This window comes from Tachyglossus aculeatus, chromosome 3 (genome assembly GCF_015852505.1).
Source record: "Tachyglossus aculeatus isolate mTacAcu1 chromosome 3, mTacAcu1.pri, whole genome shotgun sequence".
Classification (NCBI taxonomy): domain Eukaryota; kingdom Metazoa; phylum Chordata; class Mammalia; order Monotremata; family Tachyglossidae; genus Tachyglossus; species Tachyglossus aculeatus.
Window position 1 is genome coordinate 20,943,014 of NC_052068.1, and position 71,617 is coordinate 21,014,630.

The 71,617-nt window shown below is 50.2% G+C and overlaps 2 protein-coding genes across 2 annotated transcripts in view; one reads left to right on the forward strand and one right to left on the reverse strand.

Annotated features, from left to right (window-relative positions):
- Window positions 1–1,390: 1,390 nt before the first annotated feature.
- On the reverse strand, window positions 1,391–39,216 carry RRP12 (ribosomal RNA processing 12 homolog). The gene is given in 35 exon segments (XM_038744061.1): window positions 1,391–1,807; window positions 1,809–1,863; window positions 1,991–2,073; window positions 3,132–3,196; window positions 3,604–3,676; window positions 3,966–4,015; window positions 6,861–6,992; window positions 7,253–7,425; window positions 7,757–7,909; window positions 8,785–8,876; window positions 10,163–10,320; window positions 10,613–10,720; window positions 11,186–11,291; window positions 11,447–11,527; window positions 11,697–11,855; window positions 12,086–12,179; window positions 13,303–13,370; window positions 14,315–14,469; window positions 14,753–14,915; window positions 15,046–15,110; window positions 15,339–15,460; window positions 16,666–16,808; window positions 17,663–17,777; window positions 20,381–20,478; window positions 21,194–21,305; window positions 22,596–22,687; window positions 22,974–23,072; window positions 23,988–24,115; window positions 24,244–24,382; window positions 24,675–24,791; window positions 27,076–27,184; window positions 30,782–30,858; window positions 33,112–33,195; window positions 33,914–34,146; window positions 39,049–39,216. Coding segments are annotated over 35 exon segments (3,888 nt in total). The 5' UTR covers window positions 39,188–39,216; the 3' UTR covers window positions 1,391–1,759.
- Window positions 39,217–58,363: 19,147 nt separating this feature from the next.
- The window catches only part of LOC119925248 (M-phase inducer phosphatase 3-like), a 19,317-nt gene continuing 6,063 nt past the window's right edge, over window positions 58,364–71,617 (forward strand). The window contains exons 1-6 of the mRNA XM_038743350.1: window positions 58,364–58,444; window positions 58,596–58,635; window positions 59,177–59,229; window positions 62,994–63,131; window positions 65,551–65,607; window positions 65,987–66,049. Coding sequence (XP_038599278.1) covers window positions 58,364–58,444; window positions 58,596–58,635; window positions 59,177–59,229; window positions 62,994–63,131; window positions 65,551–65,607; window positions 65,987–66,049 — 432 coding nt within the window. The remainder of the gene's footprint in view (window positions 58,445–58,595; window positions 58,636–59,176; window positions 59,230–62,993; window positions 63,132–65,550; window positions 65,608–65,986; window positions 66,050–71,617) is intronic.

Genomic DNA, 71,617 nt, shown 5'->3' on the forward strand with positions numbered 1-71,617 from the left:
TTGTCAAGCACTTACTGTGTGAAGAGCACTATACTAGGTTGTATATGCTCTCAGAGACCCTAGGAGACAAAGGGGAGCAATTCTGCCTTACATCCATCTCCTAAGGAATGGCTCAAACTTCTGGGCCCCATAAATCCTCATGGGTCTCCAGGCTTCTCCCAAACCTATTCCATCCCACTTAGCATCAAAAAGTTGGGGGGGAGGGTACATGGAGGGAGGGGTGCTCAGGAGACAAAGCAGATGGGCATGTCCCATTAAAGCCTGCACTCTGCCAACACCAAAAAGTTGTTTGGAAAACTCTCTTCCTTAGAACCCTCCCACAAACCTTCTTGTCTTACAAGGCACTGGCAAGGCAGCAAGAGCCCTCATGACTCAAACAGCCCAGAAATTAAGAATGGATTCCACAACATAACACGTCTTTTTCCCCTGCATTCTGGAAGGCCAAGGCGAGATCAGAGAACGCTCTTCCGCCTCTCACGCCTGCCCAGATGCAGCTCGACGCGCTGTGGGAAGAAACGGCAGGTTGAGTGCGGGTTTTCCTTAACCCCAGGTTCTGTGCGAACACAGACCCCATGGTCCTGGAGGGCCAACCTACTTAAGGGCCGGGATAAGTCCTCTTGGCCCCAACAAGTCCTCCTTCCTTCTCACTCTGCCTGCTTGGTGATGGGTCCAGTTTAGGCCTCTTTGGGGAATGCAGTTGCTCCGTGGGAGGGTTTCCCTGCAGCTCTGAAATGGAGGGAGCTGGTTGCAGCTGGAGTCTGAAAGTTCAGATTTCCCCACAGGAAAGACCCATCGCCCCATGCTGCCCCCCACTCCTCTCCTCCTGGCCCCAAGAGTCCTCTATGTAACTTGGATCTTAAATGAAGGATCATACCAGGTGCCTGGGAACACAGAGACCCCCACTTCCCGTGAAACAGACTATCAGGGAACTAGCCAGGCTACAGAGACAGTCCCTGATCAGACTGTGGGTCCTGGAGTTAGTTCCGCAGTTGCATGGAAATCCTAAAGAACAAATCCTCTACCCTTCCCCATTCCCAGCTGGGCTCCAGCTTTTGCCCCGGGGGGCCGGCTCGGAGGAGGATGGGAGGGCTGAAGAGGTGGCCGCTGCCGAGGCTGGACCTCGGTACACGGACAGGATGTGCCCCGCTCGGCTCCCCTGAATCCCACGTGGCTCTGACCCTGCCATCGCCCACCATCACTACTCGCCTCGTCCAACTGTCCCCAGATTCCAGGACCCGAGGGCCCTCCGTCCTGAAGCTCCTTTGAGGCTGGTGGCTGGGACCCAGTGGTCCTAGGAAATGGAGGAAGAGGGGTGACCAGCCACTGCTCCATCACGGGAGGGTCGTCGGCTTGGGCTCCCATTGGCTAGGTAGAACTCTCGCAGCCCAGGTGATGGTCATTAGCGTATTTATTCTCTACCCTTTTGCTAAGAGAGACTCAGCCCCATCAGCAGCGGCATGCAGCCCCGCTCCAGGCGTGCACACACACACACACAGCACACACGCTCGGGCCCCCTCAAGCAGAGTCCAGAGGCCTGGTGGTGACCACGGTCTCTCCTGCTGCGCGGCTCCAATCTGAGACACGTTGTCCCCTGGGCTTATCCTGGGTGGCAGCGGTCGGGAGGCCTCGCCCCCATTCCCGTCATCCGGCCCGCCAGGGGCCGTGCAGGATCCGTGCCCTAGCTCGCTCGGCCCATCCGTTTCCAAATCCGCCTTCCTGCTCCCGGTGGTGGGTGGGATTCACCGGGGGTCCTGGAGCGTCAGCTCCGACGCTCCTTCTTGCGGTTCTTGAACCCGGTCCGGGCCCCCCCGTTTGGCAGCCTTCACCAGCCCTTTGAATTGCCCCTGCATCTTGGCCTTCTTCCTGCAGGGAAGAAGTCCATCTTCCTGAAGCCCCAGATCCCTCTTCCCTCCCCTGTATTTCACCCCCCATCGCCCCCATTACCCCCCACTCCCCAACCGCCCAAGGTCCTGGTCCCGCTGGGCCGTACCTGCGGTTCAGCTTGGCCTTATTGAGGGGGATGTAGGCGTACGGGTCTGGGTTGCCCTTCTTCTTCACGTCCCCTCTCGCTCTCTGCAGCGGAGAAAACAGACCATCAAAGATGGGCAGAGCAGCCCGGGGTCCCCGGTGTGAGCCCCCGCCCGCAGCTGGATACGGCTCCCTCGCCCCAGGCGTCCACTCCTTCACTCTGTCCCTGGGTCGGGGCTCCAGGGTCATTCACTCATTCCCCCTAGACTGTGAGCTCACTGTGGGCAAGGATTGTCACTGTTTACTGTTGTACTGCACGTTCCCAAGCGCTTAGTACATACGGTGCTCTATAAATACGACTGAATTCAATTGTACATACTGACCACTATACTAAGCACTTAGGAGAGTACAACAATAGACACATTCCCTGCCCACAGTGAGTGGGGTGGAGGAAGAGTCATTAATATAAATTACAGACATGCACATAAGTGCTGTGGGGATGGAAGGGTAGAACAAAAGGAACAAGTCAGGGTGACACAGAAGGGAGTGGGAGAAGAGGAAATGGGAGCTTAGCAGGGGAAGGTCCCTTAGAGATGTGCCTTCAATAAGGCTTTCAAGCAGGGGAGAGTAATTCTCTGTCAGATCTGAGGAGGTCGGGTGCAGGAGGGTCTCTTTCTTCCTCCTGTATATTTATTCTCTCCCAGCGCTTAGTAGAGTGCTCTGCACACTGTACGTGCTTAATAGATACAGTTACTACTACTCTCTCCAAAATGGCCACAGTGCTGATCTCAAGGCAAAGACCCGAGAGTTTTTCTCACCCTGAGGGCAGAGTCCCGGGACGACTCTGCTGAAAACAAGGGTTTCCATGCCTCTCTTCTCCCAAATGCCCCACCCAGGCTCAATGTTTCCAGTCCCTTCTCGCTTAGCCTCTCTCAAGTGAGTGCAGGCCTGACCTCTTCCCTCCCGCTGCTCGCCTGCCCCGGTGTTTGGGGAGGGGACGCATACCGCGGAAACTAACGTCAAGGACTAGGGGGGAGAGATAAGGCAAAGGTTGTGCCGCTGCCCACCCTGGGGAAGAGAAAAGGCCACTCCAGGTCAAGTCCCCTCCTCCCCGCCCAACCACAGGAGTCTCTGGTCTCCAATTTCTCGGGGGCGGGACATACCTTGGCCTTGTAGTCAGCCCCAGCGGGTTTTTTTGACAGAGGACGATGGATGCCAGAGCCCCCGGCTAGAAAAGAAACGGCAGAGGATCCCTGAGAGCAGCTCCTAGGGAGCGGATTTTGGGACGCACCCCCCACGCCCCCGTTCTCCCTCTGATCGAGGACCAAGGGGGCTGAGGCCGAGGAAGGGACTGGGTTGCTCTCTGTCCCCCACTCATTTTACCCCACCCCTTCCTGTTTGGAACCGGCCCTCAAGGCCGGGCAGAGGGTCGGGGAGAAAGTGTGCACGCCCTGGGAATACCAGCCTCCCCCTCTTCCGACCCCAACACTTTCCACCCAGAAGGTACCAGGACACCCCGCCTAAGCCCCCCGCTGCAGCTTCCCACCTCACCCCTACAGAGTCGTGACAGAGCGGGCAGCGGAGCCCCGAGGGGGCCGTGGCAGCCAGGGCAGGCTGAGCCCACTGGCGTCTCACCTTTGTACTGAGGTCGGGGCTCCAGCTCCTCATCGTCGTGTTCTTTCCGCAGCTTGCGCTTCTGGGCTTTCTTCTGTTAACAGACGGGCCCGGGGTCACTCCAACACATCGGTCCCTTAGACCTCCCATCCAATCCCCGCATCTTACAGAAGGCTCTTTCCAAGGGACCTCCATCCCCCAAACTCAGACCCCCAAAGCCCACCCCGATCCCCTCCGATGGACCTGCTGGAGGACTCTAGAGGAAGGGGAATCACTGAGCTCATGATGAAGAGAGCGGGGCATCGGCCACAGAGGCCAAGAAGGAGTGCAGGAGTCAGCTGGGTGCCCGGGGTGGGCCTGGACACAGACTAGGCAATACTCACACTCCAGATGCCCACTTCCTGCTCGAGGTCCGCCGTTTCCTCATCCGCAGCTGCAGCAAACGACACAAAGTGCTTATCACAGAGCCAAATGCCCCCTTCAAACTCCATCGTGCTACACTCCCCCAAGGGCTTACTTAATATAGTGCTCTGCCCAAAGTAAGCGCTCAGTAAATACCACCCACTCATTGAGCCCACAGAAGCAGCGTGGCTTAGTGGAAAGAGCCCGGGCTTGGCAGTCAGAAATAATGATAATGGCATTTACTAAGCACTTACTCTGTGCGAAGCACTGTTCTAAGTGCTGGGGAGGTTACAAGGTGATCAGGTTGTCCCACAGGGGGCTCACAGTCAATCCCCATTTTACAGATGAGGGAACTGAGGCACAGAGAAGTGACTTGCCCAAAGTCACGCAGTTGACAATTGGCAGAGCCGGGATTTGAACCCATGACCTCTGACTCCAAAGCCCAGGCTCTTCCCACTGAGCCACGCTGCTTCTCGAAGACACGGGTTCTAATCCTGACTCGGTCACTTGTCTGCTGTGTGACCTCGGGCAAGCCACTTAACTTCTCTGTGCCTCAGTTACCTCATCTGTAAAATGAGAATGAAGACTATGAGCCCCACGTGGGACAACCTGATTACCTTATATCTACACCAGCGCTTTGAACGGTGCTTGGCACATAGTAAGCGCTTAACAAATACCACACTTAATTAATTAACCGAGTTGCCCAGCTAAACTGTCAGTTCCCAACTTTGCCCAGGGCCTCTGTAATTCCTCTCCTTCTCCCTACCCCAACCTGGTTGGCAAGGGAGGAGCTTTCAGCTCTGATCCGGTCCTAGGGACGATCACTCCCAGGAAAGAGACCCACTCCTCTGGCCTCTCATTTCTGAAGGAGAAGCCTTTAAGCACTTAAAGGACATGGAACTTCTAGGGAAGCAGGTGCCAAGAGAAGCAGCGTGGGTCAGTGGGAAGAGCCCGGGCTTTGGAGTCAGAAGTCATGGGTTCAAATCCCGGATCCGCCAATTGTCAGCTCTGTGACTTTGGGCAAGTCACTTAACTCCTCTGGGCCTGTTCCCTCATCTGTAAAATGGGGATTAAGACTGTGAGCCCCCAGTGGGACAACTTGATCACCTTGTAACCTCCCCAGGGCTTAGAACAGTGCTTTGCACATAGTAAGCGCTTAATAAATGCCATTGTTATTATTATTACTATTACTATAGTCAAGGGGAGCCACAGAAACCACTCAATCCCGGATACTCCACCCAAAACAGGCCCAGACAGGGACATACCAGTTGCAAGACTTGAGTCCGTTGTTGGGTAGGGACCATCTCTATATGTTGCCAACCTGTACTTCCCAAGCGCTTAGTACAGTGCTCTGCACACAGTAAGTGCTCGATAAATATGATTGAATGAAAGACGGGCCAGAGACCACTGTGTTTCAGGTCCAGCCTGGCCCCTCTCAATAATAATAATAACAATAATAACAATATTGGTACTTGTTAAGTGCTTACTATGTGCCAAGCACTGTTCTAAGCGCTGGAGTAATAATAATAATTATGGTATCCGTTAAGCGCTGTTAAGCGCTTACTATGTGCCAGGCGCTGTACTAACTGCTGGGGTGGATACAAGCAAATTGGGTTGGACACAGTCCCTGTCCCACGTGGGGCTCACAGTCTCAATCCCCATTTTACCGATGAGGTCACTGAGAAACAGAGAAGTACACTGACTTGCCCAAGGTCACACAGCAGACAAGTGATGGAGCCGGGAATAAAACCCATGACCTTTTGACTCCCAAGCCCGTGCTCTATCCCCTGTGCCTTGCTGTTTCTAGATACAATTTAATAATAATAATGATAGCATTTATTAAATGCTTACTATGTGCAAAGCACTGTTCTAAGCGCTGGGGAGGTTACAAGGTGATCAGGTTGTCCCAAGGTGGGCTCACAGTCTTAATCCCCATTTTACAGGTGAGGGAACTGAGGCCCAGAGAAGTTAAGTGACTTGCCCTAAGTCACACAGCTGACAAGTGGCAGAGGTGGGATTTGAACCCATGACCTTTGACTTCGAAGCCCGGGCTCTTTTCGCTGAGCCACGCTGCTAATCAGGTTGGACACCATCCCTGCCCCTTATGGGGCTCAGACTCCTACCCCTATTTTGCAGATAATAATAATAATAATGATGGCATTCATTAAGTGCTTACTACGTGCAGAGCACTGTTCTAAGCGCTGGGGAGGTTACAAGATGATCAGGTTGTCCCACGTGGGGCTCACAGTCTTAATCCCCATTTTACAGATGAGGTCACCGAGGCACAGAGAAGTGAAGTGACTTGCCCAAAGTCGCACAGCTGCCAAGTGGCGGATCCGGGATTTGAACCCATGACCCCTGACTCCAAAGCCCGGGCTCTTTCCACGGAGCCACGCTGCTTCTCATCTTGCTGCAGATGAGGTAAGAAGCCCAGAGAAGTGACTCGCCCAAGGTCACACAGCGGACACGGGGTGGGGCCCTGCAGGATTCGAACCCAGGTTCTGATTCCCAGGCCTGGGCTGTAGCGCCAGGAAGCACTGCACTCCGCTGTGGGGGAGGCGGTGTTTTGCAGATCCCAAAGAAGATGCTCAACCCACCTCCACACTGAGCTAGCTGCCCACCGGGGTCCGGGCCCCTGGCGAGGCCTCCAGGAGCCCTTCCCTCTGTGAGCCTCGGCCCGGTCCTGCCCCTGCCATCCCACGGACTCCCGGAAGCCGCCCCATCTCCCGCGGGGTGTCTGCCCAAACGTGGAGGGAAGGCCCAGATCCTCCCTGCTGCCCAAAGCCCTCAGCCCCCCGGGGCAATTCCTTTAAACTCCCGACCGGGAACAGGCCCCGGGAGTCCAGGAACAAGAATCTCCGTTCCCTCCGCCTCACCTTTGGAGCTCTCCTCCTCTTCCGGCTCCTCCTCCTCCTCCTCCTCGTCGTCGCGGATGATCAGACGCCCGTCGGCGCTCATCTTGAAGTCGTGGCCTTGTTTCCTGTTCCGCTTGACCCGGGGCTGGGTAGCTATTCCCCGGAAAGGGGGTGGAGGGAGGAAAAGATCAGCAGCGAGTCGGAGCCACGCTTCGAATGCCGCTCGGGACCCGCTCTCCGCCGCCAACGATTCCGGACCCCGACCTGCCGTGGCTGGGCCCAGCGGGGTTAACCGCGGTGCCCTCCCTGGACCGTGAACCCTCAGCTTCTGCCCCTCCAGTTTCCCCCGCACCCCGGGGAGGGAAGAGTGCAGGGATTAGAGAGGGGGATCTCCCTCCCACTCTCACTCTCACCCAGGACTCGCTGGGCCACATTGGGGTCCAGGAAGTTGAGGGGCTCATCGCCACTGCCCTCCTTCAACCAGGCACGGCTCTTCTGCCGCATCAGCTTCTTCTGCTCCCTGCCCCGCCAGGCTTGCTCCTCCTCCTCCTCTTCCTCCTCTGAGTCAGCCAAGATCTCTTCGATTCTGTACGTGAGGACGAGTCAGCCGGCGCCGTTCGCCAAAGAAACAGAGTGGCTTCCCCGACCCCGGTAGTCCACAGGCTGAAGAGCCCCACCCCGACCTCCGAGTGCTCCCTGGGCACAGGAAGGGGAGGCATATATGCCACAGACACCCCAACGACCCTCTTGGGGATCCCCTGCTCCCAAAATCCTACACAGGGAGAAGCAAGGAGCTTGCTAACGCCCACACACCACAGCATGGCTTCAGGGTGGCCGTAAGGGAGCACGGAGGGCTCTCTCAGGGCCCGCTGGAAATCAGAGCGGCAGCAAGGCCAGGGCCCAAGCAAGATACTGACCCATCTCCCCGGAGCTGGACGGGCTCCTCTTCCTCTTCCTCCGCGGCCGCCTGGCGCAGAGCCCGCTGTTTCTTGGAACGGGCCTCGGCTTTGCGGATGTTCACAAGGACCTTGTGGTAGTCTTCGGGGAGCAGCCCCTTGACCAGTTCGAAGCTGTGGGCCAGAGAGGAGGGTGGCGGCCCAGAGGGTGTTAGTCCTGGGGTTTCCTCTTGGCAAGGATGGAGTGGGAGGGAGGGAGGAGGAGGAGGAGAGAGGTGGCGTTCTATCAAGCAATACCTCCAGCTCGCTCAGGCCAAAACCCACTCCTCACCCTCTACTGTAAACTCGACCTCTAGCCTGTAAGCTCACTGTGGGCAGGGAATGTGACAGTTCATCATCATCATCATCAATCGTATTTATTGTGCGCTTACTGTATGCAGAGCACTGTACTAAGCACTTGGGAAGTACAAGTTGGCAACATATGGAGACAGTCCCCACCCAGCAGTGGGCTCACAGTCTAAAAGGGGGAGACAGAGAACAAAACCAAACATACTAACAAAATAAAATAAATAGAATAGATATGTACCAGTAAAATAAACAAATAAATAGAGTAGTAAATATGTACAAACATATATACATACATACAGGTGCTGTGGGGAAGGGAAGGAGGTAAGATGGGGGGATGGAGAGGGGGACGAGGGGGAGAGGAAGGAAGGGGCTCAGTCTGGGAAGGCCTCCTGGAGGAGGTGAACTCTCAGTAGGGCCTTGAAGGGAGGAAGAGAGCTAGCTTGGCGGATGGGCAGAGGGAGGGCATTCCAGGCCCAGGGGATGACATGGGCCGGGGACAGTTATATTGTTGTACTGCACTCTCCCAACTGCTCAGTACAGTGCTCGGACACAGCAAGCACTCGACAAATGCGGCCGATTGACCGACTGACGCCAAGGGGATTGGGTCCCAAAGGCTGCCGTCCATCCAACCCCCTCGCCGCTAGCGCCCACAGCCTCCTCCGTCAGTTTCCCCCTTCCTTTTCGTCCCCAGACCCGCTCACCCAAACTTGCGGATGAACTTGGTAAACAGGTTCCTGAGTTTCAGGCGGAAGTGACGCCGCATGTCGTCCGTCAGGTTCCCAATGGCCTCCATCTGTCAGCGGAAACACGCCGGCGGCGTGAGAGGGGTCGGGGCAGACCCGAACCCCGCCGCCTGCGGGGATGGGAGGCGAGGAAGGGTCTGTCCCAGGCTCCCCTAACCCGTCCCCGTGTTTCACGTGACGCCCTGCCCAGACTCCCCTTCCCAGAAGCCGCACCATGCGAGCCGTTTGCCTTTTTGACAAGCCCACGTGGTTTCGGAAGGAGCCAGCGAGGGAATCGGTGGGAGGGACGGGCAGGTGAGATGGGGGCCCACTGCCAGACCCTCGCCCAGGTGGTTGGTGGCAATTTCTCACACCTCAGGCAAGTGGGAAGAGGCTGTGCCAGGGGCCAGGCGACTATTTTCTCCAGCACCCACAGGGGAGGGGAGGCCCGCAACAACCCTACCACTCAGGGAAGACCCACAGTAATCCAACAAGCCACAGGCTACCACTCTGCTCACATTGGTGACATAATTATGAACCAGCCGATACCTACAACCATTCACTCATTCATATCGTATTTATTGAGCGCTTACTGTGTGCAGAGCACTGTACTAAGCGCTTGGGAAGTACAGTTGGCAACACAGAGAGGCGGTCCCTACCCAACAGTGGGCTCACAGTCTAGAAGGGGGAGACAGAGAACAAAACATATTAACAAAACAAAATAATTAGAATAAACATGTACAAATAAATAGAGTAATAAATACGTACAAACATATATACACATATACAGGTGCTGTGGGGAGGGGAAGGAGGTAAGGCGGGGGGATGGGGAAGGGGAGGAGGGGGAGAAGGAGGAGAAGGGGGAGAGGGAGGGGGGAGATAACGTATGATATTATGTTATCATAATAATAATAACAGTATTTGTTAAGTACTTACTATCTGCCAAGCACTGTTCTAAGTGCTGGGGTAAATATAAGGCAATGAGGTTGGACACATCCCTGTCCCACATGGGACTCACAGTCTTAATCTCCATTATACAAATGAGGTAAACAACCATGCTTCTTGATTCTGCTGTTCCCTTAGTTCAGGGCTCTGGCACACAGGAGGAACTCAAAAAATACAGGTGATGGACTGGCCTGTTTCCTACCTGTGGCCACACCCACTTTAAGGCCCACTGGGCCCTTCGAACCCGAGCCACCGTCCAGGCAGAGCCCAAGATGGCTCCTTCGATGGTAGAGTAGCGGCTTGCTTTGTCCACCTGGCCCTCCAGCCCTCCCCCGGCCCCATGAGGACTGGCTAGAACAGGCATCGGCGGCTGTCCCTTGCCCCCCGCCCGCGCCGCGGCCCTCGTGCTCACCATGAGCTGGAGGTGTTTGGCCAGGAGCGCCACATCCATGACCAGCAGGACCACCTGGACGAAACCCAGGGCCGACCTGACGACGTCGCGGGTCCGAGAAGCCAGCAGCAGGCACACGTTCCTCAGCAGCTGCTCCACCGTCTCCGCCCCCATCAGACCTGCGGCCGGACCCCGCCGCCCATCAGAGACCCCGCCCTCGGTCCCCCCCGACTGCGGCCACCCTGACCGGCGTGGGGCGGTGGGGGCGGCCTGGATCGTCAAGATTAATCTGGGAAGATTGGAACCTGCCTTCTCTGAGCTCAATCCGACGCATGCACACATATATGTGTGTGTGTCGGGGGGAAGACTAAACTCCGGGACTCCTGCTGCGCTGGGGATGGGCAAGTGATGGTGAGGATGATCTACAAGGCTCCTCTTTCCCCACCGCTACAGCCCCGCGACTGCTCTCACCTCGGAACTCAAACAGGAGGCGGGTGAGGGCGAGGGTACTGCAGCTGACCATGGTGACGGAGCCCGTGAGGCCGGCGTAGACCAGAAGCAGGTATCGCTGCAGGGCATCTGGAAGAGCCCCAGAGACCACAGTGGAGCCACCTCCGGCGGGCCTCCGTCCCCCACTTCTCTGGTGGGGGACACCACACCTCCCCACAAAGCCACCGTCTCCTCCCCCCTCTCCTCCCCAATCACCTACTCCCCGGGAGGGTGGGGGAGACGGGAGTGGGAGTCTGAGCAGGAGACGCTTCAAGCCAGAAGCCTCCGCCGTCCCCCTTCTAGACTGTGAGCCCGCTGTTTTGGTAGGGACCGTCTCTATATGTTACCGACTTGTACTTCCCAAGCGCTTAGTTCAGTGCTCTGCACACAGTGAGTGCTCAATAAATACGATTGAGTGAATGAATGAATGAATGAGCAGGGCTCCTGCGGGGGAAAGGGGAAGCAGCCACAGGCAGCGAGCCAGGCCCCGGACCAGGACGAGGGAGGGAAGGAAGGAAGGAGGAGAAGAGGGAGGGGGGACAGAAGAGGCCTCACCTTCCTGGCTGGGGCCGAAGCGGAGGAAAGCATGGCCCATCTCCACCAGCAAGGCGTAGGCGTTCTTCCGGGCTCCCACGGACACCTCTTTGGTACAGAGGATCACCTGCGGCAGACGGGCCCCACCGGTGATCAGTCCATGCTGCACCGATGCCAGTGCAGGGAGAGACCAGCTGGGGAGAGCCTGAGAATTCACTGGGGTGGGGTGGGGGGAAAGGGGGTAACCTCTCCCCGGGGACACAGGCCCTCTCCGGCCCTCACCTCGGGGACCAGAGCGGTGACAAACTCCTCATGCTCGCCCGTCAGCTGCTTCACGATGTGGAACAGGCACTTCAGGCGGGGCTGGAGGGGGGAGAGAGTTCAAGGGTGGGAGTCAACAGACACAGAATGAACGCGCGCCAACGAGCAAGGTCAATTCCGCTCCCTTTCAGTCCCACCCTGTCCCGGGGAGCTTCCACTCTAGGTTTGGCCCCCACATGCACGGGGTGGTGAGGGTCGCTCCACTCCTCACCCTCTTGGCGGGGGAGGCGGCGCTGCGCAGGGAGCCCAGCAAGGTCGTCTTCAACTCGTCCAGATTGCTCTGCACAAAGTGCTCCCCAGGGCCCTGCTGGCTGGCACAAAGCTCCTCCAGCACTCGGTAGGCCTTCTTCTGCAGCCCCCGCTCCTTGCTCTGACGAACAGGACGAGGAGGACAGGTGATGGGGTGGCGCACGGGGGTACAGTAAGCACCAGGAGGGGACGGGGGGCAGCCGGCGAGCTGCCCCGGGCACAGAGCACACCCGAGGGGGCCGTCTTCACCAGCTCAAACCGGGCAAACCCTGCCCGGGGATGGTGCCCGGTTTGGGAAAGACAGGCCCCCCACCAACCCCTGGTGCCCCCACCACCCCTGCCGAGGCTCACCTCCAAATGGGGCCGGATTGTACGGAACAGGTTGTTGATTGAGTTCTTATCCACGTGAGGTGCCAACGCCACAATCAGGTCAAGGATGGACAGCCTGCTCGCGGCGGCAACAGAAAACACGGAGGAAAGGGGCAGGGATGTCAGTGGGCACCAAGCAGGAAAGACCTCCCCCAGCGGGCCTGTCAAAACCCATCTCCTCCAGGAAGCTCTCCCTGATTACCTCCACCCCCATCCCAACCTATCAGCCCGATGCGTGAGCCATGCCTCTCTAATTCCAGCTCCATTTGTCTGCTGTGTGACCTCGGGAAAGTCACTTCACTTCTCTGAGCCTCAGTTACCTCATCTGTAAAATAGGGATTGAGATGGTGAGTCCCAAATGGGACAGGGACTGTGTGTCCACCCTAACTTGCTTGTATCCACCACAGTGCCTGTCACATAGTAAACACTTAAATACCACAATTACTATTCTTATTCAATGGCCAGAAGGTCCTACCCTACCGATAGGATGCTGATGGCTGCCCGACCTGTCTCTCTCTAGTTGATGATGGTATTTGTTAAGCGCTCACTAAATGCCAGGCACTGTACTAAGTGCTGGGGTGGATACCAGCAAATAGAGTTGGACACAGTCCCTGTCCCACATGGGGCTCACAGTCTCAATCCCCTTTTACAGATGAGGTAACTGAGGCAGAGAAGTGAAGTGATTTGCCCAAGGTCACACAGAAGACAAGTGGTTGTGCTGGGATTAGAACCTGTGGCCTTCTGAATCCCAGGCCCATGCTCTGTCCATTACGCTGTGCTGCTTCTCTAGTTCTCCAAGCTCCTTGAGCGGTCCCCGATGGTAGGGATGCTGGCTATTTTCCCACTGCTTAGTTCAAGCGCTCAGTACAGTGCTCTACACACAGTAAACACTAACAAATACAGCTGCTACAGGGCTGCTCTGCCTCTTCAGAACACTAAAGGCTGGGAACCGATTAAAGCCGAGTTGGGAAAAGGTAGCAGGTCGCCGGGGAAGGGGGACACACCTCACGACCAACCTGCACTTCAACTTGGGCTCGCAGTACCGATTCTAGGGGGTCTGGGTGTGGCCCCCACCATGGACTCCCCGCATCGGAAGGCTTTCTGGGGCAGAACGGACCCCGAGGCTCTGTGGTCCCGCTCCCCGTCCCGGGGAAAGGAGAGGCGCCCAACCCCGGGGGGAAGAACCCGGGGCACGGTACCTGGTGAATTCGGTGCTGTTGGGGTCCGTCACCTTCTCGCTCGCTTTCTCTAGGAACCCGGACACCAGCTGGAAAGGGCAGGGACAGGCTCACGTCCCAGCCCTCCTTGGCGGGCCCCGGACCGACCCTGCAGGACCTCATTACGGGCGGCTGCACTGACCACCCAGCTTGAGGGCCACGCCTGAGCCCGTCATGGGGCTGAACAAGTAAAACAGAGGCCAAAGCTCCTGCTTTCCCCCACCGAGCTCTGGCCAGTCCTAGAGAGAGAGGTGAGCATGGACAGCAGCGGCAGAGTGCCCCCTCCCTCCCTCCGCAGCCCAGCCTCCCCACAAAGTCCCTCCCCTCCTCAAAAATCTCCAGTGGCTACCAATCAATCTGCGCATCAGGCAGAAACTCCTCACCCTGGGCTTCAAGGCTGTCCATCACCTCACCCCCTCCTACCTCACCTCCCTTCTCTCCTTCTCCAGCCCAGCCCGCACCCTCCGCTGCTAATCTCCTCACCGTACCTCGTTCTCGCCTGTCCCGCCATCGACCCCCGGCCCACGTCATCCCCCGGGCCTGGAATGCCCTCCCTCTGCCCATCCGCCAAGCTAGCTCTCTTCCTCCCTTCAAGGCCCTGCTGAGAGCTCACCTCCTCCAGGAGGCCTTCCCAGACTGAGCCCCTTCCTTCCTCTCCCCCTCGTCCCCCCTCCATCCCATCTTACCTCCTTCCCTTCCCCACAGCACCTGTATATATGTATGTATGTTTGTACATATTTATTACTCTACTTATTTATTTATTTATTTTACTTGTACATATCTATTCTATTTATTTTATTTTGTTAGTATGTTTGGTTTTGTTCTCTGTCTCCCCCTTTTAGACTGTAAGCCCACTGTTGGGTAGGGACTGTCTCTATATGTTGCCAATTTGTACTTCCCAAGCGCTTACTACAGTGCTCTAAACATAGTAAGCGCTCAATAAATACGATTGATTGATTGATAGAGTGGGCCCCGGCCCCGGGGCCCAGCTCACCTCAGGCTCGGCGACAGTGAGGTAGGTTTTGACGGTGTCCAGCACGGCCCGCCGGGAGGCCGTGCCTTCCCCAGCCCCAGCCGGCTGGCTATACACGTTGAACAGGATGGGCAGGAAGTTCTTGGCAAAGCGGCCCACTTCTGTGCGGTCAGCCTCTGGAGGGGGCGAGGACAAACCAGGTACCGGAGGTTGGCGGGGCGGGATGAGCCGCCAGGAGGTGGTCCCTTTTCCAGGAAGTGACACCAGGGAGGGGGCCGCAGCTCGGAACCGGCCCCAGAGAGCCGGGCTGGGCGGGGCCCTCGGTGACCTGCTGGGGTACTGGTTCTCGGATCGGGACCTGAGGTGCCAAAGCCTCTGCTTGCCGCCCTGAAGAGCTGGCCTTATGGGCCGGTCCCTCAGATGCGGCTCCCCGGTTCTGATGGCGGGAAGGAAGCCTACCTGCCTGGCAGCCCTTGGTGATCAGGGTGCGCAGGGCGTGGCACACGGTCAGCCGCAGGTCAGCCCGCTCGCTGATGGCTGTGCCGAGGGTGCGGGCCAGCCCCTTGAAGGCGGTGGCCACGTCGGTGGGTTGAGTGCAGAAGCCCGGCAAGAGGGTCCACACCTGGTTCCCGGAAGAGACAGACACAGAAAGGGAGGAGATGCTGAGCGAGACACCCAAGCAGCGGGACCCCGCCTTCTCCCAAGGCCAGGCCACATCCCCCCCGCCCCTCCGGCCCCACAGGACTCCTCACCTGCCACTGCAGGGTGTCATAGATTTTGGACTCCACAGTACTTCCCGCTTGTGCCAGTTCATTGGCTGCCATCAGAGACAAGGGGACATCATGAACCCTCCTGCCCCATCCACTGTGCGGGCCCCGGGACAGAAAAAGGCCACTTCCTGGTCCCCATTCACTGGGACCCATCGTAGAACCAATTCCCCGTGCTCCCCTCCGCCTGCACCCCAGCTCTACTACGGGCGAGGGACTCCTCGGCTCCCCTTTGGCCCCTTCCCAGGAGCCTCAGCCCCACGGCGGCCTGCGGTCACCTCTGCTCTTCAGAGTCATGGCCAGGGGCAGGAAGTAGGAGGTGAAGAAGCCAAGCCGTGTGCCGCGGACGTGGTCCCGGATCACGGGCAGCAACCAGCTCCGGGGAAAGTCCAGGGTCTCCCTGAGAAGCGATAAGACACCCCAACCCCAGTCTGGTGAGGCCACAGAGAGCGCAGAAGGGGACCCCCTGTGATGGACATAAATGGGCAGGGACGGGCTCCGGCGGGCAGGCCTCACCAACAGTGGGTAGTTTGGCAAACACTGGGTAGACAAGTCTCACTGACCCGGACGAGCAGGCCGCGCTTCATAAGGACTGCCCACGACGAATAAAGACTTTGTAACACGGCTAACAACCGAATGTGTTATTAAATAAGACAAAAGGAAGCGGAACTGACAAATATAACTCTCTACTATTTCCTTGCTGACACAGTGGTCCAAGAACAAGGGGCAAAAGAAGACAGGCAGTGGATGAGAGACGGAGAGATAGAAAGGACAGTCAGAAACCCACACAGAGTGGCAGAGATACAAAAAGGCAGCAAGGCCTAATGGAAAAAATCAGGAGACCAGGGTTGTAGTGCCAGCTCTGCCACTGGCTTGTTGGGGGACATTGAAGGCAAGTCACCCAACCTCTCCGTGCCTCAGTTTCCTCTTCTGAAAAATGGGGAAAAGGCACCTCCTCTCCTGACTTCTTCATAATAATAATAATTGTGGTATTTGTTAAGCACTTACTGTGCACCAGTCACTGTACTAAGGTGGTCACAAGCAAATCAGGTTGGACACGCAGTCCCTGTCCCACGTGGGGCTCACAGTCTCAATACCCATTTGACAGATGAGGTTACTGAGGCACAGAGAAGTGAAGCGACTAGCCCAAGCTCGCACAGCAGACGAGTGGCAGAGATGGAATGAGAACTCACGACCTTCTAACTCCCAGGCCTGAGCTCTATCCCCTATGCCACGTGAGCCCTGTGTGGGACAGGGAAAGTTTCCAAACTCACTACCTTGTTCTACTCCAGTGCTCAGCACAGAGTACGTGTTTCATAAACACCATTATTAAAGAGGGAGAGAATAGCACCTGGGAGAGGCCGAGCTACAGAGAAATACCGAGTGGACAGAGAGACTCTCCCTTGGATGGTGATATCTCAGCAGAAGCAAGAGCCGCAGAGAAGTCCCGCACCGGGCTCTGCTGCCATCGCCCCCGTGGCTGCTGCTCTCCCAAGTCTCCAGCCCTCGGGGATTGAGCCCCGAATTCAGAGGGCCGCTAGCAGCACCGGTCTGAAACCAGAAGCTGAGCCGGAGTTGGGTCCCACCCCCCGAGGCAATACTCACTCAGAACCATCGATCTCCAGGGCCACGGCCTGCAGCAGCACCTCCGGCCCCATGCTGCTCACCGCCGCGCCCACGGCCTGGTCCAACGCCACCGTCAGGGGGAAGTGCGGGGAGAGGCGCAGGTCGCACAGGGACTGGAGACACTTGAGGGGAAAAGGGAAGACAGAGAGGTGGCATACAGGCAAGCGGGTAGACCCGGGGGCACACACCCAGTCGTTCCTGGCCCTGCCCTCCATCTCACAGACCAGTAGTGGGTGGTAATCTGTGCCAAGGGACTGCTCCCTGCAGGGGTTCCCCACCCCGCTCCAACTCGCCTCAACAGTTTGGTCCTTCCGCCAACCCTGTCCATCCACGCTGAGGGTCATTTTCCTAAAACGCTACTGCATTCACCCTTCCACTCCTCAACAATCTCCAGTGGCTGCCCATCCCTCTCAACACCAAGCAGAATCCCCTGAACATTGGTTCAGCAAACTCCTTGTGGGCAAGGAACACAACCGCTGATGCAGTTATATTATGTACAGTGCTCCATCCCCAGTACTTGGAGAATGGGGAACGCCACCTACTCTCCCAACTGGGGGTAACCAACGAACGATGCTCTTCACCCCCGCAACCCCGGGCTTCCCTTGCCAGGAGCTGGGCATAACCCCACTCCCATAATACCCATTGAACTTGCAGACCGGACCCCACCACTTCAGCCTCCAGCGGTGGGTCAGTATGGCTGTGGGGGTGCGGGAGCAGGACTCGAGGCCTGGGAAGTGGCTTTGGGAGGAAGGGGATTCCCGGCCACTCCTCAAGGGACCGGCCTCAGGACACCCAGAGCATGGTGGTGCCCCAGTTAAAGCAGCCGCCCACTCTGACGGGTGAGGCTGATCGGACAGGGCCGGGCACTCATCCAGCCCGAGACCTATGGACTCCAAGGCACCTGAGCCCAGCCCGCGACTCTAACACCGCAGGCAATCCAAGCCGGGTGGCTCCACGGAGAACCCTCGGAGCTCACCTTCCTCATGATGGGATGCGCCTGCTTTCCACACGCCTCGAAGAAGCTCCTCAGCAGCTGCAGGACCGAAGCCCAGGCCGCGTGGAAGCGATACGTCAGGCCCTCCTCCACGGCCCTGCCAAGGGAACAAGGCTCCGTCAGGCTAATGGACTATACCGGGCTCCGCCCCAGGGATCCCAGGGCTTGCCCCCCACCCTACGGGAGCCCACAGCCTGCCAGCCACTAGACATTCATTCATTCATTCAATCGTATTTATTGAGCACCTACTGTGTGCAGAGCACTGTACTAAGCGCTCGGGAAGCACAAGTTGGCAACATATAGAGACGGTCCCTACCCAACAGTGGGCTCACAGTCTAGAAGACACCTGTCCAGGTGGGACTCTGACTGACCCCAGGCGGCTCATTCTGCCGCCCGGATCATTTTTCTAAAACATCATTCTGCGTACATCTTTCCGCCGCTCCAAACCCATCCCTCTCGCCATCCAGGAGACTCCCCTGAACCTCAGCTGTGTAAGCTCTTTGTGGGCAGGGAATGTGCTCTCCCAAGGGCTTACTACCATACTCTGTTCGCAGCAAGCACTCAAAAAGGAACCACTGGTTCAAGCGCTTAGTACAGTGCTCTGCACACAGTGAGCGCTCAATAAATACGATTGATTGATCGATTGATTGGTTGACTTAAGGCACTCTCTCACCCATATTTCCTCGCTCTTCTCCCGCCCCACCCTGGCTCTCATCCTTCGCTCTTCTCAAGCCCACTTTCTCACTGTGCCTCACTCCGATCTCATGCCCTCCTTTCCGCCTGGAACTCCCTCCCGCTTCACACTCCACAGACCAGTACTTTCTTCACCTTCAAAACCCTTCTGAAACCTCATCTCCTCCAGAAGGCTTTCCCTGATTAATCTCCCATCTCCCTACCCTATTCCTCCCCCACCTGCCATTTCAAGTCCTTCCGTATCACCTAAGCATTTGGTACTCACACGCCCTGTAGTCCTTATCTTTACTCTCCATTACTTTCTCCTATCTGTAACTTTTTTCGGTGTCTAAACAGGGATCTGATCTACAAATTCTAATGCACTCTCTCCCAAGCACAAGGACAATGCTCTTCCCATAGTAGACACTCCTCAGGAGGCCGTCCCAGACTGAGCCCCCTCCTTCCTCTCCCCCTCCCCATCCATACCTCCTTCCCCTCCCCACAGCACCTGTATATACGTATTTGTTTGTACATATTTATTACTCTATTTATTTTACTTGTACATATTTATTCCTTTTATTTTGCTAATATGCTTTGTTTTGTTGCCTGTCTCCCCCTTCTAGACTGCGAGCCCACTGTTGGGTAGGGACCATCTCTATATGTTGCCAACTTGTACTTCCCAAACGCTTAGTACAGTGCTCTGCACACAGTAGGCGCTCAATAAATACGATCGAATGAATGAAATAGCACTGAGAAGTAGTATGGCCTAGTGGTAAGGGCATGGGCCCGGGGGGTCAAAGGACCTGGGTCTTAATCCTGGCTCTGTCACTTCATCAATCACATTTATTGAGTGCTTACTGTGTGCAGAGCACTGTACTAAGCACTTGGGAAGTACTTGCCTACTGTACAACCTTCGGCAAGTCACTTACCTTTCCTGTGCCTCAGTTTCCTCTGCAAAATGAGTATTAAATCCTACTCCCTATGGATTTAGACTGTGAGCCCCATGTGGGATGGGGACTACATCTAACCTGATTATCTAGTATCTACCCAGCGCTTAGCACAGTGCTTAACTACCCTAAATAGAACTATTCATTTGATCATATTTCAGTCATTTAAACATATTTATTGAGTGCTTACTGTGTGCAGAGCTCTTATAATAATGATGGCATGGAAGCGCTATGTGCAAATCACTGTTCTAAGAACTGGGAGGAAACAAGGTGACCACGTTGTCCCACGTGGGGCTCACAGTCTTAATCCCTATTTTACAGATGAAGTAACTGAGGCTTAGAGAATAATAATAATAATGATGGCATTTGTTAAGCGCTTACTATGTGCAAAGCACTGTTCTAAGTGCTGGGAGGATACAAGGTGATCACATTGGCCCACGTGGGGCTCACAGTCAATCCCCATTTTACAGATAAATAGGCTCAGAGAATAATAATAATGATGGTTTGTTAAGCGCTTACTATGTGCAAAGCACTGTTCTAAGCGCTGGGAAGATACAAGGTGATCACGTTGGCCCACGTGGGGCTCACAGTCTTAATCCCCATTTTACAGGTGAAGTAACTGAGGCTCAGAGAATAATAATGATGGCATTTGTTAAGTACTATGTGCAAAGCACTGTCCTAAGTGCTGGGAGGATACAAGGTGATCACGTTGGCCCACGTGGGGCTCACAGTCTTAATCCCCATTTTACAGATGACGTGACTGAAGCTCAGAGGAGTGGAAGTGATTTGCCCAAGGTCACACAGCAGACAGGTGGTGGAGCCGGGATTAGAACCCACGACCTCTGACTCCCAAGCCCGGGCTCTTTCCACTGAGCCACGCTGCTTCTTTTAGACTGTGAGCCCACTTTTGGGTAGGGACTGTCTCTATATGTTGCCAACTTGTACTTCCCAAGCGCTTAGTACAGTGCCCTGCACACAGTAAGCGCTCAATAAATACGACTGATTGATTGATTCTCTTACCAATCGACTGGTTGACCTAGGTCTCGGACCAGGTTCGGGGGTGCCCCGCTGGGATGCTCACCTGAACATCTTGGAGACGCACAGGGCAGGGCCGGAGGCCGAGGTGGAAACGGGTCCGATGTCGTCCATGTGGGGGGCGACGCATTCTGCCACGAGGACCTGAGGAGGGGAGGCCCCGAGGTGGTGTCCGTCACCGGGAGCTACCACCCCCGGCGTGTGCCCCGTACTCCCTCCTCGGGGACATGCCAGCGGGTCCACACACTGCCACCTCCAACCTCAGATGGTTCACCCAGGGCCACCCCGCAACCCAATCAACCCATCCTGTGGGCTCTGCACACAGTAAGCGCTCAATAAATACGACTGATGATGATGATATTACTAATATTAGCAATTATCACTATTATAATTGTTGTTATTCTCATTATTCGATGAGCCGGGCCAGCTCGGATGTGACCCCCCTCTCCATCCCCCCGTCTTACCTCCTTCCCTTCCCCACAGCACCTGTATATATGTACATATGTTTGTACATATTTATTACTCTATTTATTGATTGATTTACTTGTACATATCTAGTCTATTTTATTTTGTTAATATGTTTGGTTTTGTTCTCTGTCTCCCCCTTCTAGACTGTGATCCCACTGTTGGGTAGGGACCGTCTCTATATGCCGCCGACTTGTACTTCCCAAGCGCTTAGTACAGTGCTCTGCACCCAATAAATACGATTGATTGATTGATTGATCCCTCACCTGGGAGCCTTTGCCCCAGGCTGAGATGGAATAAGCAGGGGCCAAGCGTGAGGGTGGAGCGCGGTCCCTTCCGCCCCCCAACTTGGGCCGGACCCCGAGCAAACAGTTCTAGGAGGCTGACCACAAACCTTCAGGCTCTCGGTGGCGGCGGCCCCCACCTGCGCGTGGGGCGAGAGCAGGCAGTTCATGGCGGTCCCAAAGAAGCGAGGGAGGTGGCCCAGGCCCAGGTCCCATTGCAACCTGTGGAGCGGCAGGAAGCTTCAGCGCTGAGCCGACGGCCAGGGACCCGAGGCTAAAGGGGGCTCGCGTTTGGCCCAGGGGCTCTGGCTTTCAGGTGTGGACGAGTGTGTGTTTTGCGGGCCCGCACAACTGCGTTGCCGCTTGTGCCAGTCCAACCTGGCCCGGCTTGCGACTGGGGTGTTCACAGACCCCCCCACCACACAAGGCCACGCTGGTTATTCCTCCCAAGGGGAAGTAAAATCGGCTGAAACTCAAGATGCATTAGATTTCCTCCCTGTTTGCAACTTTGGGGTTCCCTGCGGAGTCATTCATTCCTGTCACCCCCAGTTCCCACTATCACGGACGCAGGTAGAATGACGAAAACAGGCCCGCCACGCTCCACGTGACACGGGATTAGAGTGAGAGCATCCTGAGGGCTGCGACTGAGTCTTCTGCTTCTTGTACTTCCAAGTGTCCACGACAGTTCTCTGCCCACGGAAGGTGTGTGGGGAGAAGACGACGTTGGTGACTTCCCAGGCTTGGAAGCGGCACGGACTAGCGGGTACGGCAAGGGCCTGGGAGTTAGAAGGATCTGGGTTCTACTCCCAGCTTTGCCACCTCTCTGCCGTGTGACCTTGGATAAGTCACTTCACTTCTCCTCCAGGAGGCCTTCCCAGACTGAGCCCCTTCTTTCCTCTCCCCCTCGTCCCCCTCTCCATCCCCCCGTCTTACCTCCTTCCCTTCCCCCACAGCACCTGTATATATGTATATATGGTTGTACATATTTATTACTCTATTTATTTATTTATTTATTTTACTTGTACATTTCTATCCTACTTATTTTATTTTGTTGGTATGTTTGGTTCTGTTCTCTGTCTCCCCCTTTTAGACTGTGAGCCCACTGTTGGGTAGGGACTGTCTCTATGTGATGCCAATTTGTACTTCCCAAGCGCTTAGTACAGTGCTCTGCACATAGTAAGCGCTCAATAAATACGATTGATTGATTGATTGATTCTCTGTGCCTCAGTTACTGCATCTGAAAATGGGGACTGAGAATGTGAGCCCCAAGCGGGGCAAGAACTGTGTTCATACTGATTAGCCTGTGTCTCCCCCAGTGCTTAGAACGGTGTCTGGCACATAATAAGCACTTAAATATAAATAATAAAAATATGGCACACAGTAAGCACTTAAATATAAATAATAATAATAATTAAAAAAAGGCAGGAAGCCCTCCTCAGTGTCCTCTCAGTCCCTCCCGCTTCTCTTTGCAGCCCAGGAGGAAGGTTTCACCCAGGAGTCCCTCCCCTCTACCTGACCAGGTTGATGTGGGCCTTCTCCATGACGGCGAGCCAGGCCAGCAGAGGCTGGAGGTCATTCTCACTGGGTAGGTAGTCGTACAGGGCCTGGGGTGGGGAAGCAGGGGGTGATCAAAGGCCTTCTGCCTCATTCTGGATAAACAGGTCTAAGATAATCCATTTAATAAACTGGCCTAGGGGCGAGGGAGCCTTTGGCCCCACCTCTCACGGGGATTCTGCAACGGGAGAGGGACCCTGGGCCTGCTCACCGCAGCAAGGCCAAACCCAACCCCGCTTCGCTGGCTTGGGCGGTCCCTTCCCTCCTCACTCCACTAGCCCAAGCCCACCACCACCCAATGGCACTGTGCCACCCACCCATCCCCTCCCGCCTCACCGTGATGATCTGGGCATTGAGCTCGGCGGACAGAGATTCCGGGCGGGGCCTGGCGTGGAAGAGGCTGTGGAAGGCCTGCATGGCGCAGGCGGTCACCAGCTGAGGACACAGACCTTTTGGGTTAGAATCTCTGGTGGGTGAGGAGCACTCTCTGAACAGCGCTTAGTACAGTGCCTGGCACATAATAAGCACTTGACAAATACCATTAAAAAAAGAGAAGGGAGGACTGCGGCAGCCCCCGAAGGAAATGGGGCAGGCAGGGCTGGGCAACGAGCAAAGTCAAGGGCAGGGTGGCTTGGCTACGGGCCGTGGACGGACGGAGCAGTGGGGGCCATTCGCTTGTAGTCCAGACATTTTCCCGGGAGGAGATGACTGCTGCTTCCGGAGGAATTCTGTCCCTTGTGAACTTCGCCACTGGCCCATGGGAGTGAGCAGGACTGGAGATGGAAGGGGGGAGGCTCCTCTGCCCTGCTCACAGCTACCACTCAATCATCATCATCATCATCAATCGTATTTATTGAGCGCTTACTACGTGCAGAGCACTGTACTAAGCGCTTGGGAAGTACAAATTGGCAACATATAGAGACAGTCCCTACCCAACGGTGGGCTCACAGTCTAAACTGTGTACAGCACATTATACTAAGCGCTGGGGAGAGTACAACAATAAACAGACACAGTCCCTGCCCACAATGAACTTACAGTCTAGAGGGGGAGACAGACATAAACCTAAGTAAATTACAGATATATACGTAAGTGCTGGGCTCCAAGGTCCCCTGCTGGGGGGAACTGCCACTCGGGCCCCCCGTCCCCTGCCCATGGTTCAAATGGTGACGGCTGTTGCCATGAAACTAGAGCTGGGGCTACTGAAAGAACAACTGGCCCCATCGGTCAGTGGGCATTTCCAGCTGCCACTGCCACCGCGGATCATTTGGAGCTCTGTGCCCAGAGAGCCCCCTCCCTTCTCCGTCCATCCCTCCCTCATTTCCCGGCCCAGGCCCCGGGGCCCTGGCTCACCACATGGCTAAGGGTCATAACCCTGAGGAGCGTCTCACTGCAGCTCTTCACGGCCCCCGCCGGGAAGCAGGGCAGCAGCTCCGTGAGCAGCGTCAGAACATGCAGGGTGGTGGTGGCCTCCCTGGAGCCTGGAGGGGAAGTGGCGGAGGACGCCCTGGACCCTCGGACCCCACCGGGGGTGCGCCCTCGGCCCCCGACGAGCCAGCCCGGCTGCCCACTCCGGCCCCCGGCGCGCCCAGCCCGCCGCCCCCTCTACCTCCAGCCTTCTCGATCTCCTGGATGCAGAACTTGGCGGTGGAGGGGGCAGCCGGGTGGTGGGCGGGAGCCGCCTCTCCGAACAGGAAGTCGCTCCCCTTCACAACGGAAGACACCCCGTGCTGAGCCGCCTTCCGGATCTGCGGGCCAGGAACGGGGGCGGGAGACCAAGTCAGCGCCCGTTCGCTATCCCATGAGAGGGCCCTGGCACTCCGAGACCCCAAGCCCTGTGCCCACCACCCTTGGAGATGCAGCATCCGGGGGCCGAAACAATTTCCAACAGGGTTCCTCTACTCCCGGGCCGAGCAAAGCTAACACAAGCTTTGTCCACTCCCAAACTCCCAGCCCAGGCCCTAATCCCAGGTGGCAGATGGAGCGACTAGCAGGTGTCGCGGTCACCCGGAGTGACCCCCGCCCACCCGTCGGCCTCACCTTGGGCTTGGCGTGGACAGTGAAGCTTAGCAGCCCGTGGTAAATCTTCAGGGTGATGGGGAAGCCCCACGCAGCCAGGTCTTGCTTCCGCAGGAGAGTAGCCAGGCAGGAGAGAACCTGGAGGGGGAGGGACCCGCGGAAGCATTACCTCCATCTTACCTCCTTCCCTTCCCCACAGCACCTGTATATATGTATATATGGTTGTACATATTTATTACTCTATTTATTTATTTTACTTGTACATTTCTATCCTATTTATTTTATTTTGTTGGTATGTTTGGTTCTGTTCTCTGTCTCCCCCTTTTAGACTGTGAGCCCACTGTTGGGTAGGGACTGTCTCTATGTGTTGCCAATTTGTACTTCCCAAGCGCTTAGTACAGTGCTCTGCACATAGTAAGCGCTCAATAAATACGATTGATTGATTGATTACCTATCGAGGTTCACGATCTGGGGGTTCACATCCCCACACACGCCCCGCCCCAGCCCTGCTCCACCTCCAAGGCAGAAGGAGCCGCTGGGGCCGGAGGGGAGCGGGGGAGCCCCTAAGGGATCAGTGTGGCCTGGTACACACAGAGCACGGGCCTGGGAAGCAGAAGGTCACGGGTTCTAACCTCAGCTCCACCCCTTGCCTGCTTAGGCAAGTCAATTCACATCTCTGTGCCTCAGTTGCCTCATCTGTAAAATGGGCGTTAAGGCTGAAAGCTCCACATGGGCACCCCAGCAGTTAGCACAGTGCCTGACCGCAAGGAGAGAAGCAGCGTGGCTCAGTGGAAAGAGCCCGGGCTTTGGAGTCGGAGGTCATGGGTTCAAATCCCCACTCTGCCAATTAATAATAATAATAATAATGGCATTTATTAAGCGCTTACTATATGCAAAGCACTGTTCTAAGCGCTGGTGAGATACAAGGTGATTAGGTTGTCCCCCGTGGGGCTCACAGACTTCATCCCCATTTCACAGATGAGGGAACTGAGGCACAGAGAAGTTAAGTGACTTGCCCAAAGTCACACAGCTGACAATTGCCAAGTCACTTCACTTCTCTGGGCCTCAGCTACCTCTTATGTAAATTGGGGATTGAGATTGTGAGCCCCCCGTGGGACAACCTGATCACCCTGTAACCTCCCCAGCGCTTAGAACAGTGTTTTGCGCATGGTAAGTGCTTAAAATGCCATTATTATTATTATTATTATTATTATTATTATTATTATTATTATTATTATTAACAAATACTAAATAAATCAATCCTTTCCCCCTCCACGTCCATGTCCCAATCCAGAGGCTGGTGGTGGTCTTTCCTGATCCAGCAGGGAGGTATGAAGGGCAGGCAGACACCTCGGGAGAAAACCTCCACTCCTGAATGGCAATGAGCTGCTGACCACAAGGATAACAATGATAATCATAACAACAATAACGATGGTATTTGTCGAGCGCTTACTATGTGCCAGGCACTGTGCTAAACGGTGTGGTGGATACAAGCAAATCAGGTTGGACACTCTCCCTGTCTCACGGGGGGCTCAGTCTCAATCCCCATTTTACAGATGAGGGAACGGAGGCCCAGAGAAGTGAAGTGACTTGACCACGGTCACACAGCAGACAAGTGGCAGAGCCGGGATTAGAACCCATGACATGCTGATTCCCAGGCCCGGGCTCTACCCACTATGCCATGCTGCTTCTAAGGAGAAGGCAGGCGGCACCCCGCTCTACCTTCAACACACTTAACCATCATCAGCATGATATTACTAATTGGGGGTCATTGTCCAGCGCTTACTATAAGCTAAGGGCTGGGGCCAATTCAATAAGAGTCGATGGGACACACACCTTTTCTCCACCCAGGGCTCACATCTACAGGGAATAATAATAACGATAGCATTTATTAAGCGCTTACTATGTGCAAAGCACTCTTCTAAGCGCTGGGGAGGTTACAAGGTGATCAGGTTGTCCCAAGGTGGGCTCACAGTCTTAATCCCCATTTCACAGGTGAGGGAACTGAGGCCCACAGAAGTGACTTGCCCAAAGTCACACAGCTGACAATTGGAAGGGCCGGGACTTGAACCCATGACCTTTGACTTCAGAGCCCGAGAACGAGCACCGAATCCACATTTTAGAGGAAACACAGGTCCAAACAAGGTGACACGGCAGGTAAGAGGCAGAGCCGGGATCCGAACCCGGGCCACCCGACTCCCAAGCCCCTGCTCTTTCCACGGGGCCATGCTGCTTCTCAGCAATTATAAATCACAGCTCTGGAGAAACGTGAATAAGCAGACGCTGGCCATTTCCCCCAAAGCGTGGGCATTACCTGGGGAGCAGCTGAGTTTCCCCCCGCCCCTCTCCCGTCTGTGGGGAGCGGGGCACGGCCACATTTCCCCAGGGAGACGCCCCCCAAGCCCCGAGTTAGGACACTCACCCATCGGAGGGCAGGGCTGGAGCTGCTGCTGCTGGCCTGGGCTGCCAGGATGGCCATCAAGGCCTTGGAGGTGTCAGAGAACTTCTTGATGAGCACGGGGCTTGGTACGCTTTGGAGAGGCGATAGAGGTATCGTCATCGTCATCATCATCATCATCATCGCCCCAACCCCACCAGAGCAAGAATGCCACAATCTCCCACGCAAGGCTCTCTACTTCCCACTGACACCAAACCATGACTTCTGCGAGGCCTGCCTCAACCCCAGCTCACAATCTTACACCATCACCCCCGAACCACCACCTTCCCCAGACTCTCCAGGGCCTCTCGGGCCCCTTGTCCATGCCTGGCTCTCTTATTCATTCATTCAGTCATATTTATCGAGTGCTTACTGCGTGCAGAGCACTGTGTTAAGCGCTTGGGAGAGTACAATGCAACAGCATACACATTCCCTGCCCACAGTGAGCTTGGAGAAGCAGTGTGGCTCAGTGGAAAGAGCCCGGGCTTTGGAGTCAGAGGCCATCGGTTCAAATCCCGGCTCCGCCACTTGTCAGCTGTGTGACTTCGGGCAAGTCACTTTAATCAATCAATCAATCAATCGTATTTATTGAGCGCTTACTGTGGGCAGAGCACTGTATTAAGCGCTTGGGAAGTACAAGTTGGCAGCATATAGAGACAGTCCCTACCCAACAGTGGGCTCACACTTCTCGGGGCCTCAGTTCCCTCATCTGTAAAATGGGGATTAAGATTGTGAGCCCCCCGTGGGACAACCTGATCACCTTGTATCCTCCCCAGCGCTTAGAACAGTGCTTTGCACATAGTAAGCGCTTAACAAATGCTACCATTATTATTGTTATTATTACAGTCTGGAGTGGGGGAGACAGACATTAATATACATGAGTAAATGGGAGATATGGACATAGGTGCCGTGGGGCTGTGAGGGGGGAAGAACAAAGGGATCAAATAAGGGCGACGCAGAAGGGAGTGGGAGAAGAGGAATGGGGGCATTTAGTCAAGGAAGGCCTCTTGGAGGAGATATGCTTTCAATAAGGCTTTGAAGGGGGAAAGAATAATTGTCTGTCTTGCTCTGACATATCTCTCTTACACTTTCATATGTCTGTCTCTCTCGCACCAACTGCCAGCTCTGTTCTAATAATAATAATAATGATGGCATTTATTAAGCGCTTACTATGTGCAAAGCACTGTTCTAAGCACTGGGGAGGTTATAAGGTGATCAGATTGTCCCGCGGGGGGACAGAGAAGTTAAGTGACTTGCCCAAAGTCACGCAGCTGACAACTGGCGGAGTTGGAATTTGAACCCATGACCTCTGACTCCAAAGCCTGGGCTCTTTCCACTGAGCCACACTGCTTCTCTAAGAGTTGATGAGATCGGACACCGTCTCAGGAGGGAGAAAAGGTTTTGAATCCCCACTTTACAGTTGAGGAAGCTGAGGCACAGAGAGGTGAAGTGTCTTGCCCAAGGTCACACCAGCAGACGAGTGGTCGAGCCGGGATTAGAACCCAGGTCTTTGCCACCCAGGCCTGGGCTCTATTCTTTAGGCCACATCGCTTCCCAGTTTTCTGGCCCCTTGGCTTTCCGTCGCAATGGAGAAGTTCGGGCACAGTGCTAGATTTTTCATTCGGAGTTGCCTCAAGAGACTGTCTCTAGATGTTGCCAACTTGTACTTCCCAAGCGCTTAGTACAGTGCTCTGCACACAGTAAGTGCTCAATAAATACGATTGATGATGATGATTAATGACTACGAATTTGGCATAATAGGGGTTTCTCTTCACAATCCTTGCCACTGACACCTGAAATAATATCCCATATGTGAGCCGCCCAAGAGATTCATTTTGAAAGAGTATTCTAGCCAGTCGTTTGGCAGAGAAATAAGGCGGTGAATTGGATAAATCTATCCGAATGATTACCCTTGCAGAAAAATTACATGTAAGCAGTGTATACTTGTCATCTGAAGAATGTTAGTTTTTAAGGGGACTCTTTCCCAAGCCACAGATTGTAAAGATTTGTAGGGTACTGTAGGTTATTACTCTATTTATTTATTTATTTATTTTACTTGTACATATTCTATTTATTTTATTTTGTTAATATGTTTAGTTTTGTTCTCTGTCTCCCCCTTCTAGACTGTGAGCCCGCTGTTGGGTAGGGACCGTCTCTATATGTTGCCAACTTGTACTTCCCAAGCGCTTAGTACAGTGCTCTGCACACAGTAAGCGTTCAATAAATACGATTGAAGGAAGGAAGGAAAGGGGCTCACAGTCTTAATCTCCATTTTACAGATGAGGTAACTGAGGCAGAGAGAAGTGACTTGCCCAAAGTCATTCATTCATTCAATCGTATTTATTGAGCGCTTACTGTGTGCAGAGCACTGTACTAAGCGCTTGGGAAGTACAAGTCGGCAACATACAGAGACGGTCCCTACCCAACAACGGGCTCACAGTCTAGAAGGGGGAGACAGACAACAAAACATGTGGACAGGCGTCAAGTCACTAGAACAAATAGAATTAAAGCTAAATTCATTCATTCATTCAATCGTATTTATTGAGCGCTTACTGTGTGCAGAGCACTGTACTAAGTGCTTGGGAAGTACAAGTCGGCAACATATACAGACAGTCCCTACCCAACAACGGGCTCACAGTCTAGAAGGGGGAGACAGACAACAAAACATGTGGACAGGCGTCAAGTCATTAGAACAAATAGAATTAAAGCTAAAAGCACATCATTAACAGTCTAGGAGGAGGAGACAGACAACAAAACATGTGGAGACAGGTGTCAAGTCATCAGAACAAACAGAATTAAAACTAAAAGCACATTATTAACAAAACAAATAGTAAATATGTTCACGTCCCCCCTTCATATCCAACAGACGATCACTCTCCCCATCTTCAGAGACTTATTAAAAGCACATCTCCTTCTAAAGACCTTCTCTTATTCCTCATTTCCTCTTCTCCCGCTCCCTCCACATCGCCCTCGCACCGGGATTTGCCCCCTTTATTCACCCCTCCCTCAGCCCCACGGCGCGTATATCCCTAGCCGTGATTCACCGATTTCTAGGAATCTGCCTCCCCGTCTGGACTGTAAGCTCCTGGTGGGCAGGGGACCATCATCATCAATCGTATTTATTGAGCGCTTACTGTGTGCAGAGCACTGTACTAAGCGCTTGGGAAGTACAAGTCGGCAACATATAGAGACAGTCCCTACCCAACAGTGGGCTCACAGTCTAAAAGGGGGAGACAGAGAACAAAACCAAACATACTAACAAAATAAAATAAATAGAATAGATATGTACAAGTAAAATAGAGTAATAAATACGTACAAACATATATACAGGTGCTGTGGGGAAGGGAAGGAGGTAAGATGGGGGGACGGAGAGGGGGACGAGGGGGAGAGGAAGGAAGGGGCTCAGTGTGGGAAGGCCTCCGGGAGGAGGTGAGCTCTCAGTAGGGCCTTGAAGGGAGGAAGAGAGCGTGCTTGGCGGATGGGCAGAGGGCGGGCATTCCAGGCCCGGGGACCACTCTTTATAGAAGCAGCGTGGCTCAGTGGAAGTCACTCCAAAGCCCGGATTCGAACCCATGGCCTCTGACTCCAAAGCCCGGGCTCTTTCCACTGAGCCACGCTGCTCTAGTTCCCTCTCTGTCCCCCTGCCACCTCCCACGGGACAGTCAGGGTTGAGCTAGGTGTGAGGACTCACCGCTTCAGCACTAGGTTCAGCAGATAAGCAACGGCAGCGAGAGAATCAGGCGACTCCACGGCTTCTAAGGTGGTCATCTGAGGGAGAAAAAGGAGGCAAAGGGATGCAGTGGGAGACCCTGCAAAGTCCAGGACTTTGGAAGGTCTCCAAGGGTGGTAATTTACGGCTTAAAGGAAAGAGCATGGGCTTGGCAGTCAGAGGACACGGGTTCGAATCCTGCCACTGCCACCTGACCTTCGGCAAGTCATTTCACTTCTCTGGGCCTCAGTTCCCTCATCTGTAAAGTGAGGATTAAGAGTGTGAGCCCCACATGGGACAACCTGATTACTTTATACCTACTCCAGTGCTTGGCCCATAGTTAAGCACTTACCAAATACCATTATCAATCAATCAGTCGTATTTATTGAGCGCTTACTGTGTGCAGAGCACTGGACTAAGCGCCTGGGAAGTACAAGTTGGCAACATGTAGAGACGGTCCCTACCCAACAGTGGGCTCACAGTCTAGAAGGGGGAGACAGAGAACAAAACCAAACATATCAACAAAATAAAATAAATAGAATAGATATGTACAAGTAAAATAAATAGAGTAATAAATATGTACAAACGTATATACATATATACAGGTGCTGTGGGGAAGGGAAGGAGGTAAGATGGGGGGATGGAGAGGGGGGCGAGGGGGAGAGGAAGGAGGGGGCTCAGTCTGGGAAGGCCTCCTGGAGGAGGTGAGCTCTCAGTTATTATTCTTCCTATGCAAACACCTCAATCTAGTGTATTTTCATGTCTGTCTCTCACCCCCCTCCATCCCCCCCGTCTTACCTCCTTCCCTTCCCCACAGCACCTGCATATATGTATATATGTTTGTACATATTTATTACTCTATTTATTTATTTATTTTACTTGTACCTATCTATTCTATTTATTTTATTTTGTTAATACGTTTTGTTTTGTTCTCTGTCTTCCCCTTCTAGACTGTGAGCCCACTGTTGGGTAGGGACCGTCTCTACATGTTGCCAACTTGTACTTCCCAAGCGCTTAGTACAGTGCTCTGCACACAGTAAGCGCTTAATAAATACGATTAATTGATTGATTCCCCATCCCCAGCTAGACTGTCAGCTCCTTGAGGTTAGAGACTGTAGCTACCTCCTCTACTGTACTCTCCCAAGCCCTTAGGACAGTGCTCTGCACCCAGTAAGCGCTCAGTAAGTACCGCTGTTTGTTTGAGTGACTGCACACAAAGATGGCATTACCTCTATTATACAGTGATTATGATGAGTACGTCAATCAACCAGTGGCATTTTTAGAGTGGGAAACACAGTCCTAAGCATTTGGGAAACTTCAACAGAAACAAGGCAGAAGTGTCCTGCCCTCATGGAGCTTTCAATCCAAAGGGAGACACAGTTCAACATTATTTACAAAATACTGAAGTAGCCCAAACAGCAGAATGAAAAAGTTGAATAAAATAACCAGCAACCAACAGTAAATGATCGATATCAACAGTCCCTAAGGAGGACCCTTGGGTTGGGGAAAAAGGAAAACAGGGTACAAAGTTTCTACACTGTTTGAAGGTTGTGGTGGTTGCTAAGCTCCCAGGACTTCTGAACATAAATAGCCTCCACCCCCAGGCCAGATCAGGTTGTTATTCTAAGAGCAGCTCAATCAATCAATCAATCAATCAATCGTATTCATTGAGCGCTTACTGTGTGCAGAGCACTGTGAATCAAACTGTGACAGATTCTGGGGGCTCCGTGGGGCAGCATGGCATAGTGAATAGAGCACGGGCCTAAGAGTCAGAAGGTCATGGGTTCTGATCGTGGCTCCGCCACTTTGCTGTGTGGCTTTAGGCAAGCCACTTCACTTCTCTGTGCCTCAGTTACCTCATCTGTAAAATGGGGATGGAGACTGTCGAGCCCCGTGCGAGGCAGGGACTGTGTCCAACCTGGTTTGCTTGTATCCACCCCAGTGCTTAGTACAGTGCAGTTTACTGAAGCAGAAGGCTAAGAGCTGAATGGTTATGTGCTAACCATATGGTGGGCTCTCTGATAAGCGCTGGGGTAGATACCATAATTGGGCTGAACACAGTCCCTATCCCAGTCACAGTCTAAGTAGGAGGGAGAATAAGTATTAATCCCCATTTTTTAACTGAGGACAGCGAGGTCCCAGAGAAGTGAAGACACTTGCCCACGGCCACACAGCAGGAAAGTGGTGGAGGCGGCACTAGAACCCAGGTCTCCTGACTCCCGGTAGCACGCTTTTTCCACTAGGCCACACGGCCTCTCGCTGAATGTGCCGGTGACGGGGAAGCTACCTCACTCCCCCATTCTCACACTCACCAGGGCCGCAAAGTACTCGGTCTCCGTCTCCTTCCCTCCCTGCGAACGGATCACTTCGGTGACAGCAGCCAGGACCGCACAGATCTGCGACAGATGGATATATATGTCTGTCTGTACATATTTATTACTCTATTTATTTTACTTGTACATATCTATTCTATTTATTTTATTTTGTTAGTATGTTTGGTTTTGTTCCCTGTCTCCCCCTTTTAGACTGTGAGCCCACTGCTGGGTAGGGACTGTCTCTGTATGTTGCCAATTTGTACTTCCCAAGCGCTTAGTACAGTCCTCTGCACATAGTAAGCGCTCAATAAATACGATTGATGATGATGATGGAGAAGAAGGGGTCTGGGGCTGGGATGACAGGCGCAGCATTCCGGCATCTGGAACTCAGCCGCAATCCCAAACCCACACGCAGGAACAATTAAGGCTCGGCAAGGGCCAGGTCGCGAGACGTCTCCTCATCATCATCAATCGTATTTATTGAGCGCTTACTGTGTGCAGAGCACCGTACTAAGCGCTTGGGAAGTACAAATTGGCAACATATAGAGACAGTCCCTACCCAACAGTGGGCTTCCAGTCATATCCTACCCCTCTGCTTGGAACTGCCTCCCCACAGATCTCAGAGAGCTAAATCAATCAATCATATTTATAGAGCACTTACTGTGCTAAGTCTCCTCCGACTCCTAGCCCCAAGACAAACCACGACCTCACTTCGGCTGCCGTTTCTGGATATCGGCAGCGGCCGGCCGCCGGGATTCTTGAGCAACGGGTCCCCCTCTCCTCTCCCCAACCCCCGTACCTCCTTATGAGCCGCGGAGCTGGACTCCCAAAAGCGCTGCACTTTGCTGAAGGTGACGTTGGTGCAGTCGGAGAGGCCGCTGAGGAAGGTGGCTGCTGACTTCTCGGTGAGGGCCGGTCCTTCTTCCTCGTGCTCCATGGAGGTCCGCGTCCCACCCCGCTGACCCACGGGCAGGGGCCCCGCTTGAAGTTCATTGTGCAGCTTCAGGGCATCCATAGTCAGATCGCTCTTTTCTGGACAGACAGGACCAGCATTAGCCCCCTGAAAGCTGAGTTTCCCAGAAGCCTTCACTCCTTGTGTCTACCAACTCTGTTGTGGGGTACTCCCCCGGGCGCTCAGTAATAATAATAATAATAATAATAACGATGGCATTTGTTAAGCGCTTACTATGTGCAAAGCACCGTTCTAATCAATCAATCAATCGCATTTATTGAGCGCTTACTATGCGCAGAGCACTGTACTAAGCGCTTGGGAAGTACAAATTGAGAGACAGTCCCTACCCAACAGTGGGCTCACAGTCTAAAAGGGGGAAAACACCGTTCTAAGCGCTGAGGAGATTACAAGGAGATCAGGTTGTCCCAAGGGGGGCTCACGGTCTTCATCCCCATTTTACAGATGAGGGGACTGAGGCACAGAGAAGTGAAGTGACTTGCCCAAAGTCACGCAGTTGACAACTGGTGGAGCCGGGGTTTGAACCCAGGACCTCTGACTCCAAAGCCCGGGCTCTTTCCACTGAGCCACGCTGCTTCTCTATATGCCAAGTACAAGCGCTGGGGAGGTTACAAGGTGATCAGGTTGTCCCACAGGGGGCTTACAGTCTTAATCCCCATTTTACAGACGAGGTAACTGAGGCGCAGAGTAGTTAAGTGACTTGCCCGAAGTCACACAGCTGACAAGCGGTGGAGCCGGGATTTGTAGAGTGCTCTACACCCAGTAAATGATCAATAAATACCATCGATGATGATGATTGGGGCGCTGTCGCCAAGAAGACCCTGGGAGCGGGGACTCAGGAGAAGAGCAAGCACAACTGCACTGCAAAGGGCCAGGGCACTAATCAATCAGTCAATCAATCAGGTCAGTCAGTTGTATTTATTGAGCACTCACTGCGTACAGAACACTGTTCTAAGGGCTTGGAAGAGTACAATACAACAATAAACAGACATTCCCCGTCTACAATGAGCTTACAGTCTAGAGGGGGAGGGTGGGACAGGGGGCCCCTGATTAAAGTGTGTCCTGCTTTCCCCCACTGACTCACTCGTGGTTTAGTAGTCAGAGGTCATGGGTTCTAATCCCGCCTCCGCCACTTGTCAGCTGGGTGACTTTGGGTAAGCCACTTAACTTCTCTGTGCCTCAGTTCCCTCATCTGTAAAATGGGGATTAAGACTGTGAGCCCCACGTGGGACAGCCTGATTACCTTGTATTCTTCCCCCGCGCTTGGAACAGTGCTTGGCACATAGTAAGCGCTTAACATATACTACCATCATTACTATTATTACAGTACAATAACAAACGCGTTCCTTGCCGCCAGCAAGCTTGAGTTGGTTCTGTTAGCAAAGGCCCAGATCCCGAAGGAGTCCAGCCCTTCACCTCTAATAATAATGATGGCATTTGTTAGGCGCTTAACTATGTGCCAGGCACTGTACTAAGCGCTGGGGTTGATACAAGCAAATCGGGTCGGACACAGTCAGTCAATCAATCGTATTCATTGAGCGCTTACTGTGTGCACAGCACTGTACTAAGCGCTTGGGACGTACAAGTTGGCAACATATAGAGACAGTCCCTACCCAACAGTGGGCTCACAGTCTAGAATGGGAAGACAAGGGGGAGACAGTCCCTGCCCCACGTGGGGCTCAGTCTCAATCCCCATTTCACAGATGGGGGAACTGAGGCACAGAGAGGTGACTTGCCCAAGGTCACACAGCAGACAAGTGGCGGGGCTGGGATTAGAACCCATGACCTTCTGACTCCAAGGCCCGGGCTCTATCCACTATGCCATGGTGCTTCTCTAGACTCTAAGCTCATTGTGGGCACGGTACGTGTCTATTTATATAATGATAATAATAATAATGGTGATAATAATGTTGGTATTTGTTAAGCGCTTACTATGTGCCAAACACTGTTCTAAGCGCTGGGGAGGTTACAAGGTGAGGAGGCTATCCCACGGGGGGCTCACAGTCTTCATCCCCATTTTACAGATGAGGTAACTGAGGCCCAGAAAAGTGAAGTGACTTGCCCAAAGTCACACAGCTGACAGTTGGCGGAGTCGGGATTTGAACCCATGACCTCGGACTCCAAAGCCCGGGCTCTTTCTACTGAGCCACGCTGTTTCTCCTACTGAGCCCTCCCAAGCGCTTAGTACGGTGTGGCTCAGTGGAAAGAGCACGGGCTTTGGAGTCAGGGGCCATAGGTTCAAAACCCGGCTCCACCAGTTGTCAGCTGTTGCCCCCCACCCCTCCAGCCTTACCTCCTTCCCCTCCCCACAGCACCTGTATATACGTTTATACGTATTTATTACTCTATTTTATTTGTACGTATTTATTCTATTTATTTTATTTTGTTAATATGTTTTGTTTTGTTGTCCGTCTCCCCCTTCTAGACTGTGAGCCCGCTGTTGGGTAGGGACCGTCTCTAGATGTTGCCAACATGTACTTCCCAAGCGCTGAGTCCAGTGCTCTGCACACAGTAAGCGCTCAGCAAATACGATTGAATGAATGAAGTCACTACACTGTGCCTCAGTTCCCTCATCTGTAAAATGAGGGTTAAGACTGAGGGCCCACAACCTGATTACCTTGTATCCTCCCCTGCTCTTAGAACAGTGCTGTGCACATAGTAAGCACTTAATAAATGCCATTATTATTATTACAGGGCTCTGCATCCGGTGGGCGTTCAGTAGATCGATCAATCAATCAACCGTATTTATTGAGCGCTTACTGTGTGCAGGGCACTGTACTAAGCGCTTGGGAAGTACAAGTTGGCAACATATCAATCAATCAATTGCATTTATTGAGCACTTATGGTGTGCAGAGCACTGTACTAAGCACTTGGAAAGTACAAGCTGGCAACATAGACAGTCCCTACCCAACAGTGGGCTCACAGTCTAAAAGGGGGAGACAGAGAACAAAACCAAACATACTAACAAAATAAGATAAATAGAATAGATACATACAAGTAAAGTAAATAAATAAGTAGATTAATAAATATGTACAAACATATATACATATATAGGGAGAATATATATGTATACATATACACTACAGTGCTCTCCACACAGTAAGCGCTCAATAAATACGATTGATTGATTGATTGATATATATATACAGGGAACTGAGGCCCAGAGAAGTGAGGTGACTTGCTCAAAGTCACACAGCAGACAAGAAAAAAAAGAACAGCTAGCTCTCTTCCTCCCTTCAAGGCCCTACTGAGAGCTCCCCTCCTCCAGGAGGCCTTCCCACACTGAGCCCCTTCCTTCCTCTCCCCCTCGTCCCCCTCTCCATCTCCCCCATCTTACCTCCTTCTCTTCCCCACAGCACCTGTATATATGGATATATGTTTGTACATATTTATTACTCTATTTATTTATTTTACTTGTACATATCTACTCTATTTATTTCATTTTGTTAGTATGTTTGGTTTTGTTCTCTGTCTCCCCCTTTTATACTGGGAGCCCACTGTTGGGTAGGGACCGTCTCTGTATGTTGCCAACTTGTACTTCCCAAGCGCTTAGTACATTGCTCTGCACACAGTAAGCGCTCAATAAATACGATTGATTGACTGATTGATTGACAAGTGGCACAAAGAAAGCGCTTAAAAACCACAATTATTATCGTTATTATGATTGATTTCCTCAGAGTTTGGGACGGCAGCAGGGCCTGACTGCAGCCTCCGTTTTGTTCTCCATCTCCCCCTTCTATCATCATCATCATCAATCGTATTTATTGAGCGCTTACTGTGTGCAGAGCACTGTACTAAGCGCTTGGGAAGTACAAATTGGCAACAGATAGAGACAGTCCCTACCCAACAGTGGGCTCACAGTCAAAAAGGGGGAGACGGAGAACAAAACCAAACATACTAACAAAATAAAACAGAACAGATATGTACAAGTAAAATAAATAAATAGAGTAATAAACATGTACAAACATATATACATTCTATAAATTTTTTGTGGTTTTTTTTATCTTTTTTTATCTATTCTATTCTATTTTATTTTGTTAGTATGTTTGGCTTTGTTCTGTTTCCCCCTTTTAGACTGTGAGCCCACTGTTGGGTAGGGACTGTCTCTCTATGTCGCCAACTTGTACTTCCCAAGCGCTTAGTACAGTGCCCTGCACACAGTAAGCGCTCAATAAATACGATTGATGATGACATATTCTAGACTGTGAGCCCACTGTTGGGTGGGGACTGTCTCTCTAGGTTGCCAGCTTGTACTTCCCAAGCGCTTAGTCCAGTGCTCTGCACACAGTAAGCGCTCAATAAATACGATTGATTGATTGGGTGGGTGACTCGTCTCCCTCTCCACCCCCCCCGCCTTACCTCCTTCCCTTCCCCACAGCACCTGTACATATGTATATATGTTTGTACATATTTATTACTCTATTTATTTATTTTACTTGTACGTATCTATTCTATTTATTTTATTTTGTTAATATGTTTCGTTTTGTTCTCTGTCTCCCCCTTCTAGACTGTGAGCCCGCTGTTGGGTAGGGACCGTCTCTATATGTTGCCAACTTGTACTTCCCAAGCGCTTAGTCCAGTGCTCTGCACACAGTAAGCGTTCAATAAATACGATTGATTGATTGATTGATTGGGTGGGCGACTCGTCTCCCTCTCCATCCCCCCCATCTTACCTCCTTCCCTTCCCCACAGCACCTGTATATACGTATATATATTTGGACATATTTATTACTCTATTTACTAATTGATTTATTTTACTTGTACATATCTATCCTATTTATTTTGTTAGTATGTTTGGTTTTGTTCTCTGTCTCCCCCTTCTAGACAGTGAGCCCACTGCTGGGTCGGGACTGTCTCTATATGTTGCCAACTTGTACTTCCCAAGCGCTTAGTCCAGTGCTCTGCACACAGTAAGCGCTCAATAAATACGATTGATTGATTGATTGACTGATTGATCGACTGACCTGCGGGGCGGCTGAAGAAGCGGCTGCGCGCGGCCTGCCGGTGCCGGCAGGTCTCCGGGTTGGAGTCGCTGCTGTGGCCCTTCTTCCATCGCTTCAGTCTGGCGGCCATGCCGGACCCCAACCGCCCCGACCGACCCATCTTCGCCGCCTCTCCTCACGCGGCCTTCACGTGGAAACCGCCCCCCCAACGACGGCCCACTTCCGGCGCGGCCAACGTCACTTCCGCTCCCGCGCCATCTTTCCCAGCTGCCGAACGAATCCACTTCCGGTGCGGCCGACGCCACTTCCGCCCCTACTCCCTCTTTCCAGACTGTGAGCCCACTGTTGGGTAGGGACTGTCTCTATATGCTGCCAATTTGTACTTCCCAAGCGCTTAGTCCAGTGCTCTGCACATAGTAAGCGCTCAATAAATACGATTGATTGATTGATTGATTTCCCGGCCCCCGAACGAATCCACTTCCGGTGAGGCCGACGCCACTTCCGCCCCCGCGCCATCTTTCCTAGCGGGCGAATGAATCCACTTCCGGTGGCTTCGCCTCACGCTGGCTCTGCCAGGGGGCCTGCCCTCCCTTCTCAATCATTCAATCAATCAATCAATCAATCAATCGTATTTATTGAGCTCTTACTGTGTGCACAGCACTGTACTAAGCGCTTGGGAAGTCCAAGTTGGCAACGTGTAGAGACAGTCCCTACCCAACAGTGGGCTCACAGTCTAAAAGGGGGAGACAGAACAAAACCAACCAAACAAAATAAAATAGATATGATTCATTCAATCGTATTTATTGAGCGCCTACTGTGTGCACAGCACTATACTAAGCGCTTGGGAAGTACAAGTTGGCAACATACAGAGACGGTCCCTACCCAACAGCGGGCTCACAGTCTAAAAGGGGGAGACAGCGAACAAAACCAAACATACTAACAAAATAAAATAAATAGAATAGATAGGATTCATTCAATCATATTTATTGAGCGCCTACTATGTGCAGAGCACTGTACTAAGCGCTTGGGAACTACAAGTTGGCAACATATAGAGACAGTCCCTACCCAACAGTGGGCTCGCAGTCTAAAAGGGGGAGACAGACAACAAAACCAAACAAACAAAATAAAATAGAATAGATATGATTCATTCAATCGTATTTATTGAGCGCCTACTGTGTGCAGAGCACTGGACTAAGCGCTTGGGAAGTACAAGTTGGCAACATTTAGAGACAGTCCCTACCCAAAAGTGGGCTCACAGTCTAAAAGGGGGAGACAGACAACAAAACCAAACATACTAACAAAATAAAATAAATAGAATAGATAGGATTCATTCAATCGTATTTATTGAGCGCCTACTGTGTGCACAGAACTGTACTAAGCGCTTGAGAAGTACAAGTTGGCAACATATAGAGACAGTCCCTACCCAACAGTGGGCTCGCAGTCTAAAAGGGGGAGACAGACAACAAAATCAAACATACTAACAAAATAAAATAAATAGAATAGATAGGATTCATTCAATCGTAATTATTGAGCCCCTACTGTGTGCAGAGCACTGTACCAAGCGCTTTGGAACTACAAATTGGCAACATATACAGTCCCTACCCAGCAGTGGGCTCACAGTCTAAAAGGGGGAGACAGACAGCAAAACCAAACATACTAACAAAATAAAATAAATAGAATAGATAGGATTCATTCAATCGTATTTATTGAGCACCTACTGTGTGCAGAGCACCGGACTAAGGGCTTGGGAAGTCCAAGTTGGCAACATAGAGAGTCGGTCCCTACCCAACAGCGGCCTCACAGTCTAGAAACTCCTCCTCCTGTCCTCTGAAACTCCTCCTACAAATCTATATTTGTATCATTTGTATTATATTTATAATATGAATATTATTTATAATAATTTATAATTCAATTATTAAGTTAATTTAATTTATAATAATAACAACGATGGCATTTATTCAGGTTGTCCCATGGGGGGGCTCACAGTCTTAATCCCCATTTTACAGATGAGGTAACTGAGGCCCAGAGAATAATGATGATGGCATTTGTTAAGCGCTTACTATGTGCAAAGCACTGTTCTAAGCATTCATTCAGTCATTCAATCGTATTTATTGAGTGCCTACTGTGTGCAAAGCACTGGACTAAGCGCTTGGGAAGTCCAAGTTGGCAACATAGAGAGTCGGTCCCTACCCAACAGCGGGCTCACAGTCTAGAAACTCCTCCTCTTGTCCTCTGAAACTCCTCCTACAAATCTATATTTGTATAATTTGTATTATATTTGTATTATTATTATAGCTATAATAATAATAACAATGGCATTTATTCAGGTTGTCCCACGGGGGGCTCACAGTCTTAATCCCCATTTTACAGATGAGGTAACTGAGGCCCAGAGAATAATAATGATGGCATTTGTTAAGCGCTTACTATGTGCAAAGCACTGTTCTAAGCATTCATTCATTCAATAGTATTTATTGAGCTTTTACTGTGTGCAGAGCACTGTACTAAGCGCTTGGGAAGTACAAGTTGGCAACATATAGAGATGGTCCCTACCCAACAGCGGGCTCACAGTCTAGAAGGGGGAGACGGACAACAAAATAAAACATATTAACAAAATAAAATAAATATGTACAAGTAAAATAATACGTTGCCAACCTGTGCTTCCCAAGTGCTTAGTACAGTGTTCTGCACACAGTAAGCGCTCAATAAATATGATTGATTGATTGTTCTAAGCATTCATTCATTCATTCAATCGTATTTATTGAGCGCTTACTGTGTGCAGAGCACTGGACTAAGCGCTTGGGAAGTACAAGTTGGCAACATATAGAGACGGTCCCTACCCAACAGCGGGCTCACAGTCTAGAAGGGGGAGACGGACAACAAAACATATTAACAAAATAAAATAAATACGTACAAGTAAAATAATATTTTGCCAACTTGTACTTCCCAAGCGCTTAGTACAGTGTTCTGCACACAGTAAGCACTCAATAAATGCGATTGAAAGAATAGAGTAATGAATCTGTACAAACATATATCCATATGTACAGGTGCTGTGGGGAGGGGAAGGAGGTAAGGTTGGGGGGGGGATGGGGAGGGGGAGGAGGGGGAGAGGAAGGAAGGGGCTGAGTGTGGGAAGGCCTCCTGGAGGAGGTGAGCTCTCAGTAGGGCCTTGAAGGGAGGAAGAGAGCTAGCTTGGCGGATGTGCGGAGGGAGGGCATTCCAGGCCCTGGGGGATGACGTGGGCCGGGGTTCGAGCCCTCTGAAACTCCTCCTACAAATCTATATTTGTATAATTTATATTATATTTGTACTATTATTATATTTATAATAATAATAATGATGGCATTTATTCAGGTTGTCCCATGGGGGGCTCACAGTCTTGTTCCCCATTTTACAGATGAGGTAACTGAAGCCCAGAGAATAATAATGATGGAATTTGTTAAGCGCTTACTATGTGCAAAGCACTGTTCTAAGCACTTGGGGGGGGGATGCAGGGTGATCAGGTTGTCCCACGTGGGGCTCACAGTCTTCATCCCCATTTTACAGTTGAGGTAACTGAGGCCCAGAGAATAATAATAATTGTAATAATGATGGTGTTTGTTAAGCGCTTACTATGTGCAAAGCACTGTTCTAAGTGCTCGGGAGGTTACAAGGTGATCAAGTTGTCCCATGGGAGGGCTCACAGTCTTAATCCCCATTTTACACTTGAGGGAACTGAGGCACAGAGAAGTGAAGTGACTTGCCCAAAGTCACACAGCTGACAATTGGCGGAGCTGGGATTTGAACCCATGACCTCTGACTCCAAAGCCCGGGCTCTTTCCGCTGAGCCGGGATTTGAACCCATGACCTCTGACTCCAAAGCCTGTGCTCTTTCCACTGAGCCACACTGCTTCTCTTCTCAGAGAATAATAATGATGGCATTTATTAAGCGCTTACTAGGTGCAAAGCACTGTTCTAAGGGCTGGGGGGGGGAATACAGGGTGATCAGTTTGTCCCACGTGGGGCTCACAATCTTCATCCCCATTTTACAGATGAGGTAACTGAGGCCCAGATAAGCTAAGTGATTTGCCCAAAGTCACACAGCTGACAAGTGGCAGAGCTGGGATTAGAACCCATGACCTCTGGCTCCCAAGCCTGGGCTCTTTCCACTGAGCCGCAGTGTACTAAGCACTGGGGTTGATGATACAAGCAAATCGGGTTAGACACAGTCCCTGCCCCGTGTGGTTCTCACAGTCTCAATCTCCATTTCACAGATGAGGGAACTGAGGCCCAGAGAAGTGACTTGCCCAAGGTCACACAGCAGACAAGTGGAAGTGGCGGAGCTGGGATTAGAACCCATGACCTTCTGACTCCCAGTCCTGGGCTCTATCCGCTATGCCATGCTGCTTCTCTAGACTGTAAGCTCGTTGTGGGTGGGGAATGTGTCTGTTTAGATAATAATAATAATAATAATAATAATAATAGTATTTGTTAAGTGCTTACTAGGTGCCAAGCACTGTTCTAAGCGCTGGGGAGGTTACAAAATAATCAGGTTGTCCCACGGGGGGCTCACAGTCTTCATCCCCAATTTACAGATGAGGGAACTCAGTGGAAAGAGCCTGGACTTTGGAGTCCGAGGTCATGGGTTCAAATCCCGCCTCCGCCAATTGTCAGCTGTGTGACTTAGGGCAAGTCACTTAAATCCTCTGTGCCTCAGTTCCCTCACCTGTAAAATGGAGATTGAGACTGTGAGACCCACATGGGGCAGGGACTGTGCCCAACCCGATTTGCTTGTATCAGCCCCAGTGCTTAGTACATTGTGGCTCAGTGGAAAGAGCATGGGCTTGGGAGCCAGAGGTCATGGGTTTTAATCCCAGCTCCGCCACTTGTCAGCTGTGTGACTTTGGGCAAGTAACATAACTTTTCTGGGCCTCAGTTCCCCCATCTGTAAAATGGGCTTGAAGACTGTGAGCCCCACATGGGATAACTTGATCATCTTGTATCCCCCCAGCGTTTAGAACAGTGCTTTGCACATAGTAAGCACTTAACAAATACCATTATTATTATTATTATTATTATTATTAAGTGACTTGCCCAAAGTCTCACAGCTGACAGTTGGAGGAGTGGGGATTTGAACCCATGACCTCTGACTCCAAAGCCCATGCTCTTTCCATTGAGCCACACTGCTTCTCTATTTATCTATTTTGATTATATTGATGCCTGCCTACTTGTTTTGTCATCTGTCTCCCCCCTTCTATTCTGTCATTCTATCGCACTTGTACTTCCCAAGCGCTTAGTACAGTGCTCTGCACACAGTAAGCGCTCAATAAATATGATTGAATGAATGAATGCTTGGAAAGTACAATTCGGCAACATATAGAGACAGTCCCTACCCAATAACGGGCTCACAGTCTAGAAGCGGGAGACAGCAAAACAGAACAAGTAGACAGACGTCAATACCATCAAAAATAATAGAATAATAAAATAAAATAGAATTATAGATATATACACATACCTCCTCCAGGAGGCCTTCCCAGACTGAGCCCCTTCCTTCCTCTCCCCCTCGTCCCCCTCTCCATCCCCCCATCTTACCTCCTTCCCTTCCCCACAGCACCTGTATATATGGATATATGTTTGTACATATTTTTTTACTCTATTTATTTATTTATTTTATTTGTACATATCTATTCTATTAATTTTATTTTGTTAGTATGTTTGGTTTTGTTCTCTGTCTCCCCCTTTTAGACTGTGAGCCCACTGTTGGGTAGGGACTGTCTCTATATGTTGCCAATTTGTACTTCCCAAGCGCTTAGTACAGTGCTCTGCACATAGTAAGCGCTCAATAAATACGATTGATGATGATGATGATGATGCTATATACACATTATTAATCAGAGTAATAAATATGTACAAATAGACACAAGTGCCAAGGGGAGGGGAAGGGGGTCGATGGAGAGGGGAAGAGGAAGAGAGGTTGGGGGGCTCAGTCTGGGAAGGCCTCCTGGAGGAGGTGAGCTCTCAGTAATAATAATAATAATAATGATGGCATTTATTAAGCTCTTACTATGCGCAAAGCACTGTTCTAAGCGCTGGGGAAGTTACAGGGTGATCAGGTTGTCCCACGGGGGTGGGGGCTCACAGTCTTCATCCCCATTTTACAGATGAGGCAACTGAGGCCCAGAGAAGTGAAGTGACTTGCCCAAGGTCACGCAGCTGACAAGTGGCGGAGCCAGGATTTGAACCCATGACCTGATTCCAAAGCCCGGGAGGGCTTTGAAGGGAGGAAGAGAGCTAGTTTGGCGGATGGACAGGCGAGAATGAGGCCCAGTGAAGAGGTTAGGAGCGGAGGACGCGGGCTGGGCTGGAGAAGGAGAGAAGGGAGGTGAGGTAGGAGGGGGCGAGGGGATGGACAGCCTGGAAGCCCAGGGTGAGGAGTTTTTGCTTCATGGGATAATAATGATAGCATTTATTAAGCGCTTACTATGTGCAGAGCACTGTTCTAAGTGCTGGGGGGGAATACAAGGTGATCAAGTTGTCCACATGGGGCTCACAGTCTTAATCCCCATTTTCCAGATATATACACATTATCAATCAAATAGAGTAGTAAATATGTACAAATAGACACAAATGCTAAGGGGAGGGGAAGGGGGTCGATGGAGAGGGGAAGAGGAAGAGAGGGGGGCTCAGTCTGGGAAGGCCTCCTGGAGGAGGTGAGCTCTCAGTAATAATAATAATGATGGCATTTATTAAGCGCTTACTATGTGCAAAGCACTGTTCTAAGCGCTGGAGAAGTTACAAGGTGATCACGTTGTCCCACGGGGGCGGGGGGCTCACAGTCTTCATCCCCATTTTCCAGATGAGGTAACTGAGGCTCAGAGAAGTGAAGTGACCTGCCCAAGGTCACACAGCAGACACGGGGCAGAGTCGGGATTCGAACCCATGACCTCTGACTCCAAAGCCCGGGCTCTTTCCACTGAGCCACGCCGGAGGGTTGATAGGCAACCACTGGAGACTTTTGAGGAGGGGAGTGGCATGCCCAGGGCATCGATACCATCAAAATAAATAGAATTATAGATATATGCACATCTATAGTGAAACAGTCCACTTTTCTAATGGAAAGAGCACGGGCCTGGGCGTCGGTAGGTCATGGGTTCTAAACCTGCCTCTCCCACTTGTCTGCAGGGTAACCTTGGGCAAGTCACTTCATTTCTCTTTCCCTTAGTAATCTCATCTGTAAAATGGGGAGTGAGACTGTGAGCCCCATGTGGGACAGAGATTGTGTCTAACCCAATTTGCTTGTATCCACCCTTGTGCTTAGTACAGGGCCTGCCAGACTGACCCCCCTCCTTTCTCTCCCCCTCCTCCCCTCTGCCTTACCTCCTTCCCCATATGTATATACTTGTCAGCTGTGTGACCTTGGGCAAGCCACTTAACTTCTCTGGGCCTCAGTTCCCTCATCTGTAAAATGGAGATTAAGACTGTGAGCCCCACATGGGACAACCTGATCCCCTTGTATCCCCCCAGCTCTTAGAACAGTGCTTTGCACATAGTAAGCGCTTAACAAATACCATTATTATTATTCCAGCGCTTAGAACAGTGCTGTGCCAATTTGGACTTCCCAAGCGCTTAGTACAGTGCTCTGCACGTAGTAAGCGCTCAATAAATACGATTGATGATGATGACCATCTTACCTCCTTCCCTTCCCCACAGCACCTGTATATATGGTTGTACATATTTATTACTCTATTTATTTATTTATTTATTTTACTTGTACATATCTATTTATTTTATTTTGTTAGCATGTTTGGTTTTGTTCTCTGTCTCCCCCTTTTAGACTGGGAGCCCAATGTTGGGTAGGGACTGTCTCTATGTGTTGCCAATTTGGACTTCCCAAGCGCTTAGTACAGCGCTCTGCACGTAGTAAGTGCTCAATAAATACGATTGATGATGATGACCATCTTACCACCTTCCCTTCCCCACAGCACCTGTATGTATGTATGTATGTTTGTACGTATTTATTACTCCATTTATTTATTTATTTTACTTGTACATATCTATTCTATTTATTTTATTTTGTTAGCATGTTTGGTTTTGTCCTCTGTCTCCCCCTTTTAGACTGTGAGCCCAATGTTGGGTAGGGACTGTCTCTATGTGTTGCCAATTTGGACTTCCCAAGCGCTTAGTACAGTGCTCTGCCCGTAGTAAGCGCTCAATAAATACGATTGATGATGATGACCATCTTACCTCCTTCCCTTCCCCACAGCACCTGTATATATGTATATATGTTTGTACATATTTATTACTCTATTTATTTCGCTTGTACATATCTATTCTATTTATTTTATTTTGTTAGCATGTTTGGTTTTGTTCTCTGTCTCCCCCTTTTAGACTGGGAGCCCAGTGTTGGGTAGGGACTGTCTCTATGTGTTGCCAATTTGTACTTCCCAAGCGCTTAGTACAGTGTTCTGCACACAGTAAGCGCTCAATAAATACGATTGATGATGATGACCATCTTACCTCCTTCCCTTCCCCACAGCACCTGTATGTATGTATATATGTTTGTACGTATTTATTACTCTATTTATTTATTTATTTTACTTGTACATATCTATTCTATTTATTTTATTTTGTTGGCATGTTTGGTTTTTTTCTCTGTCTCCCCCTTTTAGACTGTGAGCCCAATGTTGGGTAGGGACTGTCTCTATGTGTTGCCAATTTGGACTTCCCAAGCGATTAGTACAGTGCTCTGCACGTAGTAAGCGCTCAATAAATATGACTGATGATGATGATAGTCAGTGCTTAACAAATGCCATCATTATTATTATTATTATATATGTTTGTACATATTTATTACTCTATTTATTTATTTATTTATTTATTTATTTTACTTGTACATATCTATTCTATTTATTTTATTTTGCTAGTATGTTTGGTTTTGTTCTCTGTCTCCCCCTTTTAGACTGTGAGCCCACTGTTGGGTAGGGACCGTCTTTATATGTTGCCAACTTGGACTTCCCAAGCGCTAAGTACAGTGCTCTGCACACAGTAAGCGCTCAATACGATTGATTGATTCCCCTCCCCACAGCACCTGTATATATGTATATATGTTTGTATGTATTTATTACTCTATTTTATTTGTACATATTTATTCTATTTATTTTATTTTGTTAATGTGTTTTGTTTTGTTCTCTGTCTCCCCCTTCTAGACTGTGAGCCCGCTGTTGGGTAGGGACCGTCTCTATATGTTGCCAACTTGGACTTCCCAAGCACTTAGTACAGTGCTCTGCACACAGTAAGTGCTCAATAAATACGATTGAATGAATGAATGAATGGCATGTAGTAAGGGCTTAACAAATACCATTATTTTTATTATTACAATTGCCTGGTCACAGTAAGAGCTCAATAAATATTCTAGACTGTGAGCCCGTTGTTGGGTAGGGACCGTCTCTATATGTTGCCAACTTGGACTTCCCAAGCACTTAGTACAGTGCTCTGCACACAGTAAGCGCTCAATAAATACGATTGAATGAATGAATGAATGGCATGTAGTAAGGGCTTAACAAATACCATTATTTTTATTATTATTACAATTACCTGGTCCCAGTAAGAGCTCAATAAATATTCTAGACTGTGAGCCCGTTGTTGGGTAGGGACCGTCTCTATATGTTGCCAACCTGTACTTCCCAAGCTCTTAGTACAGTGCTCTGCACACAGTAAGCGCTCAATAAATACGATTGAATGAATGAATGAATAATTGAATGAATGAATGAGTCCCAGAAGGGTCCTCCAGGGGATATTTAGTTCAGACCCTGCATCCAAACAAATAAATGACTTAACCTCCCCGAACAGATGGAGCCTAATCTAACCTTAAAGACCCCCAGGGATAGAAACTCCAAAATCTCTCTTGACAACCTGTTTCATTGTTTATCACTCTGATCCAGAAAGTCTTTATTCTGCTGAATCAAAGTTTCTTAATTTAAGGGCATATCCTCTTTAATTCATATGGGATAGTGAGAACAACTGGTCAACACTGGTCCCATAAAAATCCTTTATATAATGGAAGCTTAATTACTTCAATCTTAGCCATCTCTTCTCTCAGCTAAACAATCCCAATTCCTTTAACGATGCCTTAATCATAATGATGGTGCATTTGTTACCCTTCCTTAATAATAATGATGATGGCATTTGTTAAGCGCTTACTATGTGCAAGGCACTGTTCTAAGCGCTGGTGGGATACAAGGCGATCACGTTGTCCCTCGTGGGGCTCACGGTCTTCATCCCCATTTTACAGGTGAGGTAACTGAGGCCCAGAGAAGTTAAGTGACTTGCCCAAGGTCACACAGCAGACACGTGGGGGAGCCGGGATTTGAACCCATGACCTCTGACTCCCAAGCCCGGGCTCTTTCCACTGAGCCACGCTGCTTCTCTAATGGCACTACTGTATGTTTATGACTCATATACAGCTCTCTGCCGTACTCGTGTCTGGTCAATCTTTTGCCATTTTGTTGCGTGTGGTTGGTCTTTGAGTCCTAAATGGGCTAAGGCACTAGTTCCTAATAATAATGATGGCATTTATTAAGCGCTTACTATGTGCAAAGCACTGATGAATTCTATGCAGCTTTTGCTTGACTGTTTTTCCAAACTGTCACTGAATTCCCCGAAATCCCCCACAAACATTCATTCATTCATTCAATCGTATTTATTAAGCGCTTACTGTGTGCAGAGCACTGTACTAAGCGCTTGGGAGAGTACAAATCGGCAACATATAGAGATGGTCCCTACCCAACAGTGGGTTCACAGTCTAGAAGGGGGAGACAGACAACAAAACAAAACATATTAACAAAATAAAATAAATAGAATAAACATGTACAAATAAAATAAGTAAATAAAGAGAAATATAAGATAAATAAATAAATAAATAAATAAATAAATAAATAGAGTAATACACATGGTAAGAGCCCGCTGCGGGACAAGGCCTGCGTCCAACCCGATCTCCTTGGGAGCCACCCCGGCGTTCATTCATTCATTCAATCGTATTTATTGAGCGCTTACTGTGTGCAGAGCACTGTACTAAGCGCTTGGGAAGTACAAGTTAGCAACATATAGAGACAGTCCCTACCCAACAGTGGGCTCACAGCCTAAAAGGGGGAGACAGAGAACAAAACTATGCTAACAAAATAAAATAGAATAGATATGTACAAGTAAAATAAATAAATAAATAAATATGTACATAAATATGTACAAACATTAGCAGGGCAGTTCAATTTTTAGACAAGGTAGATTGATGCCTTCATCAATAAATACATAACAAAGAGCCAATCATGGGACACATACTTGTAAAACACTTCTCATCCTGTATCCAGTTGTCTGCTGTGTGACCTTGGGCAAGCCACTTCTCTAAGCCTGTGTTACCTCATCTGTAAAATGGGGATTAAGACTGTGAGTCCCACGTGGGACAACCTGATTATCCCGTATTTATCCCAGCGCTTTCCTCTCTCAGGGTCGCACCTAGAGAGTTTCCAGTCACAACTATGGGAAGGAGAGTCAAGCAGAGGCCCACCCATTCCATTCCTAGCTTGGGCAGTGGCTAGTGAGCGGAAGGCAATCTGCTACAAGCCAAAATACACAGCAGGTAAGGACTTATGTAATATGCACTTTTACTTCCTCCACTAATAACAATAATTGTGACATTTGTTAAGCTCTCTGTGCCAAGCATTGAAATAAGCAATGGCGTGGATACAAGACAATCAGGCCGCGCACAGGGCTCACAGACAGAGTAGGAGAAAGAACAGGCAACCTATTAAACCCCCGCTTTGCAGATGAGGAAACTGAGGCCCAGAGAAGTTGTGAATTGCCCTCCTTCAAACAGGAGGTAAGTGTCCAAGCTGAGATTAGAACTCAGGTCCTCTGACTCCTAATCCTGGGTTCTTTCACAAGACTACGCTGCCTAATTTCTGAAATTTTCTTTAGCGTCTGCCTCTGGCTAGATGGTAAACTCCTTGAGATTAGCGAGTCTATTATGGTCTCCAAAGCACTTAACGCAGTGTTTTGCACATAGTAAGCACTGAATAAATTCGATTGATTCATTGACAGCTTCATGGGGTGCAGAATGAGGTGAGAAAGAGATGAAGGGGCTTCTTCACTCCATGAGGGAGCCAAAATGGTTACTCGGGGTCAGTTCACAAGAAAAAAAGGCATCCATCCCCCAACCAATGTAGGGATGACCCATATGGAAGGTTCCTGAATCGTGGCTTGACTGAAGAGTGATTTGAGCATCTCGAAGGAATCACTGGGGTATAAATGGAAAATCACCACGAGCTGCTTGGAACACAATAAGGCTGTCCCTTCTCGAAAAGTTCATTTGGCTAGGAAAAACATTCAAAATGGACACCGTCCCTGTTTTATAAAATTTGAACAGTCTCAAATCCTCCCAAAGTTGCTGACCCTAGAACCTAAAGCCCAACGGTTCAATTAAGTCCCGGGAGGAGCCTGAAAGGGCCGGGAATGTTTGTAGTCAAGGAGCCAGCTGTCACAGGTCCCAGGACGCACCAGAGGGAAGCAGGGGTTGCCATCTGTTTGGGATTTGGAAGAAACTTGGTCAATCCCTCGAGACAATCTCCTGGAGGGGTAGCTTGGGATGCAAGATGGGCATTCTCCCCGCAGCGTGTCTGGAACAGCCGATTGGCCGTTCCCACGTTGCACAGCTTGTTGTAGCAACTATCACCAGAGCGGCCCTGCTCCAAGGAGAGGGATATTTAAATCAGAAACCGAATCAAGAGGACCAGATTAAAGAGGGGAAACAAAGGAACTGGGGCCAGGGAGGTGGCGGGTGGGGGGAAATGAAGGATTAGGAAGTGGGGCAAGGTTGGGAGCGATGCAGAGAGCCAAGGGACGATGTTCCAGAAAAGTTATGTGCACTGCTTTGAGGACATGGGAGCAGCAGGCCGAGGGAGATTAGCGTGGAGTTGAATTTCAGACTCTAACCAAGTTTTTCTCCGGCAATCGCTTTCCATTCCCACAGGTGCCCAGATCCGAGGACTTTCTGGCTATGGGGAATCAAGGAGGAGCCCGGGCTGACCTCAGAAGCTCTGTCAACAACTATACCTTCTCCCCTGAGCTGCTGGGTCTCTCCCCAAGGAGCCGCCTGTCTCTGAGCATGGAGGACCTCGCCTGCACCCCAAGGTATTCCCCCGTCCCCCCATCTTCCAGCCTGGTGAAAGGGAGGAGGGAGGCAACGGCGTCAGGGAGAATCTGGGAGCAGGAGTCAGTCAATCCACTGATGGTATTTACTGAGCGCTTACCGTGAGCCGAGCGCTGTACTAATAACAATAATAATGGCATTTATTAAGCGCTTACTATGTGCAGAGCACTGTTCTAAGCGCTGGGGAGGTTACAAGGTGATCAGGTTGTCCCACGTGGGGCTCATAGTCTTAATCCCCAGTTTACAGATGAGGTAGCTGAGGCTCAGAGAAGTGAAGTGACTTGCCCAAGGTCACACAGCAGATGTGACAGAGGCGGGATTCGAACCCGTGACCTCTGACTCCAAAGCCCGGGCTCTTTCCATCGAGCCACGGTACTAAGTGCTTGGGGATGTACGATACAGAGATGGCAGACAAGTCCCCTGCCCTCAAGGAGTTACAGACTAGAGGGGGAGACAGACTTTAAAATAAATTCTGGAAATGTGCATAATTGTGGATAAGAACAGAAGTTATTCGTTCGTATTTATACAATTGAATTTATTGAGTGCTTACTGTGTGCAAAGCACTATACTAAGCGCTTGACACTGTACTAAGTTATGGATATGTCCCTAAATTACAGATCTGGGCATAAATCATGGGTGTGCTCCCCCCTTCTAGGCTGTGAGCCCGTTGTTAGGTAGGGATTGTCTCTATTTGTTGCCTAATTGTACTTTCCAAGCACTTAGTACAGTGCTTTGCACACAGGAAGCATTCAATAAATACTATTGAATTATGGATAAGAACATAAGTTATTCAATCATATTTATACAATTGTATTTATTGAGTGCTTACTGTGTGCAAAGCACTATACTAAGCGCTTGACACTGTACTAAGTTATGGCTATGTCCCTAAATTACAGATCTGGGCATAAATCATGGGTGTGCTCCCCCCTTCTAGGCTGTGAGCCCGTTGCTAGGTAGGGATTGCCTCTATTTGTTGCCAAATTGTACTTTCCAAGCGCTTAGTACAGTGCTTTGCACACAGGAAGCATTCAATAAATACTATTGAATGAATGAAGTATGGATTTAAGCATTATAATTAATAGTTGTGTTATGCTCAGTGGAAAGAGCATGGGCTTGGGAGTCAGAGGTCATGGGTTCTAATCCCAGCTCCGCCACATGTCTGCTGTGTGACCTTGGGCAAGTCACTTAACTTCTCTGAGCCTCAGTTACCTCATCTGTAAAAATGGGGATTAAGACCGTGAGTCCCCCGTGGGACAACCTGATCACCTTGTATCCCCCCAGCACTTTGAACAGTGCTTGGCACATAGAGAAGTAGTGTGGCTCAGTGGAAAGAGCACAAGCTTGGGAGTCAGAGGTCATGGGTTCGAATCCCTGCTCCGCCGTTTAGCTGTGTGACCTTGGGCAAGTCACTTAACTTCTGTGGACCTCAGTTCCCTCATCTGTAAAATGGGGACTAAGACTGTGAGACAACCTTGGGACAACCTTGATCACCTTGTATCCCCCCCAGTGCTTAGAACAGTGCTTGGCACATAGTAAGCGCTTAACAAATACCACTATTATTATTATTACAGTAAGTGCTTAACAAATGCCATCATTGTTATTATTATTACAGCTGTATACATAATCTATAGCCATGGCTCCATCACCCATTCCCTGAATGCTTTATGGCAGAAAAGACAGACTTATCAATAGTCTAGTTTCCCCCACTGTAGTCAATTAATCAGTCAATCAATCAATAGTATTTAACGAGCACTTAATTCATTCAATCATTTATTGAGCTGTTACTGTATGCAGAGGACTGTACTAAGCACTTGGGAAAGTATAATATAACAATAAACACATCCCCTGCCCACCACAAGCTTACAGTCTAGAGGGGGAGACAGACATTAATATAAATAAATAAATTATATGTGCAGAGCACTGTTCTAAGGACTTGGGAGAGCTCAGTGCAACAGAGTTGGGAAAAATCATTTCATTTTTTCCTCCTCGGGTTGGAAGTCATTCCTGGCGGACAAAGTATTTCCCATCCGACCACGGACCCCAGGTCACAGGAAAAATTCTCTGCTGCTGGTCAGGGAACAGGAAAGTCTCTGAGGGGTTGGGCCGTGGTACTTAAGCAGGATGACAAGAGGACAGTAGGCGCTCAATAAATACGATTGATTGATTGATTGATTGGGATGGCCTTTAAAGCAGTAGCCAAAGCAAGGAATCAAAGCTCCCCCGTCCCACCAACCAAGAGGAAGATTGCCAAGCATTCATTCATTCATCAATATTTATTGAGTGCTTACAGTGTGCAGAACACTGTACTAAGAGCTTGGGAGAGTACGCTATAACAATAAACAGACACATTCCCTGCCCACAACGAGTTTCCAGTCTAGAGGGGGAGACAGACATTAATAGAAATAAATAAATTACAGAGAAGGACATAAGTGCGGGGCTCTGGGGGTAGAAGATGACTACGGTCAGGAGTGGACGGACCTTTTTGGGCCGCTCCCGAGAAGCCTAGCTCAGTCCCAGGAGGAGGAAAGAGAAGGAGGGAGAAGGCCTAAAGACTGGATGTTCTTTGTGATGCAGCATGAACCCGCGGAGAAGACTGAGGCTGTCCCCTGAGCCTTCTGACCCTCAGCCTGTGGAAATGGCAACTCCAACAGGTCAGGATCTCACTGCCAGCGGGAAGTTCGGAGAGCAGGAGCCTTGATGGGCAGCAGAGGGAAAACTGGCATTGGGAATGAGGCTGGACAACTCTCAGGGCCCGGCATCTTAGTGTCTGGACTGTAAGCTCGTTGTGGGCAGGGAATGTGTCTGCTGTTATAACCTACTCTCCCAAACGCTCAGTACTGTGCTTGGCCCGTAGTAAGCGCTCAATAAATACGATTGGATTGATGGTAGCTTGGACCCAGTCAATGAGAACCAGTCAGTGTTGGAACCAGTCCATGTTGCCAACTTGTACTTCCCAAGCGCTTAGTCCAGTGCTCTGCACACAGTAAGCGCTCAATACGATTGATTGATTGATTGATTGATTGCTGTTGATTTAGACTGTGAGCCCACTTTTAGACCGTGAGCCTACTGTTGGGTAGGGACTGTCTCTATATGTTGCCAACTTGTACTTCCCAAGCGCTTAGTACAGTGCTCTGCACAAAGTAAACGCTCAATAAATACGATTGATTGATTGATTGATCGATTGATTGAGAGCTCGCCCGGGCTCTGCGATTTGCCCTAAGGGGCTCGGGGAGGTGTAGCGATCCCTTTGAGTCACCAGAGGGCGCTAAAGACCCTTAGTTGCCTCTCGATCATTCATTCATTCATTCAACCGTATTTATTGAGCGCTTACTGTGTGCAGAGCACTGTACTAAGCGCTTGGGAAGTACAAGCTGGCAACACATAGAGACGGTCCCTACCCAACAACGGGCTCACAGTCTAGCAGGGGGGAGACGGATAACAAAACAGAACAAGTAGACAGGCGTCAATTCCATCAAAATAATCAGAATGGTAGAACAGCGTGGCTCAGTGGAAAGAGCAAGAGCTTTGGAGCCAGAGGTCAGGGGTTCAAATCCCGGCTCTGCCAATTGTCAGCTGGGTGACTTTGGGCAAGTCACTTCACTTCTCTGGGCCTCAGTTACCTCGTCTGTAGACTGTGAGCCCACTGTTGGGTAGGGACCGTCTCTGTATGTTGCCAACAGCTTGGTTCAGTGGAGAAGAGCCCGGGCTTTGGAGTCAGAGTCATGGGTTCAAATCCCGGCTCCGCCACTCGTCAGCTGGGTGACCTTGGGCAAGTCACTTCACTTCTCTGGGCCTCAGTTCCCCCATCTGTAAAATGGGGATGAAGACTGTGAGCCCCCCGTGGGACAACCTGATCACCTTGTAACCTCCCCAGCGCTTAGAACAGTGCTTTGCACATAGTAAGCGCTTAATAAATGCCATCATTATTATTATTATTATTCCCAAGTGCTTAGTACAGTGCTCTGCACACAGTAAGCGCTCAATAAATATGATTGAATGAATGAATGAATAAAATGGGGATTAAGACTGTGAGCCCCCTGTGGGACAACCTGATCACCTTGTAACCTCCCCAGCGCTTAGAACAGTGCTTTGCACATAGTAAGTGCTTAATAAATGTCATTATTATAATATATATATATCATTAATAAAATAGAGTAATATATACAAATATACACAAGTGCCGTGGGGTGGGGAAGGGGGGGTAGAGCAGAGGGAGGGAGTGGGGGCCAATGGGGAGGGGAGGAGGAGCAGAGGAAAAGGGGGGCTCAGTCTGGGAAGGCCTCCTGGAGGAGGTGAGCTCTCAGTAAGGCTTTGAAGAGGGGAAGAGAGCTAGTTTGGCGGATTTGAGGAGGGAGGGCATTCCAGGCGAGAGGTAGGATGTGGGCCGGGGGTCGATGGCGGGACAGGCGAGAACGAGGCCCAGTGAGGAGGTTAGCGGCAGAAGAGGAGCGGAGGGTGAGGGCTGGGCTGGAGAAGGAGAGAAGGGAAGTGAGGTACGAGGGGGCGAAAGGATGGAGAACTTTGAAGCCAATAGTGAGGAGTTTTTGCTTCATGCGAAGGTTGATAGGCAACCACTGGAGATTTTGGAGGAAGGGGGTGACGTGCCCAAAGCATTTCTGTAGAAAGATAATCCGGGCAGCAGAGTGAAGTATAGACTGAAGTGGGGAGAGACAGGAGGATGGGAGAGCAGAGAGGAGGCTGATGCAGTAATCCAGTCAGCATATGATGAGAGATTTAGCAACAAGGTAGCAGTTTGGATGGAGAGCAAAGGGCGGATCACAGACAGCATCAAAAAGTCTACAAATCTAGAAGAACTCTTAGAATGAGAAGGGGTATTGTCAATCAATCAGTGGTATTGATTGAGTCAGTCAGTTGTATTTTTGGAGCACTTACTGTGTGCAGAGCACTGTAATAATAATGATGGTATTTGTTAAGTGCTTACTATGTGCCAAGCACTGTTCTAAGCATTGTGGTAGATATGAGATTATCAGGTTGTCCCATGTGGAGCTCACAGTCTTAATCCCATTTTACAGATGAGATAACTGAGGCCCAGAGAAGTTAAGTGACTTGCCCCAAATCACACAGCTGACAATATGTGCCAAGCACTGTTCTAAGCATTGTGGTAGATATGAGATTATCAGGTTGTCCCATGTGGAGCTCACAGTCTTAATCCCATTTTACAGATGAGATAACTGAGGCCCAGAGAAGTTAAGTGACTTGCCCCAAATCACACAGCTGACAAGTGGCAGTGCCAGGATTAGAACCCATGGACCTCTGACTTCCAAGCCCTTGCTCTTTCCACTAAGCCAAGCTGCTTCTCTACTAAGCACTTGGGAGACTACACTTTAACAGAGTTTGGAGGCATATTCCCTGCCCACAACGACCTTACAGTCTAGAGGGGGAGGCAGGCAGGAATATATATAAATACATTTCGGGTATGTATTGAAGTGCAGGAGGGAGGAGTCAATAAAGGATGCAAATCCAAGTGCAACAAAGGGAATGGGAGGACTCCCCCAGGATCCCTCTTCAGGCCTAATCTCCATCCCCACAGCCTCTAGTAAGAAGTGCAACTGTACTATTTATCAAGCACTTTCAGAGCAGAGATGGTCTCTGCCCCACACGTGGCTCACAGTTTAAAGGGAAGGGAGAGTGGGTATCTAATCCCCATTTTACAGATGAAGAATCCGAGGCAGAGAGCAGCTAAGTGATTCACTCGAGGTCACACACAACTGGCAAGTGGCAGAGGTAGGATTAGAACTCAGGTCTCCTGTGTCTTTTTCTCTTTCCATTAGGCCACTCTGCCTCTCTTCCCTGCTCCTCACACCCAAAGTAGCCTCCAGGGTGTTGGGAAATGTGATTTCCCCCTCTTCTCTCACCCCGAGGCCCCCCGTCCTCTCTGCCAGACACTTCCAAGCTGAGGACCAGAGGGTGGTAAGGGAGCTCTTCAGCGGCTGATACGGGGTCATTTCACGTTGTCCAGAGCTGACTGGCCGGACAACCAAAGCTAGGCCGTGGGCGGGAGTCGAGCAAGGGATGTAAGAGATGCAAGAGAGCCAACGGGATTGAGAGAAAAAGGGATGGGGGCAGGGGGAAAGCGCATTTCCCATCTTCATTGCCCCATCTGGGTACCTGCTCCGTGGGGTTTCTGTCAAACAGCTAATGGCTTCCCTTCTCTGCATCAGACGCCCCCCAGGATTCACCCTCAGGGAGTTGGGGACCCTCCGACAGCAGCAGTGGAAGGTACTGTCCCTCCCCTCTCCCTTCACCCGCCGCCGCCTCAATCTGGGGCAATCGCAGCACTAGAGTCCTGGGCCTTGGGCGAGCTAGAGGACGTCCAGCGGGGTGCCTGGCGGGTTGGAAGAGCTCGTGCCTCTGTTTCTTCTCTCCCCAGCTGCAGTTGGTCAGCCACAGCCTGCTCTTTTCCCAACCTGGTGAGTAATAATAATTATTATTATGGTATTTTTTAAGCATTTATGTACTTACTTACCATTCACCGTACTGAGCGCTGGAGTCCTGGAGGGGCAAGGCATCCTGTGAGCCGGTCAGCCAAAGGTCCAGAGCTGGGAGGGGGAAGGCAGAGAGAGGGGGGTGGGACTACTGAGAGCTCACCTCCTCCAGGAGGCCTTCCCAGACTGAGCCCCCTTCCTTCCTCTCCCCCTCATCTTACCTCCTTCCCTTCCCCACTGCACCTGTATATATGTTTGTACAAATGTGTTACCCTATTTATTTATTTTACTTGTACATATCTATTCTATTTATTTTATTTTGTTAGTATGTTTGCCGTTGTTCTCTGTCTCCCCCTTTTAGACTGTGAGCCCACTGTTAGGTAGGGACTGTCTCTAGATGTTGCCAACTTGTACTTCCCAAGCGCTTAGTACAGTGCTCTGCACACAGTAAGCGCTCAATAAATACGATTGATGATGATGATGATGACTAGTCTTCTGGTTTAACAACTGGCCCCCCCATTTCCAGGGTGGTTTCAGTACCAGGCCCCTTCCTACCTGGCTGGGATTGTGATTTTTAAGGTCCAGCCTCCCTCCCCACAGAATCCTCTCTCACAGCACCCACCTCTGTCCCTCCTCCTCCATCCCTCAGACCTCCATCCCTCCCTCCAACTCCACCCTGACCTAACTGGGAAGGAGCATCATCATCAATCGTATTTATTGAGCACTTACTATGTGCAGAGCACTGTACTAAGCGCTTAGCAGATAGAGCCCGGGCCTGAGCATCAGAAGGACCTGGGTTCTAATCCCCGCCCTGCCACTTGTCCGCTCTGTGGCCTTTGGTAAGTCACTTAACTTCTCTCTGCCTCAGTTACCTCATCTGTCAAATGGAGATTGAGACTGTGAGCCCCACACAGGACAGGGACTAGGTCCAACTTGATTTGCTTGTATCCATTCATTCATTCAATCGTATTTATTGAGCGCTTACTGTGTGCAGAGCACTGTACTAAGCGCTTGGGAAGTACAAGTTGGCAACATATAGAGACGGTCCCTACCCAACTGTGGGCTCACAGTCTAGAAGGGGGAGACAGACAACAAAACATATTAACAAAATAAAATAAATAGAATGAATATGTACAAATAAAATAGAGTAATAAATACATACAAAAGCTATACATATATACAGGTGCTGTGGAGAGGAGAAGGAGGTAAGGTGGGGGGGATGGGGGGAGGGGGAGAGGAAGGAGGGGACTCATTCATTCATTCAATCGTATTTATTGAGCACTCACTGTGTGCCGAGTACTGTACTAAGCGCTTGGGAAGTACATGTTGGCAACATATAGAGACGGTCCCTACCCAACAGTGGGCTCACAGTCTAGAAGGGGGAGACAGAGAACAAAACATATTAACAAAATAAAATCAATAGAATAAATATGTACAAATAGAGTAATGAATATGTACAAACATATATACAGGTGCTGTGGGGAGGGGAAGGAGGGGGATAGGCCACTATCCCACACTATACAAGTGGCATTGTATCCACCCCAGCACTTAGGACAGTGCCTAGCAAATATCACAGTTATTATTACTATTATTATCTGCCCACCAGTTACCCAGTTTGGAAGCAACATTTGTACTCAAAGAGACCTGGAGGGGAACACAAAGACTCTGGAACAGGTTGGGGTCCCCCCCCCAAAGAAAGGCACTAGGCTCAGTATATTTCCACAAAATGTGACATAATGCTGAAACAAGAATAGTGATTTTTGCCAAGTACTGTGTGCCAAAGCCCATGTTAACGGAGGAAAATAGAGTGCAATCAGATTAGATGCAGTTCCTGCTTCACATGGGGGTAGAGAACAGGAATTTAGTCCCCAATTTACAGATAAGGAAACTGAGGCACAGAGAAGTCAAATGACTTAGCCAAGGTCAGCAGGCAAGTGATAAAAGTAGTGGCAGGAGTGTCGTATAGCAGGCAAGAGCCAGGATTTAGAAGCAGCAAGGCCTAGTGGAAAGAGCAGGGGCCTGGGAATCAGAGGATCTGGGTTCGAATTCCCACACTGCCAATGGCTTGGTGTGTGACCTTAGTTTCAGTTTTCTCAATTGCAAAATTGGGATTAAATACCTGTTCTCCCTCTTACTTAGAATGTGTGCCCCATGTAGGGCAGGGGCTGTGTCCAACCTGATTAACTTATATTCATTAATTCAATCGTATTTATTGAGCACTTACTGTGTGCAGAGCACTGGACTAAGCGCTTGGGAAGTACAAGTTGGCAACATATAGAGATGGTCCCTACCCAGCAGCGGGCTCAGAGTCTCCTCAGCGCTTAGTACTTAGTAAGTTCTTAATATAATAATAATAATAATAATAATAATAATAATAAAACAACAACAATGGACCTTATATCTTCTGATGACAAGTCCTGGCTCTTACCAAGCCAGGCTATTTCTCTAATAATTATGGTATTTGTTCAGCACTTACTATGTGCCAAGCTCTATACTAAGCGCTGGGATAGATGCAAGATAATCGTGTTTGACCCAATCCCTGTCCAAATGGGGCTCACAGTCTTAATCCCCATTTTACAGATGAGGAAACTGAGGCACAGGGAAGTTAAATGACTTACCCAAGGTCACACAGCAGACAAGCAGTGGAGCCAGGATTCGTACTCAGGTCCTCTGACTCCCAAGCCCTTGCTCTTTCCACTAGGCCATGCTGCTTCTCAACTGTTTAGTTGCATGTCCCATGTGACATGTGTGACCATCTTTTTGTTTAGAGGTACTTAATAATAATTGTGGAATTTACTAAGCATTTACTATGTGCCTAGCACTGTTCTAAGCACTGGAGTAGATACCGGATGATCGGGTCAGATGTAGTCCCTTTCCCACAGGGCTCACAATCTAAGTAGGAAAGAGAACAGGTATTGAATCCCCATTTTACAGATGAGGTAACTGAGGCAAAGATAATAATAATAATAATAATAATAATAATAATAATAATAATAATAATAATGGTATTTAAGGGCTGTGTGCCAAATATTGTTCTAAGTGCTGGAGTAGTTACAAGGTAATGAGGTTGTCCCACGTGGAGCTCACAGTCTTAATCCCCATTTTACAGATGAGGTAACTGAGGCACAGAGAAGTGAAGTGACTTGCCCAAGGCCACACAGCTGATAAGTGGCGGAGCCGGAATTAGAACCCACGACCTCTGACTCCCAAGTTCGGGCTCTTTCCACTAAGCCACTCTGCTTCTCCAATCAATCAATCGTCTTTATTGAGCGCTTACTGTGTGCAGAGCACTGGACTAAGCTCTTGGGAAGTACAAGTTGGCAACATATAGAGGCAGTCCCTACCCAAGAGTGGGCTCACAGTCTAAAAGGGGGAGACAGAGAAAAAAAAACCCAAACATACTAACAAAATAAAATAAATAGAATAGATATGTACAAGTAAAATAAATAGAGTAAATAATATGTACAAACATATATACATACATATGTATATACATATGTACATGTACATATATACATCTTTATATACATATACACACACACATATACATATGTATATATGTATTCACTCCAAGTGAAGTGACTTGCCCAAAGTCATCCAGAGCCAAGCTAGCTCTCTTCCTCCCTTCAAGGCCCTGCTGAGAGCTCACCTCCTCCAGGAGGCCTTCCCAGACTGAGCCCCTTCCTTCCTCTCCCCCTCTCCATCCCCCCATCTTACCTCCTTCCCTTCCCCACAGCACCTGTATATATGTATATATGGTTGTACATATTTATTACTCTATTTTACTTGTACATTTCTATCCTATTTATTTTATTTTGTTAGTATGTTTGGTTTTGTTCTCTGTCTCCCCCTTTTAGACTGTGAGCCCACTGTTGGGTAGGGACTGTCTCTATGTGTTGCCAATTTGTACTTCCCAAGCGCTTAGTACAGTGCTCTGCACATAGTAAGCGCTCAATAAATACGATCGATTGATTGATTGATTGATCCAGAAGGCACGTGGCAGAGCTGGGATTAGAACCCAGGTCCTCTAAATCCCAGGCGCGTTCTCTTTCCACTAAGCCACGCTGCTCCTCTGAGTGCTTACTCCGTGCCAAGCATTGTACTAAGCACTGGGGTGGATGATGGTAGATAATCAAGTGGGGGGCTCACAGTCTAAGTACGTGTAGCTTGGGGTCCATCCCCTGAGACTACTGTTTAGGAGAAAAGACCTGGAATTGGATGAATCCCGGTCTCAGTCGCCATCCCTCCCGCTCTGCCCCCGGGTCAGTACCACATTTCTGCCCGGCCAGACCTTTCTTTCCCCGGGTTAGGTGACCACCTGTGCCCCCGGTCCCCTCTTGCAGGGGCCAGCGGGACCCCCGTCATCGGACCGCTGCCCGGACACTTCGCCGGACAGGAGGCAGGAAGGCCGTGCGGTCCCAGAGGAGAGCCGGCGAGATGAGTTGAGAAGCCCAGGATTCGCAGCCAGCTCCCTGGCTCTGGTTCGCTGCCCGCTGCTTCGGTCTCCGGATAATAAAAATAGCATTTATTAAGCGCTTACTATGTGCAAAGCACTGTTCTAAGCGCTGGGGAGGTTAACAAGGTGATCAGGTTGTCCCACGGGGGGGCTCACGGTCTTCATCCCCATTTTACCGATGAGGTAACCGAGGCCCGGAGAAGTGAAGTAGAGCCACTGGGCTAGATGGTGGGGGTGGGAGGGGTTCACTGGGCGCTTCACTCAGTCAATTTTATTTACTGAGTGGGTACAGAGCACAGTACGAAGCACTTGGGAGAATATGACACAGCAGACACATTCCCTGCCCACAACGAGCTTACAGTCTTGAGGGGGGAGACAGACATGAAAATAAGTAAATCAGTTACAGATCTTTTAGACTGTGAGCCCACTGTTGGGTAGGGACTGTCTCTATATATTGCCAACTTGTACTTCCCAAGCGCTTAGTACAGTGCTTTGCACACAGTAAGCGCTCAGTAAATATGATCGATTGATATGTAAGTGCTGGGGGACTTGGACGGGGGGGAATGAATAAAGGGAGCAGGTCAGGGCGACGCAGAAGGGAGTGGGAGAAGAGGAAAGGAGGGTTTAGTCTTGGAGGAGATGTGGCTTCAATAAGCCTTTGAAGGGGGAGAGAGTGATTCTCTGTTGGATTTGAGGAGGGAGGGCATCCCAGGACAGAGGCAGGATGTGGGTGAGAGCTTGGCGGGGAGATAGATGAGACTGAGGTACACTGAGAAGGTTACGTGGCTCAGTGGAAAGAGCACGCGGGCTTTGGAGTCAGAGGTCATGGGTTCGAATCCCGACTCCACCCCATGTCTGCTGTGTGACCTTGGGCAAGTCACTTAACTTCTCTGAGCCTCAGTTACCTCATCTGTAAAATGGGGATTAAGACTGTGAACCCCACATGGGACAACCTGATCACTTTGTATCCCCCCCCAGCGCTTAGAACAGTGCTTTGCACATAGTAAGCGCTTAGCAAATGCCAACATTATTATTATTAGTAGTATTAGAGGAGCAAAGTGTGCAGGCTGGGTTTTAGTAGGGGAGTAGTGAGGTGATGGACTGCTTTCTAGCCGATGGTGAGAAGGCCCCTTTGTCTCGGGTGTTCACTTCAACAGGCCGCCACTGTCTTGGGCATGGCAACCTCCACTGGTCACGTGCCACTGTAGTGGCTTTTCCTCCATCGCCCCCTCACCTGGGGTAATGCCATTTGGGAGATCCTGCTTGGGAAGTAGGGAGGGGGATGCCACTGTCAGTCTCCTTCCCCCCCAAAATGGAATCCCAGGCCACCCCGGTCCTCATTATAATAGTAGTAATACTATGTGCCAAGCACTAAACTGAGTACTGGGGTAGATACAAGATAATCAGGTTGGACACGGTCCCTGTCCCACAGGGAGCTCACAGCTTATGTGAGAGGGGAGATGGGTATTTCATCCCCATTTTACAGATGAGGAAACATCAATCGTATTTACTGAGCGCTTACTATGTGCAGAGCACTGTACTAAGCGCTTGGGAAGTACAAATTGGCAACATAGAGAGACAGTCCCTACCCAACAGTGGGCTCACAGTCTAAAAGGGGGAGACAGAGAACAAAACCAAACACACTAACAAAATAAAATAGAAAAGATATGTACAAGTAAAATAAATAAATAAATAAATAGGGTAATAAATATGTACAAACATATATACAGGTGCTGTGGGGAAGGGAAGGAGGTAAGATGGCGGGGATGGAGAGGGGGACGAGGGGGAGAGGAAGGAAGGGGCTCAGTCTGGGAAGGCCTCCTGGAGGAGGTGAGCTCTCAGCAGAGCCTGGAAGAGAGGAAGAGAGCTAGCTTGGCGGATGGGCAGAAGGAGGGCATTCCAGGCCTGGGGGTCGACGGCGGGACAGGCGAGAACGAGGCCTAACGGTGAGGAGATTAGCGGCAGAGGAGCGGAGGGTGCGGGCTGGGCTGGAGAAGGACAGAAGGGAGGTGAGGTAGGAGGGGGCCAGGGGATGGACAGCCTTGAAGCCCAGGGTGAGGAGTTTCTGCCTGATGCGCAGCTTGATTGGTATCCACTGGAGATTTTTGAGGAGGGGAGTAATATGCCCAGAGCGTTTCTGGACAAAGATAATCCGGGCAGCAGCATGAAGTATGGATTGAAGTGGAGAGAGACACGAGGATGGGAGATCAGAGAGAAAACAGAGAAACAGAGGCTCAGAGAAAGTTCAGCAACTTTCCTAGTCACGCAGCTGGAAATTGGTAGAGCTGGGATGAGAACCCCCCAGGTCCTGACGCCCAGGCCCGGGTTCTTTCCACTAGGCCACACTGCTTCCCCCCATCAGCCATGAGGCTTTCTCCCCTCTGCATCCCTCTCTCTGCCCTGCTCACTGCTCTGTCTCTGTCTTCCCTCTCCCTTTTCTCTAGGCACAGACTCCCCTGCCCCAGGTGGAAGATGAGATCCTGATTGAGGATGTTTGGAGGGTGAGTGACCCAATTGCTCCTGGAGAGTTATCTCCAATGGACAGTGACATCATCAGCTTGGCGGGGGGATGAGTATAGGCAGGTTCGCTGGGGCCCTGAGCTGAGCCAGTGACCCAGAATCAATTTATTGAGCACTTACGTTGTGCAGAGCACTGTACTAAGCGCTTGGGAAGTACAAGTTGGCAACACAGAACTGGCTCTCTATCCCACTGAGCCTACTAAGAACGTTTTCAGGGGGCTTCTCAGATCCCCAGGGACCGAGCCACCAGAACTAGGTCCATAATGGTACCGGGACGGGGGCCGCCCTCACTGGAGGTGGGAGGGACAAGGGCGTCCCATCAGCTTCACCGACCCTGCTCTGCTCTTCCCCCTTTGCCAGCCTTTCTGCCTGCCTGTGGAAGCCGGGAAGCACCAGGACCTGTGCTACGTCAGCTCCGACACCGTAAGCGCTCCGTTGCCTATTCGGGGAGGGAGGGGAAGGGGCTCTGTGGCCACTGGAGACCCTCACTTTGCCGTATAGACGTCGGTCACCTCCACCTAGACTGTGAGCTCGTTGCGGGCAGGGAATGTCACTGTTTATTCATTCAATCGTATTTGAGCGCTTACTATGTGCAGAGCACTGTACCAAGTGCTTGGGAAGTCCAAGTTGGCAACATATAGAGACGGTCCCTACCCAACCACGGGCTCACAGTCTAGAAACGGGCTCACAGTCTAGAAACAGTTCATTGTTGTATTGTACTTTCCCAAGCTCTTAGTACAGTGCTGTGCACACAGTAAGCGCTTAATAGATACGACTGAATGCATGAATGCCCCAACCACTTGAACTTTAAGACAAAAATGCTCTGGTCCCCCCTGTCAGAGGCACTCAGACTGATCTAAGCACAGAAGCTCAGATCTAGCCAGCCCAAGTCCAGGGGCCCTAACAGAGAAGCAGCATGGTTTAGTGGCAAGACCACAGGCTTGGGAGTCAGAGGTCATGGGTTCTAATCCCGGCTCCGCCACTTGTCTGCTGTGTGACTTTGGGCAAGTCACTTCACTTCTCTGGGCCTCCGTGACCTCATCTGTAAAATGGGGACGAAGACCGCGAGCCCCACGTGGGACAACCTAATCACCCTGTCTCCCCGCCAGTGCTTAGAGCAATGGTTATCCTATTTATTTTATTTTGTTGGTATGTTTGGTTTTGTTCTCTGTCTCCCCCTTTTAGACTGTGAGCCCACTGTTGGGTAGGGACTGTCTCTATGTGTTGCCAATTTGTACTTCCCAAGCGCTTAGTATAGTGCTCTGCACACAGTAAGTGCTCAATAAATACGATTGATTGATTGATTAATAGTAAGCACTTAAATACCATCACTTATTTTTTATTATTAAATAACAGCAATAGTAATAATAATAGTATTTAAGTGCTTAAGTGCTTGCTCTATATGTTGCCAACTTGTACTTCAAGCTCTTAGTACAGTGCTCTGCACACAGTAAGCGCTCAATAAATACGATTGATTGATTGATTGATTGGGTGCTGTCTTAAGCACTGGGGTAGGTACAAGTTAATTGTGTTCGACCCAGCCCGTGTCCCAGATGGGACTCACAGTCTACATAGGAGGGAATAAGATTTAATCCCCATTTTACAGATGAGAAAACTGAAGCACAGAGAAGTTAAGTGCCCAAGGTCACACGACAAACAATCGGCAGAGTGGGGATTAGAACCCAGGCCCATGCTCTCAACTAGACCACGCTGCTTCTCGGCACATGCTCCTTATGGGCAGGGATCACATCCACCGACTCTGTTGTACTGTACTCTCCCAAGCACTTAATACAGTGCTCCGCACATAGTAAGTGCTCAGTAGATATAACTGATTCATTGACTGTTAGAGAAGAGTGGACTACTAGGAACCACATAGCAGTAGCCAAGAAGCAGTAGCAGTAGAAAGTCGAGTAGCAGCAGTAGAGAAGCAGCATAGCTTAGTGGAAAGAGCACAGGCTTGGGAGTCAGAGGTCATGGGTTCTAATTCCAGCTACGCTGCTTGTCAGCTGTGCGACTTTGGGCAAGCCACTTAACTTTTCCATGCCTCAGTTACCTCCTCTGAAAAGTGGGTATTAAGACTGCGAGCCCCACATGGGACAACCTGATCACCTTGTATCGCCCCCCCCGCTCCGTGCTTAGAACAGTGCTTCACACATAGTAAGCGCTTAACAAATGCCATCATTATTATTAGCCCACTGTTGGCTAGGGACCGTCTCTATATGTTGCCAACTTGTACTTCCCAAGTGCTTAGTACAGTGCTCTGCACACAGTAAGCGCTCAATAAATACGATTGATTGATTGATTAGTCCCTTCTCCCCTCATAAGTCCTGGCTTCAGGAGACCACCAGCTTGACAAACTGTATTTTAGGTCCTGAGACTAAATTCATTGTGGGCAGTGAACATATTTACCACGTAATAATAGTATTTGTTAAGCACTTACTAAACTGTTATATTTTACTCTCCCAAGTGCTTAGTACAGTGTTTAGCACACACTAAGTGGTCAATTTTTAAAAATATTTGTTAAAAGGCTTTCTATGTGTCAGCACTTAGTACAGTGCCGAGATTAATACAAGTTAATCAGTAGGACACAGTCCCTGTACCACATAGGGCTCACAGTCTTAATCTCCATCTTGTCTAATGCCATCGAGTCATTTCTGACCCATAGAGACACCACAGCGTGGCTCAGTGGAAAGAGCCCGGGCTTTGGAGTCAGAGGTCATGGGTTCAAATCCCAGCTCCGCCAGTTGTCAGCTGTGTGACTTTGGGCAGGTCACTTCACTTCTCTGGGCCTCAGTTCCCTCATCTGTAAAATGAAGACTGTGAGCCCCCCGTGGGACAGCCTGATCACCTCGTAACCTCCCCAGCGCTTAGAACAGTGCTTTGCATCATCATCATCATCATCATCATCATCATCAGTCGTATTTATTGAGCACTTACTATGTGCCGAGCACTGTACTAAGCACTTGGGAAGTACAAATTGGCAACATATAGAGACAGTCATCATCATCATCATCAATCATCAATCGTATTTATTGAGCGCTTACTATGTGCAGAGCACTGTACTAAGCGCTTGGGAAGTACAAATTGGCAACACACAGAGACAGTCCCTACCCAACAGTGGGCTCACAGTCTAAAAGGGGGAGACAGAGAACAAAACCAAACATACCAACAAAATAAAATAAATAGGATAGATATGTACAAGTAAAAATAAATAGAGTAATAAATATGTACAACCATATATACAGGTGCTGTGGGGAAGGGAAGGAGGTAAGATGGGGGGATGGAGAGGGAGACGAGGGGGAGAGGAAGGAAGGGGCTCAGTCTGGAAAGGCCTCCCTACCCAACAGTGGGCTCACAGTCTAAGAGGGGGAGACACACATAGTAAGCGCTTAATAAATGCTATCATTATTGTTATTATCTCTCCCAGAACGCCCCACTCTCCATCCGCAATTGCTCTGGTAGCGTAACCATAGGGTTTTCTTGGGAAAAATCCAGAAGTGGTTTACCATTGTCGCCTTCCGCGCGGTAAACTCGAGTCTCCTCCCTTGACTCTCTCCTGTTCCGCCGCTGCCCAGGGCAGGTGAGTTTGGACTTGTAGCCGATGGCCTTCCACTCGCTAGCCACTGCCCCAGCTAGGAATGGAACGGGCAGGCCTCTGCTTGACTTCCCCCGCAGATGAGACTGGTAGAGGACTGGAAACTCTCCCGCTGCGACTCTGAGAGGTGAATCCCTGTTGTACAGGAGAGATGAATGAGGGCCGAAGAAGCGAAGCGACTTGCCCAAGATCACACAGCAAACAAGAGACAGAACCAGGATTAGAATCGGGTCCTTTTGACTCCCGGCCTCCACTATCTACTAGGCCACACTGCTTCTCAATAAGTATTATTAATTAATAATAGCACAGCACTTGTATATATTTGTACAGATTTGTTAATAATAATAATAATAATGGCATTTATTAAGCACTTACTATGTGCAAAGCACTGTACTAAGTGCTGGGGAGATTACAAGGTCAGGTTGTCCCACGGGGGGCTCACAGTCTTAATCCCCATTTTCCAGATGAGGGAACTGAGGCCCAGAGAAGTTAAGTGACTTGCCCAAAGTCACACAGCTGACAATTGGCAGAGCCGGGATTCAAACCCATGACCCCTGACTCCAAAGCCCGGGCTCTTTCCACTGAGCCACGCTGCTTCTCTAGCCACGCTGCTTATTTTACATATTTTACATTTTATTTTTCTATTTATTGTACATTTTACATGTACATTTATTGTACATATTTACTATCCTATTTAGTTTGTTCATGATGTGCATATAGCCTTAATTCTATTTGTTCTGACGATTTTGACACCTGTCTACATGTTTTGTTTTGTTGTCTGTCTTCCCCTTCTAGACGGTGAGGCCGTTGTTGGGTAGGGACCATCTCTATATGTTGCCGACTTGTAATAATAATGATGGCATTTATTAAGTGCTTACTATGTGCAAAGCACTGTTCTAAGCGCTGGGGAGGTTACAAGGTCATCAGGTTGTCCCATGGGGGGCTCACAGTCAATCCCCATTTTCCAGTTGAGGTAACTGAGGCACAGAGAAGTGACTTGCCCAAAGTCACACAGCCGACAAGTGGCAGAGCCTGGATTTGAACCCGTGGCCTCTGACTTGTACTTCCCAAGTGCTTAGTACAGTGCTCTGCACACAGTAAGCACTCAATAAATACGATTGAATGAATGAATGAATTGATTGAGTCCTGGTGTGGGCATGGAATGTGACTGTCTATTGTTACATTGTCCCCCTTCTAGACTGTGAGCCCATTGTTGGGCAGGGACCATCTCAATATGCTGCCGATTTGTACTTCTCAAGCGCTTAGTCCAGTGCTCTGCACACAGTAAGCACTCAGTAAATACAGCATTGTGGCTCAGTGGAAAGAGCACGGGCTTTGGAGTCAGAGGTCTTGGGTTCAAATCCAGACTCCGCCACTTGTCAGCTGTGTGACTTTGGGCAAGTCACTTAACTTCTCTGTGCCTCAGTTACCTCATCTGTAAAATGGGGATTAAGACTGTGAGCCCCCCATGGGACAACCTGATCACCTTGTATCCCCCCAGCACTTAGAACAGTGCTTTGCACATTGTAAGCGCTTAATAAATGCCATCATTATTAGTATTATTATTCTAAGTGCTAGGGAGGTTACCAGGTGATCAGGTTGTCCCACAGGGGGCTCACAATCTTAATCCCCATTTTACAGAAGAGGTAACTGAGGCACAGAGAAGTTGTGACTTGCCCAAAGTCGCACAGCTGACGAGTGGCGGAGCCGGGATTTGAACCCATGACCTCTGACTCCAAAGCCCGGGCTCTTTCCACTGAGCCGTGCTGCATGAATGAATGAATGACCTCCAGCTACTTCAGGGCCGCCGTGAGAATCCAAGCCAGAGAGAATCAGGGTGAGAAAGAGAACATGCAGATCTCAGCATTGCCAAGTCGCAGCTTTCTAGTCCCCATCAAGAAGTAGGAGAGGAAGGGTGACCTAGTGAAAAGATCCTAAGTCTAGTAGTCAGAAGACCTGGGTTAGCACAGTGCTCTGCACACAGTAAGCGCTCAATAAATGCGATTGAATGAATGAATGGGTTCTGTCATGAGCCTCTGGTTCAAACATACCTTAAAACATGGAACGCCCTCCCTCCACACATCTACCAAGCTACCTCTCTTCCTCCCTTCAAAGGCCTATTGAGAGTTCACCTCCTCCAGGAGGCCTTCCCAGATTGAGCCCCCTTTTTCCCCTCCTCCTCCCCACCCCCCTGCCCTACCTCCTTCCCCTCCACACAGCACTTGTATATCATCAATCGTATTTATTGAGCGCTTACTGTGTGCAGAGCACTGTACTAAGTGCTTGGGAAGTACAAACTGGCAACATATAGAGACAGTCCCTGCCCAACAGTGGGCTCACAGTCTAAAAGGGGGAGACAGAGAACAAAACCAAACATACTAACAAAATAAAATAAA